Source organism: Mytilus galloprovincialis, chromosome 3 (genome assembly GCF_965363235.1).
Source record: "Mytilus galloprovincialis chromosome 3, xbMytGall1.hap1.1, whole genome shotgun sequence".
In the NCBI taxonomy this organism is placed as follows: domain Eukaryota; kingdom Metazoa; phylum Mollusca; class Bivalvia; order Mytilida; family Mytilidae; genus Mytilus; species Mytilus galloprovincialis.
This window is the reverse complement of record NC_134840.1, coordinates 110,467,432-110,528,379: the sequence shown is the minus strand read 5'-3', so window position 1 is coordinate 110,528,379 and position 60,948 is coordinate 110,467,432. Positions and strand designations below refer to the sequence as shown.

Here is a 60,948-nt window from a genome sequence, read left to right as displayed (position 1 = left end):
TTTGAAAGATATGAATCAGTTAATTATTATCATTGGTTATATCGAAAATATAGGGTTATCTGAAACACAAATACATAACATTGACAATTGGACCATGAAAATTCGGAAAACCTAAAAGTTACAAAATTAATTAATAATACAAAAACAAATAAATATATAAGAGTTTCATTACTTTTATTTGAAGAAAAATAAAAAAAAATATCTACAATAATTATTTTGTTATCACAGTGTTTGTAACAACTAAGAGAACTATTTTTTTTATAATAACTAAAATACATGTATATGACAATTTACTCAATTCTTTAACAAAATTGAAAAATGGAAGTAAAATGTGATTATCTTTTAATACACTATGACAAGTGTTAATATGCATGATAAATTTTCCACTTGGTTTTGGAAATCAATAATAAATCAACCAATCATTGACAATGTAACAAATAATTCAGCAGTATTATTCAAACTTAAAATACATTCTTCTTTACATGAATAAAATGTTGACTCGTGCAGTGATATGTCTTGTTTTTATGAACGGACAGTAAAACAAATGTTGTTAATAAAATGACATTACTTTACATGTAACACCTCGAGGCACAATTAAATAGCAATATTGAAACTTGTACTCAAGTTTTTGTTCAGAAATCAGAAAATCCTAGTTTTTGACCTCTTTTATGCCCCATATTAATAAACGTTTGAACCATTACCTCCAAAATCAATCCAAACTTTTCTTCTGAAGTATGGAAACTTGTGGTAAGATTTCATGTAGATTCATACTCTTATTCAGAAATTATTGTCCTTTTTGACTCTTAATAACTATACAACAACAAAAAAACTAAAATAAATCTCAGCATTCCAATTGTGGTATGGAACTTTGTGCTAACATTCAAAAGATAAGTTTCATAACATTTGGGTAAAAGACAGGAACGAAAAAATTCAGCAATTTACTTTTTGTAAAGGGGCATAACTCTTGAACTGTAAGAGTGACACCCCACACAATTCAAATTTGATGTGTATTTTGTGGTATTTTGTGGTAATACACATGGTGTATAAGTTTCATAACATCTGGTAAAGGCAAACTCAAGTTAGAGAACGGAAACCAACTTTAGGACATACAAACTGGGTAAAACTTAATGCCCCTCTGACACGGCGGGGATACGACAATTTCCAAAATATGATTCATTGTTAATACAAAAAAGTAAAAACAAAAATACAAGAAGGAACATTAAAAATCAAAATCAAAAGCTCAAACACATCAAACGAATTGATATCAACTGTCATATTCCTGAATTGGTACAGGCATTTCCTTATGTAGAAAATAGTTGAAACATATACAGTCAAATAATTGTTTTTTTTAGGCCCTTTATGCCCCCTTATCCATAAACAGCTATGACAAATATCCATCACAACCTTCCTATTATGATGTGGAACCTGTGCTAAAATCTTTGATATACACTTATACTCAAGTTATTGCCTGAAAACCCGACAAAATAAAATGCTTCGCCAAGCGCAGCCTAATACGACCGCAGAGGTTGAACCCTGAACAGTTGGGGCAAATTTGGACACAATATTCAAGCTTGATACTGTATGAATATGGATTGCGATACAATTTTTAATAATATGGGTCTCTGACAAAAAATAAATGTTGTCAAAGATCTTACAATCTATTGCACAATACTGTGCAATTGAAGATTTATTTTTGAAACTTTTCAAAAATTCGAAATATGAAAAAAATTTGAATAAAAAAATTGAATCCCTTAACAAAATCCCCCCCCCCCCCCAAAAAAAAAAATTTTTTTTTGAAACACTCCTTGCAGCAATAACCCCAAAACTCAATCCTAGCTTTTCCTTTGTAGTATGGAATCTTGTAGTATAATTATATAACATATATTTAAACACAAGTTATTGTCTGGAAACTAGAAAAATGCTTCTTTTTTGCCCTTTTTTTGCCCCTTATTCCTACATATTTGGGGCAAATAACCCCAAACTCAATCCCAGCCTTCCCTTTGTTATATGGAACAGTGTGGTACAATTTCAGAGAGATCAATTACACTTACACACAAGTTATTGTCTGGAAACTTTGGGCCCTTTTATTCATAAACGGTTGGCCCCATAATCCCTTAAAACGAATTTTAACCTTCTATTTGTGGTATTTAACATTGTGGTACAATTTCAGAGCAATTGAAAAACTTATACTTAGGTTATTATCCTGACACTTCAAAAATGCGTGTTCTGGGCCCCTAATTCCTAAACTGTTATCACCATCATCCCCAAAATCAATCCGCTGTATCCTTTTGTGGTATTGAACCTTCTGAAAAAATTTCAAAAAGATCTATTCACTTAAACTAAAGTTATTTTCCAGAAACCAATGTGTCTACGGATGACGACTATGACGACGCAGACGACAACATCATACCATTATACGATCCCAAAATTTTTTTTGCGGTCGTATATAAAATGAAATGTGTCAATCCTTATTTAACTGCGAAATATCATCATTGACTTATCATACGCGGTTCCCCATTAAACTTATCTTATCGCAAATTTTAACATTTGAAAAATGAAATTGTTTTAAAGTCAATTGACCATGACTGCAGAGGCGATGGTTACCCTATAAAATTAATTGAAACAAATTGTGCTTTTGCAACTTACTACTCATCATATATGATTGACTTTTCATAAATGGTTTCCTTTAAACTGAAGTAATTTGTTGACGCCGCCACCAGAAACAGCATACGTGAGTCTCTTTTTTTCACATCCTTTTGAAATTAAATTGTCCATGTCAAATTGGATCATAATCAGATAATAACGTTCCAAACATCTTTGTGTTTACCTGTTCATTGCTCTTATAATATCATCTAAAGGTGTAACTATTGAATATCCAGAACAGAATGAGTTTGCCATACCGACACAACCAGTTTCTTGTGATGTGCTCTTTGTAATATAGATACACGTTCCAGAATCTCCATCTTTGAGTGGAATATTCATTACCATCTGATTGTACATTAAAAAATCTTGACTTCCAGTAGACGAATTCAGAGAGATTGCGCCATGAACTGGATGTGCTCTTATAAGTGGCTGATTGTGTGCACTATCCATGTTTGCAGGGACTTTTCCTGGGTTTTTCAAAGAAGAATACTCTGTTGCAAACTGTGAAAATGCACCTGCAGCCACTATTGATATGTTGCTATTTGTAGAACATATAAAACTGTTACCACAGTAATTATGATTGATAAATGGTGATTCTAACCCTGCAAAAGAAATTAAAATTGAAGCTTTAAACTGTCTTTCATATAAGAAAAATAAACTAGAATGTGTTCATAGTACACGGATGCCCCACTCGCACTATTATTTTCTATGTTCAGTTGACCGTGAAATTGGGGTTAAAACTCTTATTTGGCATTAACAGTAACATGTGTCCTAAGTTTTAAGTTGATTGGACTTCAACTTCATAAAAACTACCCTGAGACAAAAATTTTTAACCAAAAACTTTTACCTGAAACGGCACAGACGGCGAACAAACGGACGAACGCACAGACTGAATAAAATGCTCCACAGAGAGCAGCTTGATACGACTGCAGAGGTCTGACTCTGAACAATTGGGGCCAGTATGGACACAACATTCAAGCTAGATACATCTCTGAATTTGGATTGTGATTAAATATTTGACACAGAAGAATGTGGTCTAATGAACTTAAAAATAAAAAAAATTACCTATTATGATCCAATATTCAAAATCTAAATACATGGATTGATTCAGCATATCAAAGAATCCCAAGAATTATATTTTTGATGAAATCAAATAAAGTTTAATTTTGGACCCTTTTGACCTAAATGTGGACTAATTTGATAACAGGGCTTAAAAAATCAAAAATGCAAATACAAGGTTAGATTTGGCATATCAGAGAACCCCATACATTCAATTTTTGTTGAAATCAAACAAAAGTAAAATTTTGGACCCCAATTTGGACCAACTTGAAAACTGGGCCTACAATTAAAAATCTAGATACATGGTTAGATTTAGCATATCAAAGAACCCCATATATTCAATTTTTGTTGAAATCAAACAAAGTTTAATTTTGGACCCCAATTTGGACAAACATGAAAGGAATAGGTCCAGTAAGACCACTTTATGGTCCCAAAATGTAGCAGTTTTACAAAATTGTTGAAATGTAAATTTTTCGTTATTTATTGGAAAGAAGAATGCTTCCACTACATAAATATGGGCTGTTTTTGACAATACAATGCACATAAATATCGGGAACTAGCACCATTAAGTCATGTTAAATTACTGAATTCTTGACAATTTTAGCATTTAAGTTAAATTTTAGACGGTTTCCGTCTTAAATGAAAGTGGTTGCATTTGTGTTCATTCTTAATATTGAAATGTAAGTTGTATTTGATGATAAAACATAACATATATAAAGGTTGAGGATGAACACGGATGCGGCCACTTTCATTTTTGACAAAAAACATCTGAAAGGTGACAATTTTTGGCGTATTTGATAGATTTTTCATATTTAAGCTAGAATCGAAGCGTTTTTAATGAGTAAATCAGTTAAAATCTTTCACATAAACTAATTGAATCAACTGAAATAGACACTGAAGTGTTTAAAAAGTTTTCAAAATCTTTTGTCAGATGAACCTGAAATGTGAGGCCAAAATCGGCCCTTACCGGACCTACTTCATTGGGCACATAATTAAAAATATAAATACTTGTTTAGATTCAGCATATCTGTGAATAAACCTGAGGAATTCAATTTTTGTTAATATCAAACTAAGTTTAATTTTAGACCCTTTGGACCTCATTGTAGACCAATTTGAAAACGGGACCCAAATTAAAAATCAAAATACACGGTTAGATTCGGCATACCAAAGAACCTCAATAATTCAAGTTTTGATGAAATCAAACAAAGGTTAATTTTGGACCTCATGTGGACCAATTTGAAAACGGGGACCAAATTTTAAAAACTTAATACAAGGTAAGATTCAGCATATTAAAGAACCCCAAGTTTTCAAGAATAAAACCCCATTGAAAATGGTCAAGAAATAGTCAAGTTATACAAAGTATTAGAAAAGTATTGTTTTTGGCCCCTAATTCCTAAACAGTTTGGGCCATAACCCCCAAAATAAATCCTGACCTTCCTTTTTTGGTATGTAACCTTGTGGTACAATTTTAGAAAAAATCCATACACTAACAAATATGTTATTGTCTGGAAACTACAAAAATGCTTATTGGGCCCCCTTTTGACCTCTTATTCCTGAACTGTTGGGACCATAACCTGCAAAATTAATCCCAACCTTCCGTTTGTGGTTTCAAACCTTTTATTTAAATTTCATAGATTTCTATTTACTTATACCAAGGAGGTTATATTAGAAGGAGAGTGAACACTCTGCTTGATACAAAATTAACATCCCCAGGATAGCAGTTCGATCAGAGAAAAATGATAAAAATATAAAGAAACCGACATGTTTATCACCCACTTGACATGGCCCTCTGATGTACCAGGCTGTTACCGCGAGCAGTTCGGGCTAATAGATAAATCGCATATGTCACGTGGTTGTTATCAGTGAGTGGGTCATTAAAGTTCAGGTGTAATTTTGGTAACAATGCAGTATATAGGTGTTTATGATATGGAAAAAGATTGGACGCTCAATTTCAAAATCAATCGTCTGTCTACCGTGAAAAACGATAAAGAAATGACAAAGTTATGAGGGTTTGTACGACTTTGCCCCCCGCAGAGCTATAGAAAAACAGTACATTAACGGGTGTTACACGGACTCTTTTTAGACGATACACGGACTCTTTTTAGTTGTTACACGGACACTTTTTATGAATAGAATCACTCGTGCATGATCAGTGAGTTCATGGGCACTTTAACTTTTAATTAGATTTGAACTTTTTGGTTCACCGACTTATTTCTTGTCTTTTTATTGAACAAAATATTTACGTTAGCATCAATATCTTTGTTTTAAACATTTCCAGTTAAATACTATTCATATCAGTACACTTAGTAATATACTAAAAAAAGAACATACTTCCCCCTTTATGAAGCAAAATATTCGGTCAATAAATGTTTTCTTCAATATATGGACATGAATAGTATTTTGGACAATGCTTAAAGTAAAGAAAGGATGATACTGACGTGTATATTTCAATAAAAATAAGACAGGAAATAAGTAAATAAAAATCAAATCTAATATCAAAAGATAAAATCCCTATCAACTCACCAATGCACGATTGATCCTATAAACAAAAAGTGTTCATGTAATACACGTCCAAATAAGCAGCAAATCTATAGTGCCTAACAAGATTTTGTGAGGTAGACGAAATTGACTTTAAAACGATCGTATTGACTTTTGATGTGCAGAAATAGGCAGATCGGACATATTTTGACTTTAGTTACTTACTTCTTAAGTTTGGGATTAATTGTAATCAACATATTCCAATGAGACTGAAAAATGCTTTTTTTTATTATGATAAATAATAATTTTATCTGCCGTAGTCGTGCGTAAAATATATTTCGGTATTTCTCTTACGAAAATGACTTGTTTAATGGAACAAAACGTATTATTTGTAAACTTTCTCTTTACTCTTCACAATAGGCTTTTAAAAAATAACCTTTCAACTGTATATTCCGAAAATTTTGTGAAAATCGAATAAGTGGCAATTCTTACCTTTCATACCTTAACTTTCATTGATAAAACATAATATTGACTCGTCCAGTGTCCAGTTTGAAGGTCATTTTAGTTACCGTACACATTCATGCACGTTCTAATTAATCAATAGTCATGTATGAAAAGCATAAACAAGTTTGAAGGTAAACTAATAACAACTTAATCCAATCAAATTGCCTACGATTCAATAACAATGACCAGTCCACATCATAAAATGTATAGGGGTAAACTGGGTAGGGAGAAAATATCAGATATATTAAGTTCATTATTTTGCAATAACGAGTAAAAATTTGTTAATCAATAGATTTGTTATAATTTCATAAACATGTCGTTATGTATTGGTATAGTTTTTGGATCTTTCATTAGCGTATTTAAGGCTGTAGAAAGTTTGGCCTTCAAAAGTCAACATAATCATTGACTTTATAAAGAAAATTCGCCTTTTTAAAACATTGAATGTTTCACAAATAATACGCGACAACAAAGCAAAATCATTTCTTAAAACACTGCAAAAAAAATAATTCTGATTGATGCAGTGGTATTGTCATAAATTGCACTGGAGTGAACAGTGGTACATCAAACGTCGAATTCCCTCACACAATGTTATCACACACTATAGAAGAAAATCATTCAACTTATGTCATCAATTTTGGGCGGTAAGCTGCGATTGGATCATATAGTAACACGTGTTTAATCCCGATCAACACTTGCAAAGTATATGGCTGAATATAGACAAAATCCATTTTTTCATAAACATTTAATTCACTTTTATCGACTTTATATCAGTGGTGGATCCAGGTCTAAATCCAGGACAAAACAGGGGGGGTCCAACTTTATGTCCCCATTTAAATGCATTGATCGTCAAAAAAAGGGTTGTTCCAATCCCCGGGACTCCCACCACTGCATATTAAATTTATGTATTTGGCAACAAACGCGCGATTTCCACGATTTTTTTTAAGGGGGAATGGGGGGGATGGAATGGCACATCCTGCATTTTTTCATCAAAAATAAAGATCACAGCCTGTTTATTTTAAAATGAATTAGCCCCTCCCCCCCTTTTTCCCCGCTTTCCGTTTTATTCATAAAAATCAAACGTTATCTTTCTTACCACTAAAATATTTCTTTAATATATTACTTTTTTACGAAGTTGCATTTTAAAAAGTCTTAAATGTGTAAAACATTTATCTTTTACTTGAAATGGTTCTTTTTTTTTTTTTTTTTTTTTTATCAAATTATTAAATTCCTGTTTTTTTTTAATTTTTTAATGAAAAAAAATCTCGGTTGAAGGGAAATGAAAAACAAATGTGTTTATGCTATAACTTACATTTACTGCTTTATGGCTGTCTACGTTTCTCAAATGTTTAGTCTTGCTAAAAGTATTATTACTTTCTTGAAACGTCGTACAAGTCAGATAAAAAACAAAAGTAACAAAAGAAACAGGCCGGTTACAACCAGCCGAATAGTTTTTCTGCACTTGTAGTCAGACTACTCGTGCAGAAAAACTATCCGGCAACGGTTGTTACCGGCCTGTTTCTTTGTTACCTTTGTATTTTATCTAATACTTAAAGGAAAGTTAGTGTGCGATTTTTATTCAACACTACATTGCTTTAAACAAAGATTTTCGCTTCACCTGTCAATTCCTGTTGATGAGAATTGGCAGGTAATAATCATAGAAAATATACGAATATGCAAAGTACTTTAGTTACGGTGACCGGAAAGAATATTTGCAATTGAAACATAGAGAAATTTATCGGGAAATAACGTAAAAGTGCTTTCTGTTGGTATTAACATTGACCGCAATGAGACGGATATGGGCGTTTTTCAATAAAAACGTATTTTCTTGTCCTAGCCACTTTAAAAAAAATGTGTTTGATCTTTGCAAGTAATTTTTTGTGCAGTCAGTACATTGAATTAGATTTAACATTTTTAAGCAAAGAAACAGTTTATTTTTTAGAGGGATTGATAAGATATTGACTCCTGAATGGTCCAAAACTACCAAAATGGCATGTCCCTAGATCGCCTGTCCAACATTCATACTCTAAAATATCGTAAAAAAATGAAGAAATTAATGTTTTTTTTACTTTACATAAGTTCTTTAATAATTCAAAAGTATGTTCAGAGCCAACATATTCTAATAAACAGCTTTCAATATAGGTTTTTTAATTTCAGAAGGTGTGTCCCTCACAAATTGTCCACTACGAAACGAAGTCATTAAAATTTGCCAATAAACAGTTTTATAAAATCAATGTAATTTTTGTTTGCAAGAGATATAAACATTAGGGTCTTACAAAAGAAGTGATACCTTTATAACGGCAATTAAATTGTTGGTAAGAAAAATTGAGAACATCAAATGGACCAGAGTGATACCGTATTTTTGATAATGTCCCCTACGAAACGGGTCAAATCTCCTTCAGTATCTGGTTTTAAAATTATGAAAAAAATATAAGTGTACAGCTTGATAAATGCTTTGATGAATACAATCAGTCTTGTTACTATTACAATATAGTGATTGTGGGGAAAAAATAAAGCATGCGAATACGTCCCTTACGAAACGGTCCCCTACGAAACAAGTATGGGAGAAAAACGTTTCGTAGTGGACACTACCACTACCATGGAGTCTTTTTTTAATCTTTTTTCAATTATATTCGTGCAAAACAATTAACAAGGGTTAGTTTCATGTAATTTTTATTATGTTTTTATTAACATATAATAGGGTTGATGTCAACTACGAAACTTTTTGTCCACTACGAAACGGTTTTGTCCACTACGAAACGCATCAAAATGTCCACTACGTAACATAAGTTGAACCTTCATATGTGAAGTACTGTCTAATCTTTATCGATAAAAATGATTTTCTAATTCAGAAAAAAAATGATATTTTTCTAGTATTTAAAGTAAACAAACTGGAATGTCTATAGGAGACATTAAAAATTGCAAAAAATATGTGTGTTTAGAAGAAGTTTCGTAGGGGACAAAAGTCCCCTACGAAACAGTACACAAATTATGAAAATAATATCATTTTAAAGAATATTTAAGATTGCACTTTTTGTTTACAAACAGGTCTATTATAGAGGTATTCAAAATAACTCTTGAAATTAAATTTTAGACAAGTTGATTTTCCATTTTTTTTAGGTCTGAAATGTACGCTTTTATTGAAAAACGCCCATATTCGTTTCATTTCTATTGGTTAGAAGTTAACTTTTAACATAAAATTTAAATTTTTAATTACTTAATAAAAAATATCACAAAAAATCGTATTAATATATCAATAATTATATTTCCGGTCAGTTTATGACACCTCGGGTGTTTCCGTTCTTACTCGGGTATGTTATTAGGACAAAATCTCCCTCTGTGACAGAGTCGATCTCAAGTAATTAACACCCACTTACAGAAAAGTTGGTAACATTTTATGTGTAATTATCGTCTTTCGTCCTCTCTCCTTCTAATATAACCTCCTTGCTTATACTTAAGTTATTGTCCGGCAACCAAATGTCTTCGGACGACGCCTCCGTCGACGCAGCCGCCGCTTGACCACCGACTACATGATACCAATATACGACCGCACATTTTTTTGAGTTGTATAAAAATCAGCAATTAGAACCTTAACTGGTTACAAACTCATCGGAAAACTGTAATTGATATAAAAATTTCTACATTTCAGGACCATAAATTTACATTTGTTGACCAAAATTATTTAAAATATTAACATACTGCCCTTAAATGAAGGTGTCAGGGTAGATATTTCTCGGTCCTATATGTTCTCCCATTTATTAAGGTCTTTCCTCTCCGCGAGGAAAGACCTTATTGTTTTTCTAATGTTTTTTTTTTCTTTTTTTTCTTTTTTTTCTTCCAACATTTTTTTGACATGCCTGCCCCTTCTTTCTGTTAAAGTTACCAAGACCAAATATGGACCATTGATAGACCTCATCATGCAGTTTTACCAAATGACCCTGTTAAGGATTTCATCATCCTCTTTAGAAGTTATCTCCCTTTTACTGATTTTTTTCAACACGGCACCCCCTCGTTGTTTTTAAAGATATCATGACATTATTTGGACAATAGGTAGATCTCATCAAGGTTTATTACCATATGAGGTTGAATAGGATTTCATTGTCCCCTATGAGAGTTATATTCCCTTGAAACAATTTCTTTCCTTTGCATTTTTCTCAAAAAGAATAAGAGATAGAATTGATCTGAAAACGGCAACATGTACAGGAACAGATGGCAATGTTAATGAACATATACAATCATTTTGTTATTAACCCTTATAAGGAGTTATTCCCCTTGAAAAATTGTGTACAATTTTAGAAAAATTGTATTTCCAGAACCGGAAGTCGTAGAGACTTGGGACCTTCACCAATAATCTTTAATTCATGTGACCTTTAATATGCACCCAAGGTCAAAGGTCACAGAGTGCAAAATAAAATTACGCTGCAATTTCAAGCTTTCATATTAGGAAAACGATAAGACTTTGCTGCATACATACAGCGTATAAAATGTTCCTCTCCACGAGCTCTACATTTTATATATTAAGCCCAAAAATGTCTGACCGTCTGTTCAAAAGTTACAACGGGATGATTCTTAAAAGTATAGTATTTTGTGTATATTTTTTTAAAGGTCACAGATATCAACCTACTATAAACTGCAAAGATGATCAGTAATTCAAGACCTTCAATTTGAGGTCAATGTCAGGTCATGATGAAATTTCACCTTGACCTTCACATTATACTATGACCTTGACCTTGTGATATTTGAAAGGTCAAGTGGTCCTGAGTTGAATAGTGATAGTCCCTTGTCTCTACGACTTCCGGTTCTCATGTTTGGTATTGCATCATATATTTGATGATTAATTGTGACCTTGGTGAACTTTGAAATTGTCCCAATTGTTTTTCTATAATGTTGTCCTTTAACTGTAGATCATTTACCATTTAACAGATTTGAGATATCTATTGTCAGTTTAGAGATAATGCAGTTTGAAATTTTGCGAGCTGCGGCATGTATTTCTGAATCAACAACAGCTTACCACTTAAAATGTTTAAGAATTTGAAGAGGTTAACATAGTTATATGTTTGACCAAATACCCAAAACATTCCATTGAAAAAAAACACCAAAAAATCATTTTGAAATTTTCATGTTTTGCATTGACTTTGTAAGTTTCATAACTTCTATTTATATCGTTGATATTGCATCATTTTTGGCACTTTGTCAAATGGGGTCATCTGATATATCAAATTGTAGGTCTCAATAAATTCTACTTAAAAAATGAAAGATTTAAACCTCTTTTTCATCCCAGGTGAACGGGTGGGGTCATTTAGTGCAAAAATTCAAATTTCTCAGATGGTAAGGTTGTCGCATATCAAATGAAAGAACATAAAGCGTACAATTCAAATTTCAAATTGACGTTCCCCAAAAATTGGCTGGATGTGGTCATTGAGTGCAAAAAATAAATTTTCTTTTTCGATAGGGTTGTTGTATATCAAATGAAAGGTCGTGATGTGTACATTTGAAATATCAAATTCCCGACCTCCAAAAATTAGTTGGATGGGGTTATTAAGTGCAAAAATCAAACTTTCTAGAACATGGTGTTGTCGCATATCAAATGAAAGCTCATCTACCCTGTGTTACATATATCATACTTTCGGTCTCAAAAATGTAGGCGGATGAGGTCATTAAGTGTAAAAAGCGAAAAGTTTCAGATGGTATGCTTGTCGTATATCAAACGAAAGGTCATACAAAGTACATTACGAAAACATCACTTTTACAGGAAAGACCTTTCAATTGTTTTACAAACAATTGAGATACTAGTGTTTTTTTTTCTTTTTCTTTTTTTTCTTCCAACATTTTTTTGACATGCCCGCCTCTTGTTTCTGTTGAAGTTATTAAGACCAAATATGAACCATCGCTAGACCTCACCAAGATGTATAATCAAATGACCCTGTTAAGGATTTCATCATCCCCTTTAGGAGTTATCTCCCTTTTATTGATTTTTTTCAACATGGCCCCCCTTGTTGGTTTTAAAGATATCATGACCTTAATTGGACACAATGTAGATCTTATCATGATGTATTACCATGTGAGGCTGAATAGGATTTCATCGTCCCCTATGAGAGTTATTTCCCCTTGAAACAATTTCTTTTCTTTGCATTTTTCTCAAAAAGTATAAAAGATAGAATCGATTTGAAAACGGCAACATGTACAGGAACAGATGGCAATGTTAATGAGCATGTACAATCATTTTGTTATTAACCCTTATAAGGAGTTATTCCCCTTGAAAAATTGTACATAATTTTAGACAAATTGTATTTTGAGAACCAGAAGTCTTAGAGACTTAGGACCTTCACCAATAATCTTTAATTCAGGTGACCTTTAATATGCAGTCAAGGTCAAAGGTCACTGAGTGCAAAAAAAAATTACGCTGCAATTTCAAGCTTACATATTAGGAAAACGATAAGACTTTGCTGCATACATACAGCGTATAAAATGTTCCTCTCGACAAGCTCTACATTTTATATGATAAGTCAAAAAATGTCCGACTGTCTGTTCAAAAGTTACGACGGGATGATTCTAAAAAGTATAGTATTGTGTGTATATCTTTTTAATGGTAACAGATATCAACCTACTATAAACTGCAAAGATGATCAGTAGCTCAAGACCTTCAATTTGAGATCAATGTCAGGTCATGATGAAATTTCACCTTGACCTTCACATTATACTATGACCTTGACCTTGTGATATTTGAAAGGTCAAGTGGTCTTGAGTTGAATGGTGGTAGTCACATGTCTCTACGACTTCCGGTTCTCAAGTTTGGTATTGCATCATATATTTGATGATTAATTGTGACCTTGGTGAACTTTGAAATTGTCCCAATTCTTTTCTATAATGTTGTCCTTCAACTGTAGATCATTTACCATTGAACATATTTGAGATATCTATTGTCGTTTTAGAGATAATGCAGTTTGAAGTTTTGTGAGCGGAGGCATGTATTTCTGAATCATCAAGAGCTTACCACTTAAAATGTTTTAGAAATTGAAGAGGTTGACATAGTTATATGTTTGACCAAATACCAAAAACATTCCATGGAAAAAAACACCAAAAAACCATTTTGAAATTTTCATGTTTTGCATTGACTTTGTAAGTTTCATAACTTCTATTTATATCGTTGATATTGCATCATTTTTGGCACTTTGTCAAATGGGGTCATCTGATATATCAAATTGTAGGTCTCAATAAATTCTACTTAAAAAATGAAAGATTTAAACCTCTTTTTCATCCCAGGTGAACGGGTGGGGTCATTTAGTGCAAAAATTCAAATTTCTCAGATGGTAAGGTTGTCGCATATCAAATGAAAGAACATGAAGCGTACAATTCAAATTTCAAATTGACGTTCCCCAAAAATTGGCTGGATGTGGTCATTGAGTGCAAAAAATAAATTTTCTTTTTCGATAGGGTTGTTGTATATCAAATGAAAGGTCGTGATGTGTACATTTGAAATATCAAATTCCCGACCTCCAAAAATTAGTTGGATGGGGTTATTAAGTGCAAAAATCAAACTTTCTAGAACATGGTGTTGTCGCATATCAAATGAAAGCTCATCTACCCTGTGTTACATATATCATACTTTCGGTCTCAAAAATGTAGGCGGATGAGGTCATTAAGTGTAAAAAGCGAAAAGTTTCAGATGGTATGCTTGTCGTATATCAAACGAAAGGTCATACAAAGTACATTACGAAAACATCACTTTTACAGGAAAGACCTTTCAATTGTTTTACAAACAATTGAGATACTAGTTTGTATTGTAGTCTTGTCATGTAATGTTGTCATTTTATTGTTATATTTAACATTGCCATAAAAGCGGGAGGTTTGGCATGCCACAAAACCAGGTTAAACCAACCATTTTTTTCTTAAAATGTCCTGTACCAAGTCAGGAAAATGGCCATTGTTATATTATAGTTCGTTTCTGTGTGTGTTACATTTTAATGTTGTGTTTCTTTTGTGTTGTTTTTCTCCTCTTTCCTTCGGTTTTAGTTTGTAACCCGGATTTGTTTTTTTCTCAATCGATTTCGAACATCGGTATACTACTGTTGCCTTTATTTAACACGCACGAGGGAAAAAAATTATCACCTTTTTTATTGGTTTCAAATAATTATTCAATCATGTTTTAGTTAGTGTATTGCTTAAATCAAGTTTTTTATTTGTTCCAAATACAGGGACATTCTAAAAACTATAAACAGATTTCCTACATCATAACATGCACTTTAACCATACACACTTATTCAAATCATTTAAAACACAGCACTTAACTGTTAAGAATAACTTCTACATAGAATTGAAAACGAACACTAAAATATTTTTTTTTAAATGCTCTGCAGGGCGCAGCTTGATACGACCGCAGAGGTCGAACCCTGAACAGTTGGGACAAGTATGGACACAAAATTCAAGCTTGATACAGCTCTGAATTTGGATTGCGATTAAACAGTTGAAACAGCATAGGTTTCTGACACAGAATGAATGTGGTCTCAGAGCTTAAAAATTTTAAACTGGACATTTACCTTTAATGGTCCAATATCCAAAAGTTAAATACATGGTTAGATTTAGCATATCAAAGAACCCCATATATATTCAATTTTTGATGAAATCAAAACAAAGTTCAATTTGGGACCCTGATTTGGACCAACTTGAAAACTGGCAATCAAAAATCTAAGTACATGCTTTTTGGAACTTACTGTTAGTTGATAACAAAAACAAATCATTTGTTGTAAGTTATAACAAAGTAATTTATAACCAAACATATAAAACAATATTGGATATGTATCCAAAATTAATTACTTTATTAGAAATGTTTTTTTTTAAACGATAAATCTTTTATTGCACATTTCCCTGCTGTTTAACAAATTAGTCGACTCCCAGCATTCAGCCGGGTATCCCTGTAAATTAGTTACTGTTTAACCAGGGAGATTATACAGTAAATTTATATTTATATATATATGAATTATGATTAGTTATTATAAATACAATACATTGATTTTAACAATTTGTCAACTCAGTTTTGTGGAGGTCATTATTATGTAACGTAAATACGGAAGTTGTACTATCTATTGTCCGATGTTGGTTATAATTTAATCATTGACCTTAACCTTGATCCAAATATTCCCGTGAAAATTGAGATGATCAAATGATTGAAGGATAACACGTGGAATAATCCAAAAAATCATTTACGTATGAATTCTAAATCAGTATTTAAATCCATTCTAAATTCAGACTCAGCTATAGCCTGCCTCATATGTAAGTGCACTTTTCAATTGCGATATACTTAATTCATATGTGTAGAAAGTCTAATTCACACATTATTTTTATTTCATTTAGTTTTTAGTGAACTGCAATATAATCCAACAAAAATGATAGAGGTAGATTTATTTATCCAAATTGAATGCTTTAATTTTTATACACATTTAATGAATGGCTATTATTTATTTTGAATTTATTGAACCCTAAAATTAATTTTTGACTCTTCACATTGAATTATCCGCGAAGCGGATTATGTAAAATGTGAAGAGTCAAAAATAAATTTTAGGATTCAATAAATTCAAAATAAATTATTGCCTTATTATCAATAAATTTCTATCAAAAATAAGGCTCAAAGAACTTTTTATATTATTTATATCAACTATAACAACGTACACACATGTTGGCGTATGAATACACAACGTCAGAATTGGCGTGTCGCCATAAAAATTGACAACATTGAAAATAAGAGTAATACTTTTAACCAATCAGAAGACAGTAAATACACCAAATTTATTTATTGTAACATGTGATCAAAGAAATGTTTGCACCTGAGGTACATCCGTACTTCACGGGTTAATAATTGACACGAGGCTAAATAAGGTCGCACATTTTTACCTGTTGTCAATTGAAAATTTGTTCTCTAATTTTAGAATAGATCGTATTAATAGGTCAACGAAATTAAAGTGCCTTTTAAATAATCATTACAAAGACAAATATTCATGTATGTAACACCTAATGTTAATGGAATGCAAAATGAAGAAAACCAGATGCTCCGCAGGGCGCAGCATTATACGACCGCAGAGGTTGAACCCTGAACGGTTGGGGCAAGTATAAGGACACAATATTCAAGCTGGATTCAGCTCTAAATTTGGATTGTGATTAAATAGTTGACACAGCATAGGTTTCTGACACATGATGAATGTGGTTTAATGAACTTAAAATATTTTTTTTGCCTTTGAGCAATTCACTATGCTGTTGAATATTAATCCTCTCAAAAAAATGTTTGAAGAAATTTTCTTTTTATTTATGAAATCTGAAATGAGAAAAATTGAACCCCCCCCCCCTCAATTTTTTTTCACATCCCCCTTTCCCTTATCCCAAAACTTATCTCAATTCAAATTTCTAATGGAGTTTGCAACAATAACTACTCATTTAAATACATCATAAAATATTAAAATGTAAAAAAAGTGCTTGTTATCACTGAATGGTAAAGATTGTTTTAATTTATCAGTTGGAAGTAAAAGTGAATATACATTGTATATTGTAAATAATGATTTAAGTTGATTCAACTACTATTCTGGACAAAGAAAGATAACTCCAATTGAAAATTGCTTGCCATTACGCAATATTGTGCAATAAGATATTTCTTGCTATTGCGCAATACTGTGCAATTGAAAATACTTGCTATTGCACAATACTGTGCAATTAAAGATTTCTTGCTAATGCTGAATACTGTGCAATTGAAACTATAATAATTTTGGATCTTGATTGGACCAACTTGAAAACTGGGCCCATAATAAATCAAAGCGCTGTAAGCACTGTAGGCAGTTAACCAAAAACCAAGGCAAACATAATTATGAAAACTGGCAATGTTGCTTCAACTTTTTTTTAAAGATTTAAAAGAACAAACATTAAACATTCATATATAATTGTACATTTATGTTCATTTAATGAATTAATCATTAAGGCAAATAAATCATATTTTATCAAGGTTTTCAATAGCAACGCACATGACCACGAATGGTCATGAGTCTTTCATGAGTCAGCAGTGGTACAAATTTGCAATGATTGCAGTTCTTCTAGTTGATTGTAATTGTTCGTATTAGTTGACTGTTAGTAGTTCAAGTTGATTTTAGTACGAGCTTGTAAAAATATGAATGGACTTGCTTCCCAGGAAAGAAAACTGAGTTTGTGTTGTACAGTACAAAAGTTATGAGACACAAATGAGACAAATGTTTACTACTACAGGGATCAATGGTGAGGTCTGACTGACCTGTCCATAGTAAATGTAAATGACTCCCACCTCCACCCCAAGTCCATGATGTCTAAGTTTGGAATAAAATGACAGGTGTTAGGGTCTAGCAAAGTGATATGCATATTTGTCACGTATGAGATTGACCTTGTATGCCATTCAATCTTTTTTGAAATGACAAACAGGAACAAATATGGTTTAGGCGTTGGTATCTCAATCTTTTACAAGATCTCAAAACACACACAAGAGGGTGTGGGGTGACCCTAGGGACTACCCCTATTTTTCATTTGATTTTTTATATTGTCCCATACATGAATATATATGGTTTATGGGTGGGGATCTCAACCGTTATCAAGTTTTCAAACAGGAGGGGTGGGGGACCCCAGTGACTTACCCTATATTTCATTTGATTTGTTATATTGTCCAATACATGAATATATATGGTTGAGGGGTGGGGATCTCATCTGTTTCTAAGTTATCAAACAGGAGTGGGTAGGGTAACCCTAAGGACTCTCCCTATATTTCATTTGATTAGTTCTCATACATGAATATATATGGTTTAATTTAAAGGTTGGGATCTCGACTGTTTCCAATTTCTCAATCAGGTGACTGCAGGGACTCCCCCTATATTTCATTTAATTTAGAGTTGGGGCTCCCAACTGTTTCAAAGTTCTTAAACATGAGGGGTAGGGTGACCACAGGGACGTCCCCTATATTTCATTTGATTTGTTATGTAGTCTTATACAGGAGTATATATGGTTAAAGGGGGATGATCTCGAATTTTTCCAAGTTCTCAAACAGGAGGGTGTACAGTGACCATAGGGACCCCCTTATAATTCATTTGATTTGTAATATTGTCCCATACATAAATATATATTTTTTAAGATTGTGGATCTCGACCGTTATAAATTCTCAAACAGAAGGGGGTAGAGTGGCCCCACGAACTCCACCTATATTTCATATGATTTGTTATATTGTCCCATACATGAATATATATGGTTTAGGGTGGGGATCTTGACCGTTACCAAGTTTTTGTCATTTTGTTCTCTTTTGGAAAGTTGTCTCATTGGCAGGGGCGGATCCAGCCATTTTAAAAAGAGGGGGGTCCTAACCCAGGACAAAGGGGGGTTCCAATTACATGTCCCCATTCAAATGCATTGATCGTCCAAAAAAAGGGGGGTTCCAACCCCCGGAACCCCCCTCTGGATCCGCGCCTGCATTGGCAATCATACCACATCTTTTTTTTATATAAGAAACTTCCAGCTATTTTAACTGACCTATCAAAATTGAGAAGAAAAAAATACCCCTTGAAATTGCAGTAATATGTTTAACTTGAAAAGCATTTAACATGCATTACCAACATTTATCACTGATAAAAAAAAATTATACTGTTACCAGGAACATATATATTGTTAGATAAACTGTTCCCAGCTGTCACATTGTATTGGATTTTGACATTAAAATCTGCTTTTTCTTTCTTTTACATATATCTTTTGGTTTTCAATTCTAGTGTTTATATTTATTTACCATGCATAGTAATAGATGTATTTTGTCACCTGTCTGGATTTTTTTAGTTTTATAGCCAAAACCCGGGATTACCCTTATCCGCTTCCGGAATCGGATCAGATATTGTAATCTCGCGGCAGCCATTTTGTTTTCAATGTTGTTTTTGACAGATAGTGAGATACGATTTTACTCGGATTTACATGTACACATTATTTATCGGCGATTTTCTGAATAAAGCTAGCGGTTGAACAAATTGAACATCGCTGTCATGAATAGTAATGATGAAAATAAGTATGAGATCGTTTATTAGGAAACTTTGGTGAAAATGTTTCCAAAGTTATTTTTTTATTTTCTTTCAAGGTCCGTCGGGCGTAGCTAGTAACCAAGTAGAAAGTCCGACTGCAAAAGTGGAAGGTCGCAGACCTCGGACCACCGCTAATTTGAAACCCTGCGTCTAAATAGAAAAGATACTAAAATTTCGTCTTCTAATTCAAAATTGCCGCCAACAGCGTGATCAGTTGAACTTTAAATTAATAGACTACTGACGTATATATGTAAGTGATAAATTTGTCCTGGTAAAATATGTCTGGGCGGAGTTAACTCGTACCACGGAAAACTCGTACCAAAAAAGTTAACTCGTACCAACGTAAACTCGTACTACTGGGAAGTCGTACCATTAAAAATATATTAAAAAACATGAATGTTTTATGTTGTTTTTTTTCGTGAACTTAATAAAAATAAAGTTGAATCACTTGAACTTTATACTGGATTTTAAGGAAAGCTTAGACAAAAATTCGAATGTTTTTATAAGCTTTATTTTTTAAACTGATCTTTCAAACTAGTTTTAATCCAGAAGAAAGTAAAAAAAAAACATTGCTCTAACTGTACCTTAAGTTGAATATCTATATCCAAATTAAATTAATTAAAGCTGTAATCCATGATCACAAATCGAATGCTATGTTTACAATTGTTGAAAGCCATGTGCTTTTTGGCGGGAAAATTTGGAAAACCCCTTAACAGGAAACAGTTACATTTCATTGTTATTGATAGACAGTAAGAATTTCATTTTGGAAATCATTTTGATTAACCGTTTTAACTGCTAAGATTTATTAATGGAAAATAAATATTTTCTTGGGGTGAAACTTTAATAATATTACAAATATAAGTAATTTAAAAACCCAACTCAAGTATTTTCTATCCAGGACCAATAGACGAGGAACATTAGCTACAAATTGTTCATTGTACTTTCAAATTATATATATTTTACAGACTCGAGAGGTATTGAGTGAAAGTATAGTATATCTTCATTATTTAACACCATTTAAATGCATTTAAATAAGTTGGTTCGAGCTAGCAGTGGTACGAGTTTGCATTGGTACGAGTTTTTTTTTAGTGGTACGAGTTGACGTTGGTACGAGTTTACAATGGTACGGGATAACTATAATTCGACAAATATTACTAGTATAAAAAGTCCATGGTTACAGAATTTACTAGTAAATGTAGTCCGATGTTAGTTATATATGTCCCCAGACTAATTTTCCTAGGTAATCATGTCCTATAATCCAAAATAAATTCAAATAATTTAAACCATGGAAATATATGTTTCATGTTATGTTTTAGTAATGTTTAAGAGTTCCATAGTTATATTTTTAATAAAATTTATGTCCCAAGCTGACTAATTTTCATAGGAAATCATGTCCATGTCATTAATAGTCCTAGGCCTTGGTTAAAATGTCCATTTCCTTAATTTTAAAAGGTGAATATAAATGTATGTTTTAAAATTGTTAAAGACAAAACGAAAGAGTTGTGTATCAATATTTTTAATAAAATTTGTCTCCAGACTAATTTTCCTAGGAAATCATGTCCAATGTCATTAATACTAGTTCTTGGTTAAAATGTGCATAGATTTATATTTACTTATACTAAAGTTATTGTGCGAAAACCAAGAATAATGCTTATTTGGGCCCTTTTTTTGCCCCTAATTCCTAACCTGTTGGAACCAAAACTCCCAAAATCAATCCCATCCTTCCTTTTGTAGTCATAAACCTTGTGTCAAAATTTCATAGTTTTCTATTGACTTTAATTAAAGTTATAGTGCGAAAACCAAGAAAATGCTTATTTGGGCCCTTTTTGGCCCCTAATTCCTAAACTGTTGGGATCAAAACTTCCAAAATCAATCCCAACCTTCCTTTTATGGTAATAAACCTTGTGTTTAAATTTTATAAATTTCTATTGACTTAAACTAAAAGTCTTCGCACTCTAACTCAGACGACGACGCCAACGTGATACCAATATACAACCAAAAAATTTTCAATTTTTGCGGTCGTATAAAAATTACGAGTTATAGATTGGGTTATGCTTAATAAGTGTTCCATTGCTTTTTACAAGAAACACATCTCAATAAAGTAGGTATCAACAAATATGCAGCCATTGAGGTTATTAATAAATCTAAGAAGAGGAGAAATGGATATAACTAGGTAGACGACTCACCCATCCCAGGGGCAATTTTATTGAAATATAAACTTTCTTTTTGTACGGAAAAAAATACAGTACTTTTTTTTATTTCAAAGTAAACTCTTTTGAGAGGGAAGAAACTTACATGCATGGGACATTGAATTTATTTGTACGATTTGATAGGGCATGCATTATTTTGAATCCAAACCTGCTGATAGAGATACCAAAAATTTTGCTTGAATAGAAAATAAAAAATAGAATCTGTATTATAATTTCAGGAAATATTTTCTCTGAATTTACTAGTTTTCTCTGAATATAATAGGGTGCAAAGATAATTCATTAATTTATGATTCAGAAGAAAATATTTCTGTTTAAACATTTAACTACAATAATAAGACCGGATAGTATTTACATACCTCCTTCATAGACACAGTACACAACACCTTTGATGAATTTGACAAACTTTTACTTTGTACATGTTTCTGATTGCAATTTTTTTGATGGGGAGGTTACTATAGATTAATGTACTGATGCTATTAACACGATGAAGCTAAATAAATCACCTGGTCTAGATGGTTTTAAAATTAGAATTTTATAAGACGTTCTGGGAAAAATTAAAAACAATGATAGTAAAAGTTCTAAATAAGGGACATGAGGAAAAACTTCTTTCATATACACAACAAACAGGTGTTCTATCTGTATTATTTAAAAAAAATTATCCATTATCTTTGGAAAATTATTGTCCAATATCATTATTAAATGTAGATTTGAAAATACTATCTCATGTTTTAGCGCAGACTAAAAAAGCTTCTTCCTAAATTAATTAATGAAGATCAAACCGGATATGTAAAAAATCGTTTTATTGGATTTAATTTACGACAAATCCAAGATATAATGGACTATGCAGAATCAAATTGAATAGATGTGGCTATTATATTTGTTAATTTTACAAAAGCTTTTGATTCTTTGGAATGGGAATTTATGTTGAGCGTTCCAAAACATTTTGAATTCAATGAATTATTCATATCATGGATGGAAACATTATATGTAAGGAAAAACAGACGTGTGTAATAAATACTGGATGGGTATCCGAAATTTTTGAAAACTCTACAGGAATCCGTTAAGGGTTTCCTTTATCGGCTTTACTGTTTGCTTTATCGGTCGATATTATGGCCGATCGATTGAGGCAAACCCCAGGTATAGGTTTTTGTATTAATATAGATAATAAAACACATATCATCAAAATATCACAATTAGCTGATGATACAACAGTGTTTTGTAGTTCAAAATCAGATATATATAAAGCTATGAATATAATTGAAACATTTTGTTCTTTCTCAGGGTTGAAGTTAAACCGTTAAAAAGAAGGAATTTGGATTGGGTGCTTAAAAATAGCGTAGATAAGATTGAGGGCATACGCTGGGCATACGCTGGACAGACAAACCCATCAAAACTTTAGGCATTTATTTTGTCACGATAGACATCAATGTGAAAAGTTAAATTCGGAACCTAAAATAGATAATAAAATAAAATCATTAATTAAAACAATGGTTGTGAAAATACTGATAATAAAATCTTTAATATTACCAAAATTTACATGTTTGGCTACTTCGTGCAAAGTTCCAGATATTTACCTAAAAGAAGTTGAAAGCTGCTGTTTCAAATATATTTGGGAAGGAAAAAATGATAAGTAAAAAGAAACATACTTATTGGCGAATACAAAAAAGGGGGTTAAGAATGATTAATTTTGCCAGTTATTTTAAAACACTGAAAGCCTCATGGGGCTCTAAATTAACAACAACCAATCTGAAGAGGAAAAAAAATGTTTATATTGTATTATATTCTGTGTATTTTCCTAGATACCCAGAAAGTATTTCCCAGGTATATTTTATTGAAGCCTGGACATTGAAGTAAAATTGTAACAAACAATCTGAAGAATAAAGAATATTTATTTGTTGTTAAAAAAATTGCCAAATAAAGTACGAAGTTGAAGAGCATTGAGGACCAAAAATTCCTAAAAGTTTTGCCAAATACAGCTAAGGTAATCTATTCCTGACTTAGAAAAGCCTTAGTATTTCAAAAATTAAAAGTTTTGTAAACAGTTAATTTATAATTATGATGTGGTACAGTGATGGGGATTTCAAAACTCACCCTGTGTAACCGAACACTTATTCTTATAGGAGTTATCTCCCCGCATCCCCTTTTTCTTGTTATCGCTATATCTCTAAAACCGTAACAAACTGTTTGTTCGTCTACTCTTAAGAATGATTTGGTTCATTTTGACTGGAGTGATCGGAAGACATCTTATGGGAGTTATTTTCCTTTGAAAATTCAAGATAGGCGATATGTTAGATAATTTCATACATTAAAAATGTATAAGTCGTAGATGCCTATAGTCTTTTTAGATGAAGTCCTTGGTCCGTTTGAAGGAAATTGAGGTCAAGGTCAAAGGTCAAGGTTATATTATAAATTTTGAATTTTGCTTGTTATCGTTATTCAAAAGAAACTGTTACAGTTTATGATATGATGTGTTTGCCAAATAACTGTTTTCAATAAAGGCGCAACTTCAACCTATTTCAGTCGAAGTGTTTTGGTTAACCCTTATAGAAGTTATCTCCCCTCATGTATTTGAAATCAGTATTTCTCCACAACCATACAAGTGATTGACCTCGGGTCTTCCGATTTGAGTTCAATGACTTATGACCTTGAAATTGAGATCAAGGTCATAGGTCAAGGTAATGTTATAAATTTTGAATTTTGCTTGTTATCGTCATTCAAAAGAAACTGTTACAGTTAATGATATGATGTGTTTTCCAAATAACTGTTTACGATAAGGCGCAACTTCAACCCTTTTAAGTCGACGTGATTTAAGTCGAAGTGTTTTGATCAACTCTTATAGGAGTTTTCTCCCCTTTTGTATTTGAAATCGGGATTTCTCCACAACCATACAAGTGATTGACTTGGGGTCTTTTGGTTTAAAATCACTGACCTATGACCTTGAAATTGAGGTCAAGGTCAAAGGTCAATTTGATGTTCTAGATTTTGACCTTTGTCTAAAAATTCTTTCTTGTTCATTATAAAACAATTAAGTCTCCTGCATATAACTACGGTATTAATTTTATTTTTTATATCAGTTTGAAGTACCAAATTACATCAACAAGGAGTGACATTTTCTAACATCCTTTTTTTAAATTTCTTCTTATTATCGAGGTCGAAACCACTTCAATTGTTCTGAAGAATTGGTTTTGAATTTTTTTTTTCTTCTGCCTTCTGAGATGCTTTTTTTGTTTTACAACACATCGAATGGATTTTTGGCCAATGGTGTTGTACAGTAATGGGGGTTTCAAAACTCACCCTGTGTGACTGAACAATTATTCTTAGTGGAGTTATCTCCCCGCGTCCCCTTCTTCTTGTTATCGCTATATTTCTAAAACCGTAAAAGATTTTAACAAACTGTTTCCACCAACTTGTTCTTCTACTCTTAAGAGTGATTTATTTAATTTTGACTGAAGTGATCGGATGACATCTTATGAGAGTTATTTCCCCATGAAAATTTAAGATAGACGATATGTTTGATAATTTCACACATTTTAAGTCGTATAGAGGCTTAACGTCTCTTGATATTGAGTCCTTGGTCCATTTGGCTGAAATTGAGGTCAAGGTCAAAGGTCAAGGTCATGTTCTAAATTTTGAATTTTGCTCGTTATCGTTATTCAAAAGAAACTGTAACAGTTAATGATATGATGTGTTTATAACTGTTTACAATAAGGTGCAACTTCAACCCATTTAAGTCGAAGTGTTTTGGTCAACCCTTATAGGAGTTTTCTCCCCTTTTGTATTTGAAATAAGGATTTCTTCACAACCATAGTAACAAGTGATTGACCTGGGGTCTTTTGATTTGAGATCACTGACCTATGACCTTGAAATTGAGGTCAAGGTCAAAGGTCAATTTGACGTTCTAAGATTTTTGACCTTTGCTAAAAATTCTTTCTTGTTCATTATAAAACAATTAAGACTTCTGCATATACCTATTAATCTTATTTTTTTATATCAGTTTGGAGAATTAAATTACATCAGCAAGGAGTGACATTTTCTTACATCGTTTTTTTAAATTTCGGTGGAAATACCTTCAATTGTTCTCTGAAGAATTGGTTTTTAATTATAAGTTTTTCCATTTTTCTGTGGAAAGACCTATTGTTTTTCTTCTGATAATTAGGTCTTTCCACTTTTAGATATTTGGTATATGATATCGAACAGTTTATGAGCCTTTGAAATTTACCCTGCGTAACCGAATACTTTTCTTTGTAGGAGTTATCTCCCCAGATAGATATAGGAAGATGTGGTGTGAGTGCCAATGAGACAACTCTCCATCCAAATAACAATTTAAAAAGTAAACCATTATAGGTTAAAGTACGGCCTTCAACACGGAGCCTTGGCTCACACCGAACAAGCTATAAAGGGCCCCAAAATTACTAGTGTAAAACCATTCAAACGGGAAAACCAACGGTCTAATCTATATAAACAAAACGAGAAACGAGAAACGAGAAACATGTATATATTACATAAACAAACGACAACTACTGTATATCAGATTCCTGACTTAGGACAGGTGCAAACATTTGCAGCGGGATTAAACGTTTTAATGGATCGCGCGGATCAAACCTTCTCCCTTTTCTGAAACAATAGCATAACATCACAACATAGAAAAACACACGATAAAATATCAACTGGCAGACTTAACTCAATCAAAAAACGTATGATTACACAATGAACGAAGAAATTTGATCTGCGATATCTGAATACAAATGCACAGTTAATTAAATATTAGAGACAAACATTCATGACCAAAAAGCTAACAAACAAATTCAAACAAAGCCATGGCAGGACATCACTGAGAAATATTTAAGGGCATACGATACAGTAGAGATCCCTCGTTGATTTTTTCTTAAAATTTTGATAGAAGGTCAATTTCAATGTGTACTTTTCAAAAATGCAAAGAAAACAGTACCTTCATGACTTACTTTTTGAGATAATTTGGTTCGAAATTTGCATATTTGGAAGAAAATCCCTGAAATTTCATAAATTATGACTTTTAAAGAAAGTAACAATACTTTTGAATGAAAAGTCATAACTTAACCGGGTTTTTTGTAAAATATTCCCTTGATCCATGGCATCAACATGCTGAAACAAGTTTAAGGTTAAATCAAATCATCATGTTCCGGATTTAGATTGCTATATCCGAAATAAAGAAATTGAACATATTTTTGCGTCTTTTCGGCAGTGCAGAAAAAAATTTGATCGTTGATTTTTTCCTGAAATTTTGGCGGAGTGTTCTTGAAACAGTACTTGATTGATTGCAAAAGAAAAAAATTGGGGTCCATGTGCTTGTTTTTTCAATAAAAGCCATAAACCTTAATTTTTTACGACGTCTGTCAGTATGGCGCTAAATTACGTTAAATTTAGTTTTAATCGCAACAACGTCGTGTAAGCATTCCCGCCGTACACGAGTTTGCAGGTGTTTTTCAAAGCGTTGATACTTATCATAAAAATTGATAAGATGGTAAATCATAAAATGAAAAAAAAACATTTGTGCTAAACATTTACGAAACGAAATTTGGACAGGAACCTTTTCATAAAAAAAAAGACTATAAAAAAGAATTCTAGCAGATAATTGATTGCTTTGTCAGATGTACGGCAAAAAAGAAAATCTGATTGAAATAAAGGTGCATCTCCGTCCGAGATTAGTTCTAAATTGCTTCATGAACTGTAAGAGGATAGACAACTTTATTGACATCACAAAATGTGAACCAACTATAAATTAAGTGAGGCGATACCTTAAATTGACAACAGTATAACCTTCAACAATGACAAAACCGATACCGTATCGTCAACTTTAGGTCTCGACGTACTTTGATTTTTATTTTATTTTTACATTCAAAAGATAATCATCTTTCAAATTTAAATTATAAGCAGTACTTCTTGTTTTATAATAAGAGCTGTTTTGTGCAATTTAACTCATGCCATTATTGCCTCAATCGACCGAAAATGAAGTTGTAATATAATATTTCATAGGAAGTGCAGCAGCCGGTATAAGAGAATAATATTGAAAGATGTCTTTATCAATAGATAAGTTACATAACCTTTTTTTACGGCGTATACGTATGAATATTGGCGTACTTGTTTGTCTAGAAGTAGAGCTATATTGAAAACAATTTGTTCGTCTGTCCGATCGTCTAATTATACGACGAGTTTTAACGTGTGTACACTTTCTGATCTGTCTGTCTGCAATTAGTGTAAATTTGCCGATACTTCAATTTTTATCTCTCAATACATTGAAGTATTATAGGGACGTGCTTATACATGCAAATAAGAAGACGTGTTATTATTACAAATGAGGCAAATCTCAATCAGAGACCAAATTGCTTAACGACTATAGGACATCGGACGGCCTTCAACAATGAGTAAAACCCATACCGCATAGTAAGCTATAAAAGGCCCCTATACATGACAAATGCAAATCAACTCAAACGGGAAACTTACGGCCTGATTTAAGTACAAAACAATGAACAAAATACAAATATGATGACCAATACCAAAAGACACCATTTAATTACAAACCCTTTTAACAGCATGTGAACGTGCGTTTTCTTGTTTTGGTCTATTACATCCAGTTTCATATACAAAAATAATACATCCAATTAAACAAACTAACGTGTGACAATTCTGCATCTATTGGTAATATTTTGCTTAAATTCAAACCAAAAACGGCACCAATATTTTTTATTGAAATCTTTTTAACGGACTTTTATTGACAGTTTTTCTACATACACATACAATATAATATGTTTTTAAAATATCAATTAAAATCGGCAATTTTTTTTATGTACCAATTTCAAGTCCAGAGCAGGATGAGACAATCTCTTTTTTATTATTTTATTTACGAATAGGGATGTTATACGACCTTGTCCACCAATGAGGGTCTCGCACATGCAGTCGGTTTTGTTATTTCATTGATAGTCTGTTAAATTTGGCCTTACAATGTACAATGACAATGTTCCGTAAAACTTGGAGGCTGCCAAATTCTAAACAAGAAAAGAAAAAAAGACACAAACTTAACTATTTTGATTCTGATATTTTTCAGTTCAAGATAGTATTATTTACTTCGAATTCATTATCAATAAATGAAAATAACTGTTCTCGTCATGAAAAATATTGCACAGCTGTACAACACTCCGTAGTAATGACTTTTGTGTATGGATTTCAACACCAGACCCGATTCGGCCACCCTATAACAATAGATTTTGTTAAATTTTTACTCATTAATCACGGGTTCATACGTTTTCTCATTTCTATAAGTTTCATTAAAATGACATTTGGATGTCATAAATGTGTAATTAAATATTTGCCGCTGGACGTTAAGTAGCTACCAATACTCATAATTAGCTATTGCAGGTTGTTATGTTCCGAATTGTGTTATTGGGCCGTGCAGTTTTGGCAGATATTCAGTGCCAGACTAAAAAGCTCCACAATTCTTCTTCCGTCTTTCCATGTCAGTACTCTCTTCCGTGTCTAACACCATTTCATCAATTTCGTCATGCAAAATTGTATTTGATTTATTTTTGTACATCTCAAGTATTTCCTTTAATCTAACTGCTCTTCGGTGGGTTTCTTGGTTTTTTAGAAACGGCATGGCCACTTTTTTAACCTACTTTTTTAGCAGGTACTTTTTTTGAAATTCGCGCAACCGAAATTAATGACGTCAGAGAATATTCCGCGAAATATGACTTATTCTAAAGCGACGTCGCGAAATGTGAACGTTCTTATTAGAAACATCGCGAAATTACAACGTTCTGGTTACCAACGTCGCGAAAACAACACGGACAGTTTTGAAAACGTTATTATCTGCCCCTGCTACTGTATCGTATTCCCTTAACCAATCAATATTCACTTTAGAAAAAAAACGGTTTTAAAAAAATAATTATAATCTTGAATGTAGTAAGAATAAGTGAAAAAGGTCGAATTAACAAGAAAATACGATTTGAGAGTACTCGCAGTTACTGGCAGCTAGTTAAAAACCAAAACCAATTAATAAATTAATAATAAACAAGAGTGCACACGCTGAAATGTCTCGCCTTCTATACTAATCATTGATATTATGTTGATAGTCCTACGTATAAAGCTAAGCTTTATTACAACTGTCACATAAACTTAACATTAACCAAGATAACTAAACAAAGACAAATGAACCTTGAAAAAGAGGTCCAGGTCAGATGAACCATGCCAGGCAGACAGGTACAGCTAACAATGCTTCTATACAACATATATAGTTGACACATTACTTATAGTTTAAGAAAAATAGACCAAAACACAAAAACTTAACACTGTGCAATGAACCGTGAAAATGAGTTCACGGTTAAATAAAACCTGTTCGACTGACATAAAGATCATAAAATATTTCCATACACCAAATATAGTTGACCTATGGCATATAGAATTAGCTAAAAAGACCAAAACTCAAAAACTTAACTTTGACCACTGAACCATGAAAATGAGGTCAAGGTCACATGACATCTGCCCGCTAGACATGTACACTTAACAATCATTCCATACAACAAATATAGTAGACCTATTGCATATGGTATGAGAAAAACAGACCAAAACACAAAAATTTAACTATAACCACTGAACCATGAAAATGAGGTCAAGGTCAGATGACACCTGTCAGTTGGACATGTACACCTTACAGTCCTTCCATACACCGAATATACTAGCCCTATTGCTTATAGTATCTGAGATATGGACTTGACCACCAAAACTTAACCTTGTTCACTGATCCATGAAATGAGGTCGAGGTCAAGTGAAAACTGTCTGACAGACACGAGGACCTTGCAAGGTATGCACATATCAAATATAGTTATCCTATTACTTATAATAAGAGAGAATTCAACATTACAAAAAATTTGAACTTTTTTTTCAAGTGGTCACTGAACCATGAAAATGAGGTCAAGGACATTGGACATGTGACTGACGGAAACTTCGTAACATGAAGCATCTATATACAAAGTATGAAGCATCCAGGTCTTCCACCTTCTAAAATATAAAGCTTTTAAGAAGTGAGCTAACGCCGCCGCCGTAGCCGCCGCCGCCGCCGGATCACTATCCCTATGTCGAGCTTTCTGCAACAAAAGTTGCAGGCTCGACAAAAATCATGCATCAGAGACTAAAATCAACTAAAACACATCCCAGGGAAACACTGTTTTCCTTGTGTCCACTACTCCTTCGCAAGCAGAAAAGATTACGACAATTTTCTTTCATAAAATTCCTCATTATATCCTTCACATGATTTGTCCCATTTTGACCGAAGCAATATGAACGCTCCATATGAGAGTTATTTTCCCTTATGCATTTGATATAAGTGATATGCATTTCTATCTTGTAAATTATAAGTGATAGAGACCAAGAATCTTTTGATTTCAGGTCCTTGGTAAAAAAAAGAATGAAAATTAGGTCAAGGTCAAAGGTCAAGGTCATATTCTAATTTTTGAATTTGGCTTATTTTCACTTATTTCCAAAAAATGTATAAGATATCGACAAATTATTTTTACTAAATTGTTAGTTGCGACATGTCCTAACACATTTTTCTAACCGGAAGTATCAAATTATCTTCCTTATTTAAAAAATATTTTATAAAAACCATATATTTTTGGAATCAGCGTTCAATAAGGCCACACCAATTTGATTCCTTGTACGACGGACCCGCCCACACCTATTTTTTTCAAAACAGATTTTTTAAATTTTTTTTATATTCCCGCTTCCCGCATCCTGATATGTAATGATGTCCATATCCCGCACCGTTTTTTTTTGGGTAAATATTATAAAAAGATATCAACATTTGTTTTTAAAATCAGTCTAACCTGTATATAACGATTTTAAACATAAAAGCACCCCCCCCCCCACCCCCACACACTGTGTAAATATCTGTGAGAATATTTGTTTCAGCGTGAAACCTTTATATCGAAAGTGGGAGTGCTCCGATATTTTATAACAGCGGAAATACTTGTAAAGAACAAAAAATTGGTTTCTTTCCCCCTTACTTATATTCCCTATCAAAAAATGTTCGTTGTTAGAATAAAGTACAAAGAACTTCTGAAGGATTTGCCTTCAACTGCAATTATATTGTATGCTGGCGAAACAAAACTAGCTATAGCCGCTGCATGTTTATGCACCTATCCTGATTGATTCAGGGGCCTGTCCTTCAGCAGTTATCGTTTGTTGATGTTGTTCATTGGTATTTTCCCGTTTGGATATATAATTAGATTGTTGGTTTTCCTGTTCGAATTGTGTACGCTAATAATTTTGGGGTCCTTTATAGCTTGCTGTTTGGTCTGTATCAAAGCCCTGTGTAAAAGGCCAAACTTTGACCTGTGTTTGTTATTATCGGGTTGAGAACAACCCTCCCTCAGAGAAGGGGTCATTTTACTGATGTAGAAAAGAAAATAGAAATACCAAGGATTTGTATAGTTCTTCTATACAAAACCTTTGAAAACTTAGAATTTTGTACTCAAAAAGAGGAGAGTTACATCATATTTTAAACAACTTTTTCTAAAAGAGGGGTCCACTTATTTTGAATAATATTAAACTGTTGTAAATGTGTTAATTTAACATGGTTAAAGTCCAGGATTATTACAAAATTCTTGGACATGTTTTGACCATTTAATCCCAGATAGATATATAGTTCTTTGAGAAAATATGAGCCCTTTTGTACAAACAAATATATTATAACTTATATTGATCCCTCATAAAACATGTAAAAGGGATATTTATAACATTAAGGGGTTGCCCCCAAACTGATTATGACTTGGATGGAGAATTTTCTCATTGTCAGTCACACATACATAGACCAGATTTAGTTATTTCTTGGTGAACAGGGAAAAAATACTTCAGAAATTAAAGAAATGTCAAAGTACAAGTGATAAATCAAGTTTTAATATTGTCAAAACCTACTATTTTATGTTTACAAAAAAAAATGATCATCGCTCGTCTTTACCTTTAAAGCTTCGCCTCAAAAATTTGCAAATTAAATATTTTTTTATTAAAATTTTCAAATCGCTCGCTCGCCCAAAATTTTGGAGTCCAAAAATCCGTAGAACAAGAAATTAAATTGGTGTGTCATACGCTATCATTTGACGCTGGAAATTACATTTTAAACCGAATTTTACTACTTTCATATCAAAATACATGGTTTTTGGTGGAAAGACCTTCAATTGTTCTCTGAACAATTAGTTTTTAATTACTATTATTTTTTTCTTCTTCCGCCACTTTTTTTCTGACGGTGGTTTTTTGGTTTGCAAGATGTTGCCCAGATTTTTGGTGTATGATATCAAACAGTTAATACGATTTTGAAACACGCTGTTAAGCCGAACACTTTTTATTGTAAGAGCTTTCTCCCCAAACACTGTTTTTCTTGTGTACAAATCTCCTTCCCAACCATTAAAGATTACGACAAAATTATTTCACCAATTTGCTCGTTATATACTGAGGATCTTAAAAATAATTTTGACTGAAGTGGTTTCGGAGACTACATATGGGAGTTATTTCCCCTTTTGTATTTTTTTATAAGAAATATGAAGTTGTAATTGGTAAACCATAGGTGATAGAGACCCTGGGTGTTTTGATTTGAGGTCCTTGGTAAAAAAAAAAAGAAAAAAGGGTCAAGGTCAAAGGTCAAGGTCATTTCTTAATTTGGATTCTGGCTTATTTTTACCTCTTTTCAAACACAATTTAAGATATAGACAATAAATTTTACTTAATTGTTAGTTGCGGCATGTCGTATAACATACATATTGGTTGAAAGGGTACGCTTACATAAAATTAGTTTTCTCCCCCTTTTATTTAAAAATACGCATATGGTGATATAACTCGTTAACCAAATATAATTTAGACCTAGGGTCTTTTGATTTGAGGTCCTTGGTTTATGACATTGAAACTGAGCTCAAGGTCATAGGTTAATTTGACGTTATAGATTTGACCTTTGCTTTTACCTCATATGTATACATAATAAAGCCATAGGACTTTTTGCATTAAGTTTCAAGCCATATGACCTTGAAAAAGAACCGGAAGTTACCCTGTGTAAACCAGAAGTAGCTTTTTTTGTACTTCTTGAATGTGAAAGTATATAGAACTATATATTTTTGGAATCAGTGTCAATAAAACAGTTAAATAATACCGGAAGTAACATTTTTCAAACCGGAAGTAACAAATTATTTCCCTTATTTAATTTTTTTTGTACAGAACCCATATACTTTTGAAATCAGCATACTATACGCTATATAATTTGACGCTGTTAATGACTTTTACTGTTTTCATATCAAAATACTTGCTTTTATTAAGGAAAGACCTTCAATTGTTCTCTGAACAATTGGTATTTAATTTTCAATTGAAAATTTCTTGCTACTTGTGCTGTCGCACAATACTTAGTTAATCTGTTACATAAAATAAGCATTCTGTGAGAATTGCATGGCAATTCATAGAACTTTCCCTCTCGATTAATAAAATGCTTCGCCGAGCTGAGCCTGATACAACTGCAGAGGTCCAACCCTGAAAAGGTACTGTCTGAATTTGGATTGTGATCAAATTTTTGACATATGATATGTTTCTGACACAAGATAAATGTGATTAAAGATCTTAATAAATACTGTGCTATAGCGCAATATTGTGTTATAGTGCAATACTGTGCTAAAGTGCAATACTATGCAATTGAAGATTTCCTGCTATTGCACAATACTGTGCTATTCCACAATACTTCATATAATAATTTACATGTCATGTTTGGTGTGCATCTCCTGCCATATCAGTTTTTTTTGGCTTTTATATATCAATCAGAGAGAAGCAATGTAAAAATGAAAAATTTTATGAAAAAAAAAACCCAAAAATTGTCCCTTGACCTAATTTATTTTTTGACCCCCAAACTCAATCCCAGCTTTCCTTTTATGCTATGGTACCTTGCAGTACAATTTCAGAGAGATCCATACACTTAAACACAATTTTTTGTCTGGAAACTAGAAAAATGCTTGTTTTTTGGCACCTTTTTGCAATTTGGGGCTATAACCCCAAAACTCAATCCCAGTCTTCCGTTTGTGGTATGGCATAACAAATTCAGAGGAATCCATACACTTAAATGATCCATACACATATTTCTGATCCCAGGAGTAGATTACCTTAGCCGTATTTGGCAAAACTTTTTGTAATTTGGGGTCCTCAATGCTCTTCAACTCTGATCGTCACTGATGAATCTTTATAAAGACTTCCTTAAACATAATATTCAAGCAGTGCAAGGGAGGTAATCAAGTAATCAAACATATATATAACAGTATTCTTTAAATTTTAATTGGAATTGGATTACCTCCCTTACACTGCTTTTAAATTGTCTAAATTGACCTTTAACCAAAAAAAACCCCTTGTTTTCCCCTTTTTTGCCCTTAGTTGCTTAATGATTTGATCCATTACCCCATATAACCATCCCTTTGTAGTATGGAAACTTGTGGTATAATTCCAGAGAGATTTATACACTTAAACACAAGTTAATGTCTGTAAACTAGAAAGATGCTTCTTTTTGGCCCCTTATTCCTAAATGTTCAGGGATATTAACCCCAAACTGACACCAAGCCTTCTCTCCATTATATGAAAGCCTTGTGGTACAATGTCAGAGAGATCCATGCAGTAAAACATAAGTGATTGTCCCGAAACTTCAAAAATGCTTGTTTTTGGCCCCTTTTTGTCCCTTTATTGCTAGACTGTTTGCCCCATAATCCTTAAAATAAATCCCAACCTTCTACTTATTGGTATGAACAGTGTGGTACAATTTCAGAGTAACTGATATACTTCTACACAACTTATTGTCCTGAAACTAGATAAATGTATGTTTTGGGCCCCTTTGGGCCCCTAATTCCTAAACCGGTAGGACCATAACCCCCAAAATCAATCCCAACCTTCCTTTTGTTGTTATAAACACTGTGTAAACATTTTATCGATTTCTATTTACTTATTCTAAAGTTATTATCCGGCAACCATCCGTCTTAGGACGAGGCTGACGACGACAACGACGCCGCCGCCGACGTCTATGTGATATCAATATACAACCGCAAAAATTTTTGCAATCGTATAAAAACTGCAAAATTTCCTTAAAATTACCAATTCAGGGGCAGCAACCCCAACAACAGATTGTCCAATTTGTCTGAAAATTTCAGGACAGATACATCTTGACCTGATAAACAATCTTACACCGTGTCAGATTTGCTTTAAATGCTTTGGTGTCAGAGATATAAGCCCAAAACCACATTTTACCCCTTTGTTCTATTTTTAGCCATGGTGGCCATCTTAGTTGGTTGATCAGGTCATCGGACACAGTTTTAAACTAGATACCCCAATAATGATTGTGGCCAAATTTGGTAAAATTTGGACCAGTAGTTTCAGAGGAGTGGATTTTTGTAAAAGTTAACGACGGACAACAGACGACCGACGATGGACGCCAAGGGATGAGAAAAGCTCATTTGACCTTTTAGGTAAGTGGTGCTAAAAATGAAGAAAAACATATGTGAAATAAGGAGATGGAAATTAGGTAGATCTCAGTAATCTAAACATTTCTGCTGCTCTCTTTATTTATATCTTTAGTTATTTTAATATTACAGACCGGGTCTGTAATATTAAAATAACTAAAGATTGAGGGGGGGTAGGAGGGGTCCTGATCCCGAAATCCCGGACTTAAAAACACGAAATCCAGAAATCCCGGGCTTAAAAATACAAAATCCCGAGGTCCCGAAATTCGAAAAAAGAATTCCCGGATCCCGAAAGGGTCAATCCCGAAATCCCGAGCTTAAAAACACCCACTCCCGGAGTCCCGATAAAGGTCCTATCCCTCCTCTCTGATACCCTAATGATGATTATGGCCAAGTTTGGTTTAATTTTGCCAAGCAGTTTCAGAGGAGCAAATTTTTGTTAAAGATTACTAAGATTTACGAAAAATGGTTAAAAATTGACTATAAAGGGCAATAACTCCTTAAGGGGTTAACTGACCTTTTTGGTCATCTTGACTTATTTGTAATCTTACTTTGCTGAACATTATTGCTGTTTAAAAGTTTATCTCTATCTTTAACTAGAGGCTCTCAAGGGCTGTGTCGCTCACCTGTTACTGTATTTACTGATGTCGGCCATCTTGGGTGGTGGGCGGGGTCATTAGACACTTTTTTTCAAATAAATACCCTAGTAATGATTGTGGCCAAGTTTGGTTAAATTGGCCCATAGTTTTAGAAAAGAAGATTTTTGTACAAGTTACAAAAATGACGAAAAGTTGTTCAATATTGACTATAAAGGGCAATAACTCCTTAAGGAGTCCTCTAACAATTTTGATCATGATGACTTATTTGTAGATCTTACTTTGCTGAACATTATTGCTGTTTACAGTTTATCTCTATCTATAATGGTATTCAAGATAATAACCAACCAGATGCTAAGCAGGGCGCAGCTTTATACGACCGCAGAGGTTGAACCCTGAACGGTTGGGGCAAGTATGGACACAACATTCAAGCTGGATTCAGCTCTAAATTTGGATTGTGATTAAATAGTTGACACAGCATAGGTTTCTGACACAGAATGAATGTGGTCTAATGAACTTAAAAAAAAATTTTTGCCTTTGAGCAATTCACTATGCTGTTGAATATTAATCCTCTCAAAAAAAATGTTTGAAGAAATTTTCTATTTATTTATGAAATCTGAAATGAAACCAGTTGCTTCGCAGGGCGCAGCATTATACGACCGCAGAGGTTGAACCCTGAATGGTTGGGGCAAGTATGGACACAACATTCAAGCTGGATTCAGCTCTAAATTTGGATTGTGATTAAATAGTTGACACAGCATAGGTTTCTGACACAGAATGAATGTGGTCTAATGAACTTAAACAAAAAATTTTGCCTTTGAGCAATTCACTATGCTGTTGAATATTAATCCTCTCAAAAAAATGTTTGAAGAAATTTTCTTTTTATTTATGAAATCTGAAATGAAAAAAATTGACCCCCCAATTTTTTTTTCACATCCCCCTTTCCCTTATTTCAAAACTGATCTCAATTCAAATTTCTAATGAAGTTTGCAACAATAACTACTCATTTAAATACATCATAAAATATTAAAATGTAAAAAAAGTGCTTGTTATTACTGAATGGTAAAGATTGTTTTAATCTATCAGTTGGTACTAAAATTGAATATACATTGTATATTGTATAAAACAATGATTTAAGTTGATTCAACTACTATTCTGGACAAAGAAAGATAACTCCAATTGAAATCCAATTGGAATTTCTTGCTATTGCACAATATTGTGCAATTAGATATTTCTTGCTATTGTGCAATACTGTGCAATTGAAAATATTTGCTATTGCACAATACTGTGCAATTGAAGATTTCTTGCTATTGCACAATACTGTGCAATTGAAGATTTCTTGCTATTGCTGAATACTGTGCAATTGAAAATTTCTTGCTATTGCACAATACTTAATATAATAATTTTGGATCCTGATTTGGACCAACTTGAAAACTGGGCCCATAATCAAAAATCTAAGTACATGTTTAGATTCAGCATATCAAAGAGGCCCAAGAAAAATCAAACTTAGTTTAATTTTGGACCCTTTGGACTTTAATGTAGACCAATTTTAAAACGGGACCAACAATTAAGAATCTACATACACAGTTAGATTTGGCATTTCAAAGAACCCCAATTATTCAATTTTTGATGAAATCAAACAAAGTTTAATTTTGGACCCCGATTTGGACCAACTTGAAAACTGGGCCAATAATCAAAAATCTAAGTACATTTTTAGATTCAGCATATCAAAGAACCCCAAGGATTCAATTTTTGTTAAAATCAAACTAAGTTTAATTTTGGACCCTTTGGACCTTAATGTAGACCAATTTGAAAACGTGACCAAAAATTAAGAATCTACATACACAGTTAGATTCGGCATATCAAAGAACCCCAATTATTCAATTTTTGATGAAATTAAACAAAGTTTAATTTTGGACCCTTTGGGCCCTTTATTCCTAAACTGTTGGGACCAAAACTCCCAAAATCAATACCAACCTTCCTTTTATGGTCATAAACCTTGTGTTTAAATTTCATACATTTCTATATACTTATACTAAAGTTATGGTGCGAAAACCAAGAAAAAAGCTTATTTGGGTCCCTTTTTGGCCCCTTATTCCTAAACTGTTGGGACCTCAACTCCCAAAATCAATACCAACCTTCCTTTTGTGGTCATAAACATTGTGTTTAAATTTCATTGATTTCTATTTACTTAAACTAAAGTTATAGTGCGAAAACCAAGAATAATGCTTATTTGGGCCCTTTTTTGGCCCCTAATTCCTAAACTGTTGGAACCAAAACTCCCAAAATCAATCCCAACCTTTCTTTTGTGGTCATAAACTTTGTGTCAAAATTTCATAGATTTCTTTTAACTTAAACTAAAGTTATAGTGCGAAAACCAAGAAAATGCTTATTTGGGCCCTTTTTGGCCCCTAATTCCTAAAATGTTGGGACCAAAACTCCCAAAATCAATCCCAACCTTTCTTTTGTGGTCATAAACCTTGTTTAAAATTTCATAGATTTCTATTCAGTTTTACTAAAGTTAGAGTGCGAAAACTAAAAGTATTCGGACAACGACGACGACGACGCCAACGTGATAGCAATATACGACGAAGATTTTTTCAAATTTTGCGGTCGTAGAAAAAATTGACCCCCAATTTTTTTTTCACATCCCCCTTTCCCTTATTTCAAAACTGATTTCAATTCAAATTTCTAATGAAGTTTGCAACAATAACTACTCATTTAAATACATCATAAAATATTAAAAAGTAAAAAAAGTGCTTGTTATTACTGAATGGTTAAGATTGTTTTAATCTATCAGTTGGTAGTAAAAGTGAATATACATTGTATATTGTATAAAAACAATGATTTAAGTTGATTCAACTACTATTCTGGACAAAGAAAGATAACTCCAATTGAAATCCAATTGGAATTTCTTGCTATTGCACAATATTGTGCAATTAGATATTTCTTGCTATTGTGCAATACTGTGCAATTGAAAATATTTGCTATTGCACAATACTGTGCAATTGAAGATTTCTTGCTATTGCACAATACTGTGCAATTGAAGATTTCTTGCTATTGCTGAATACTGTGCAATTGAAAATTTCTTGCTATTGCACAATACTTAATATATGAATTTTGGATCCTGATTTGGACCAACTTGAAAACTGGGCCCATAATCAAAAATCTAAGTATATGTTTTGATTCAGCATATCAAAGAGGCCCAAGAAAAATCAAACTTAGTTTAATTTTGGACCCTTTGGACTTTAATGTAGACCAATTTTAAAACGGGACCAACAATTAAGAATCTACATACACAGTTAGATTTGGCATATCAAAGAACCCCAATTATTCAATTTTTGATGAAATCAAACAAAGTTTAATTTTGGACCCCGATTTGGACCAACTTGAAAACTGGGCCAATAATCAAAAATCTAAGTACATTTTTAGATTCAGCATATCAAAGAACCCCAAGGATTCAATTTTTGTTAAAATCAAACTAAGTTTAATTTTGGACCCTTTGGACCTTAATGTAGACCAATTTGAAAACGGGACCAAAAATTAAGAATCTACATACACAGTTAGATTCGGCATATCAAAGAACCCCAATTATTCAATTTTTGATGAAATTAAACAAAGTTTAATTTTGGACCCTTTGGGCCCTTTATTCCTAAACTGTTGGGACCAAAACTCCCAAAATCAATACCAACCTTCCTTTTATGGTCATAAACCTTGTGTTTAAATTTCATACATTTCTATATACTTATACTAAAGTTATGGTGCAAAAACCAAGAAAAATGCTTATTTGGGTCCCTTTTTGGCCCCTTATTCCTAAACTGTTGGGACCTCAACTCCCAAAATCAATACCAACCTTCCTTTTGTGGTCATAAACATTGTGTTTAAATTTCATTGATTTCTATTTACTTAAACTAAAGTTATAGTGCGAAAACCAAGAATAATGCTTATTTGGGCCCTTTTTTGGCCCCTAATTCCTAAACTGTTGGAACCAAAACTCCCAAAATCAATCCCAACCTTTCTTTTGTGGTCATAAACTTTGTGTCAAAATTTCATAGATTTTTTTAACTTAAACTAAAGTTATAGTGCGAAAACCAAGAAAATGCTTATTTGGGCCCTTTTTGACCCCTAATTCCTAAAATGTTGGGACCAAAACTCCCAAAATCAATCCCAACCTTTCTTTTGTGGTCATAAACCTTGTTTAAAATTTCATAGATTTCTATTCAGTTTTACTAAAGTTAGAGTGCGAAAACTAAAAGTATTCGGACAACGACGACGACGACGCCAACGTGATAGCAATATACGACGAAAATTTTTTCAAATTTTGCGGTCGTAGAAAAAATTGACCCCCCAATTTTTTTTTCACATCCCCCTTTCCCTTATTTCAAAACTGATCTCAATTCAAATTTCTAATGAAGTTTGCAACAATAACTACTCATTTAAATACATCATAAAATATTAAAAAGTAAAAAAAAGTGCTTGTTATTACTGAATGGTTAAGATTGTTTTAATCTATCAGTTGGTAGTAAAAGTGAATATACATTGTATATTGTATAAAAACAATGATTTAAGTTGATTCAACTACTATTCTGGACAAAGAAAGATAACTCCAATTGAAATCCAATTGGAATTTCTTGCTATTGCACAATATTGTGCAATTAGATATTTCTTGCTATTGTGCAATACTGTGCAATTGAAAATATTTGCTATTGCACAATACTGTGCAATTGAAGATTTCTTGCTATTGCACAATACTGTGCAATTGAAGATTTCTTGCTATTGCTGAATACTGTGCAATTGAAAATTTCTTGTTATTGCACAATACTTAATATATGAATTTTGGATCCTGATTTGGACCAACTTGAAAACTGGGCCCATAATCAAAAATCTAAGTGCATGTTTAGATTCAGCATATCAAAGAGGCCCAATAATTCAATTTTTGTTAAAATCAAACTTAGTTTAATTTTGGACCCTTTGGACTTTAATGTAGACCAATTTTAAAACGGGACCAAAAATTAAGAATCTACATACACAGTTAGATTTGGCATATCAAAGAACCCCAATTATTCAATTTTTGATGAAATCAAACAAAGTTTAATTTTGGACCCCGATTTGGACTAACTTGAAAACTGGGCCAATAATAAAAAATCTAAGTACATTTTAAGATTCAGCATATCAAAGAACCCCAAGGATGCAATTTTTGTTAAAATCAAACTAAGTTTAATTTTGGACCCTTTGGACCTTAATGTAGACCAATTTGAAAACGGGACCAAAAATTAGGAATCTACATACACAGTTAGACAGTTAGATTTTTATGGTCATAAACCTTGTGTTTAAATTTCATACATTTCTATTTACTTATACTAAAGTTATGGTGCGAAAACCAAGAAAAATGCTTATTTGGGTCCCTTTTTGGCCCCTAATTCCTAAACTGTTGGGACCTAAACTCCCAAAATCAATACCAACCTTACTTTTGTGGTCATAAACATTCTGTTTAAATTTCATTGATTTCTATTTACTTAAACTAAAGTTATTGTGCGAAAACCAAGAATAATGCTTATTTGGGACCTTTTTTGGCCCCTAATTCCTAAACTGTTGGAACCAAAACTCCCAAAATCAATCCCAACCTTTCTTTTGTGGTCATAAACCTTGTGTCAAAATTTCATAGATTTCTATTAACTTAAACTAAAGTTATAGTGCGAAAACCAAGAAAATGCTTATTTGGGCCCTTTTTGGCCCCTAATTCCTAAAATGTTGGGACCAAAACTCCCAAAATCAATCCCAACCTTTCTTTTGTGGTCATAAACCTTGTGTTAAAATTTCATAGATTTCTATTTACTTTTACTAAAGTTAGAGTGCGAAAACTAAAAGTATTCGGACAACGACGACGACGACGCCAACGTGATAGCAATATACGACGAAAAATTTTTCAAATTTTGCGGTCGTATAAAAAATTGACCCCCCAATTTTTTTTTCACATCCCCCTTTCCCTTATTTCAAAACTGATCTCAATTCAAATTTCTAATGAAGTTTGCAACAATAACTACTCATTTAAATACATCATAAAATATTAAAAAGTAAAAAAAAGTGCTTGTTATTACTGAATGGTTAAGATTGTTTTAATCTATCAGTTGGTAGTAAAAGTGAATATACATTGTATATTGTATAAAAACAATGATTTAAGTTGATTCAACTACTATTCTGGACAAAGAAAGATAACTCCAATTGAAATCCAATTGGAATTTCTTGCTATTGCACAATATTGTGCAATTAGATATTTCTTGCTATTGTGCAATACTGTGCAATTGAAAATATTTGCTATTGCACAATACTGTGCAATTGAAGATTTCTTGCTATTGCACAATACTGTGCAATTGAAGATTTCTTGCTATTGCTGAATACTGTGCAATTGAAAATTTCTTGTTATTGCACAATACTTAATATATGAATTTTGGATCCTGATTTGGACCAACTTGAAAACTGGGCCCATAATCAAAAATCTAAGTGCATGTTTAGATTCAGCATATCAAAGAGGCCCAATAATTCAATTTTTGTTAAAATCAAACTTAGTTTAATTTTGGACCCTTTGGACTTTAATGTAGACCAATTTTAAAACGGGACCAAAAATTAAGAATCTACATACACAGTTAGATTTGGCATATCAAAGAACCCCAATTATTCAATTTTTGATGAAATCAAACAAAGTTTAATTTTGGACCCCGATTTGGACCAACTTGAAAACTGGGCCCATAATCAAAAATCTAAGTACATGTTTAGATTCAGCATATCAAAGAAGCCCAAGAATTCAATTTTTGTTAAAATCAAACTTACTTTAATTTTGGACCCTTTGGACTTTAATGTAGACCAACTTGAAAACGGGACCAAAAATTAAGAATCTACATACACAGTTAGATTTGGCATATCAAAGAACCCCAATTATTCAATTTTTGATGAAATCAAACAAAGTTTAATTTTGGACCCCGATTTGGACTAACTTGAAAACTGGGCCAATAATAAAAAATCTAAGTACATTTTAAGATTCAGCATATCAAAGAACCCAAAGGATTCAATTTTTGTTAAAATCAAACTAAGTTTAATTTTGGACCCTTTGGACCTTAATGTAGACCAATTTGAAAACGGGACCAAAAATTAGGAATCTACATACACAGTTAGACAGTTAGATTTTGATGGTCATAAACCTTGTGTTTAAATTTCATACATTTCTATTTACTTATACTAAAGTTATGGTGCGAAAACCAAGAAAAATGCTTATTTGGGTCCCTTTTTGGCCCCTAATTCCTAAACTGTTGGGACCTAAACTCCCAAAATCAATACCAACCTTACTTTTGTGGTCATAAACATTCTGTTTAAATTTCATTGATTTCTATTTACTTAAACTAAAGTTATTGTGCGAAAACCAAGAATAATGCTTATTTGGGACCTTTTTTGGCCCCTAATTCCTAAACTGTTGGAACCAAAACTCCCAAAATCAATCCCAACCTTTCTTTTGTGGTCATAAACCTTGTGTCAAAATTTCATAGATTTCTATTAACTTAAACTAAAGTTATAGTGCGAAAACCAAGAAAATGCTTATTTGGGCCCTTTTTGGCCCTTAATTCCTAAAATGTTGGGACCAAAACTCCCAAAATCAATCCCAACCTTTCTTTTGTGGTCATAAACCTTGTGTTAAAATTTCATAGATTTCTATTTACTTTTACTAAAGTTAGAGTGCGAAAACTAAAAGTATTCGGACGACGACGACGCAGACGACGACGCCAACGTGATAGCAATATACGACAAAAAATTTTTCAAATTTTGCGGTCGTATAAAAACTGCAAAATTTCCTTAAAATTACCAATTTTAGGGCAGCAACCCAACAACGGGTTGTCGGATTCATCTGAAAATTTGTGATGGGATAGATCTTTTTCTGATGGACATTTAAATCTTGAAGATTTGCCCTAAATGTCTTAGTTTCAAAGATATGAAGCAAAAACTGCATTTTACCACTATGTTCTTATTTTAGCCATGTCGGCCATTTTGTTTGGTAGGCGGGGTCATCGGACACATTTTTTAAACTATATACCACAATGATAATTGTGGCCAAGTTTGGTTAAATTTGGCCAAGTAGTTTCAGAGAAGAAGATTTTTGTACAAATTACAAAAAATTACGAAAAGTTGTTAAAAATTGACTATAAAGGGCAATAACTCCGGGGTTGATTGACGATTTTGGTCATGTTGACTTATTTGTAGGTCTTACTTTGCTGAACATTATTGCTTTACAGTTGATCTCTATTTATAATAGTATTCAATATAATAACCAAAAACCTACAAAATTTCCTTAAAATAACCAATTCAGGGGCAGCAACCCAACAACAGGTTGTCCGATTCGTCTGGAAATTTTAGAGCAGATAGATCTTGACCTGATCAACAATTTAACCCCATGGCAGATTTGCTCTAAATGCTTTGGTTTCAAAGATATAAGTCAAAATATACATTTTATCCCTGTGTTCTATTTTTAGCCATGGTGGCCATCTTGGTTGGATGGCCAGGTCATCGAACACATTTTAAACAAGATACCCCAAGGATGCTTGTGGCCAAGTTTGGTTAAATTTTGCCCAGTAGTTTCAGAGGAGAAGATTTTTGTAAAAGTTTACGGACGACAGACAACGGACGCCAAGTAATGAGAAAAGCTCACGACCTTTCAGGTCAGGTGAGCTAAAAAGACTAAATAATCATTTAGGGGAGAGAACTCCTATAAGTAGCCATTCAAAAATGACTTCATTTGAATTTAAAAATCTTGTATTTAGTAAAATATATTTGAAATTGCAATATTTTGTTGTTTCCATAGGATTTAACCCAAAATCTGTATTCTTTTAACAATATTTAAACCTACCGTTTTTCGTCCAGAATAAATATATTTACCTAAACAGTGACAAGTTATCGGGGCATTGTTGTTAACACGTATCATATCTTTCTGATCAATATTGAAATTATGAGATTCAATAAGGACTAATGCAGCATCCACACTGGTTGAGCTAGGATCCCCATAACTGAAAATTCTCCGAATAAGTTTTCCACACATTTGTTGCCCTTGTTGTGGATCTAACATAACATCTACCTGCCTGTTACGTGAACTATCATCAAGTGGAGCGGTTAATTCGTTAATGCCTAGTAGCACATGTGCACATGTCAAAAAGCATTTATGACCTAAATAATCGTAAAAGCCACCTAGGGTTCCTTGTTGAGTGGTTGTTCCTATTTTGTCACCAACTCGTAGTTTTGTGGAGGCAAACTGTCCCCTACCTTGTAAAATATCAGTTGGTATGCCTACTATATTCCTTGGAAAATGGTTCTCTCCAAGAGGTATTATTCCTTTTCTATGACAAAATAATTGAACACATTTACATGCTAAAATTGTATGTTTTTGACCGTAGCCAGATGACTTTATGGTGGATGGACAAATTAAAGAAAGCTTTCTGTGTTTTTTGAATAATGACGATGCAACATATCCATCCAGTGCTGGTAAGAAAATACTGTAGGAACTTGGTTCAGAGAGATGAGATATTTTCTGCAGAATCTCTTCCATTTCATACTGTGGCTTCATTGACGATTTATCTTTTTTACTATTCTCAAAGTAGGATAACTTAAAATTCCAAAAAGTATAAGGAGTGACATCTCTTTTTTCTCCAATGCATTCAATAACTATCAGCTTCTTGCTAACAAGTAAACATTTTTGGCCCTGTGCTAAATTGTGACATTGGCATTGATAAGCTGGATATATATCTATAATGTTCTTCTTCAAGCTTTGTTCATATTTCTTGTAAAACTCTCTTGTTATCTTCCATGAAAGAGCTTTAACAGTATCATTGTAACCTATTTCATAGGATTTTGAAAGCACTTGAGTCAAACAGTTTTGGTCGAATGAAAAATTCGACATCAGCCATCGACACAGCATGGACATTTTATTCATTACCGCTGAATGCAGAACTTCTTTTTCATCAAAAAATATCTTGTTTTGACATTTAATCAGTGAAAGGATGATTTGAAACTCAGGCTTGATTTTTGATAATTTTAAGTTTTCATCCTTTTGGTAAAATAAATCTGAAAAATTCATTATACTAATTATTCCCACATTCAAATTCAACACAATAATTATATCCAAATGAATAAATTGCTTCGCTGATCACAGCTGGATACGACCGCAGATGTCCAACCCTAAAAAGTTGTGGCCAAAATGGACAAAATATTGACGCTGGATACAGGTCTGAATTTGGATTGTAAATACATTTTTGATACATAATAGGTTTCTGACACAGAATAACTGTAGTCAAAGAACTTCAAATTGGTTAAATGATTTGAATTTATATTCAATTGTTTGCTTTTGTGCAATACACTATAATCTTGTGAATTGATCTTCCCATAAAAAAACAAATACCCCGTTTTTTGCCTTTCTGCAATACACTATGTGGTTGAATATTAACCCCTGCTTATTACAAAAAAATCTTTCCCTGAAGATATAGTCATAATCTCAAATTCCTAATGGAGTTTGCAACATAATTATCCATTTAAATACACCATAAAAGTTTTTAAATAAAAATGACATAATTAGTCATGGCTAAAGTAACTGTTAATTAATAGTAACTGCAAAATTTATATTAAATTCTTAAAATAAAATGACAGCGAATCACGACCAGGCGTTCTCAGTTTGACTGTCCCTCTTGTATCTTTCGTCCCTCTTTTTCAAGACAATCATCATTTCTTATACATAATTTACAAGCAGTGTAACTTTGTTCTTTAAATTGATTTGGATTACCTCCCTTACACTGCTTTTAAATTGTCTCAATTGTTTTTTTTTTAACCAGAAACACCCTTGTTTTCCCCTTTTTTGCCCTAATTCCTAAATGGTTTGAACCATATCCTCCAAAGTAAATCCTAACCATCCTTGTGTGGTATGGAAACTTGTGTTATAATTTAAGATAGATTCATAGACTTTAACACAAGTTATTGATTGGAAACTACAAAAATGATTATTTGGGACCCTTTAAAATCAATCGCAACCTTCCGTTAGTGGTTATAAACCTTGATTTCTATTTACTTATCCTAAAGTTATTATCCGGAAACCATCTGTCTTTGGACAATTCTGACAACGACGAAGACAACGACGACGACAACGTGATAGCAATATACGATCAAATTTTATTTTTTTTATTTTTGCGGTCGTATAAAATGGGGTGGAAGATATCAAGGAGAAATTCTAAATACCTATGTGGATTCTGATTTAATATTTGACACGGCATAGGTTTCTGACACATATTGAATGTGGTATAAAAACTTTAAAATGTGTAATTGGAATTTATTTATTATGGTCCAATATCCAAAATCTAAGTTAGATTCAGCATGTCAAAGAACTCAAAGAATTTTCAATTTTGTTGTTGAAATCAATCAAAATTAATATTGGACCCTGATTTGGACCAAATTAAAATTGGGCCAAAAATCAAAAATCTACCTACATGTTTAGATTAAGCATATATAACTTAACTTCTATGTCATCTGGTGGTGATTTGTCTCATTGGCAATCATACCACATTTTCTTATGTATCTATTTGTAAAACTTGTACTTTACTTAACACTTTTAAAGATCCATGACAGATATATACATAAAACATAGTTGACTCAAAACACTAACAACTTAACATTGACCAATGGACCATGAAAATGGGGTCAAGGTCAGATTATACCTGCAAGACAGACATACATACCTTACAATTATTCCATACTTCAAATGTAGTTAGCCATTAACTATTATGTTTGAAAAAACGACCAAAACACAAAAACTTAACATAAACTGAAGACAATGAGGTTAAGGTCAGATGGCATCTGCTTGTTGGACATGTTGAAGTTACACAGCATTCAATACACCAAATAAGCAAACCTATTGCTTTCAGTATCTGAGATGCAAACAGTCAAACAGTCTGACAGACATGAAGACTTGCAAGGTATGCACACGCCAAACACAGTTCTTCTATTAAACATAATAAGAGAGAATTTAACATTACTAAAAAACTTTTTTTCCAAGTACATGTAGTAACTGAATGCATGAAAATTATTAAAGGTCAAAGACATAGACATATGATTATTAATAAATGCCGCCGCAACATGATCACTATCCCTATGTCTCGCTTTAATTCTTAATTTTATAACACACAACTCCCCCCTTCAACGAGAATCGGACTAAAGAACGAAAATGGCACAAATAAATTTCAAACTGAACTTGTTCTAAGTGTATAATTACTCATTAAACCAAGTAAATTTATCATAGCAGAAGAAAAATCAAAATGTTGTACTAACTTCGTATGAATGTATGTAACAAAAATGGCAGTTTCACATAAGCATAATAAGCAATTGCTTAAAAAAAAGCTTCATGCAATGATAAGGAACATGATGCTATTTTCAATTATTGCAAGACTTTCTTGCTTTTCTAAAGAGCAGAGCACTGTAAAATGAAGATGTAAAAACTTTTGGAGTTATTTGTACTAAATTTTAAAACAATTTATCTTCTATTCCATTCCAGTACTTATTTAGGTACTTTTTATATGCTGAAGATGCATTACATGGGGCCTTTTCCGTTTCCTGATTTGTGAAAAAGTTAATCCCACTTCATATCCAAAATTTTAACCACATCTATGCAAATGTCTCAGCTTCAAAATTAGCACTTACATGTATCCAAGTTTACAATATGAACAAAAGAAATAGAAAAAAAAAACTACCATTGTTGCTAACCTGAAAGAAATTGGGCATATTGACCCAATGGCAATGCAACTGCATAGCAGATTTCTGTTATTGGTTCATCTGTAACTGACTTTATAACAAACCTTATCTTCTTAACTAGGCAAAGGTTTCAAAGTCAAACCATATGACTGATTTGGAGGGGGCACAAAATTTCCCATGAAAATGAGATGCGCCAATGCTAATAAAACTGCATAAAAATATCATTGAATTACCATTAAAGATTCCCCTTTAACGGACCCTATCATAGACTAATGCATTGTTAAAGACACATAACTCGCAAAAAAAAGCTAAATCTAACTTTTTCGCCTAATTTTAACTTTTTTCAACTCCTCGAGGCGAGACAACAAGCAGTAAATTAATCAGAAAATCTGAAAGTCAGGACAACTGAATATTACAAATTTGCAGACTAAATACAAATAATTCTAAGGTGAGATAATTCGAAATTTATACTTGCCATGCAAGGTTGTTTTTTCTTTTATAAAACTGTTTGCATAATTGACACATTTCATATCAAGTCTAGTGTCTGTAAAACAGACAAGATGAATACCATCACAGAGAACATCCAGTGGTGCAGAGCTTCTTCCTATAAATAAATAAATAAATTATAATTATGGGTGGGATGGGCTCCCCCAATCGTGTTTTACCCTGCCATATTCTGTATGTGCTTGTCCCAAGTCAATAGTCTGTGATTCAGTGATTTTCGTTTGTTGCTATATATCATCTTTGTTTTGTGTTTGTTTTATACAGAAATCAGCCCTTGAGTTCCTTGATTATATTATTTAATATTTGTTATTTTTTAGCCTTTTAGAGCTTGCTATGCAGAATGGGTTTTGCTTTCTGTTGCAAGCTTCATGGTGACCTATAGTGGTTTAATGTTTCTTCGGTCATTTGGTGGAGAATTGTCTCATAAGCACTTATTCTACATCTTGTAATTTTTACATTAAATTGAACAAGCATTCTGAGAGTATTGCATGGCAATACATAGTCCCCTACCGGATAAAAATTACTTTATACTGGAACAAAAAGCTAACTTGTTCTATAACTTGTCATGGTGTAAACAAAAAGTAAATATCAAGTCATTCATAATATTAAAGCAAGACTAAAAACAGTGTGAATTTTTCAGGTCCAAGTACCATAACTTGCAGAAAATTATTAGACCAAAACAAAAATTTGAACTTGATCTGGAACTTTTCATAATAAAACTATATACCAATTATCAATTAATATCTTCAAGCATGATGAAAAAAAGTGTGGAAAACACTCTTAACATTGGATATGATTCATAGTTCTCTAAAATTAGATATGATGTAATACAATGTATATCTATTTTCAAATTATAATCAAATATAATTAATAAGTTCCAAATATTTTTTCTTTCATTTGTCAAAAACTAATATAGATTTTTAACTTATCTGTCATTTTTTCTGTAAAGTGTCTACACAATGTAATGTAATGAAATATAAACCTTAACAAAAATAGATTATTATTTCATAAAAGGATTTCACTTAATAATATATTTTTTTATATATATAGCATTCAGAAAATTAGTTAATACAAAATAACAAACAAACAAACTGGCAAAAATTTTTCAAACAATTCACTAAAGAATTTCTTTAAAAAAAATTTTTGTATAGAAATATGGTTTAACATAGTACTCTAACATTAGATATCGATTTTTTTATGGACCATAACTCTGGACTAAATCATCAGAATGGAACAAAATTTGAACTTGATCTATAACTTGTCATGATTAAATTATATAACAAATATTAAATAAATATCTTTAAGAACGAAGAAAATAAGTGTGGAAAGCTGATTTGCCGGAGTGACGGATGGACAGACAGACAGATAGACAGACAGACGGACGGAGTGCAAACCTAAAATCCCCTTCGACTTCGTCGGTAGGGGACTAATAATTGTCATAAAAAATCAGGACATATTTTGATGTGTGTATCCTTGTTTATATAATTGGCATATAAAATGATTGTATAAAGATGTCATATCTGTTCTATAGGGTTCATTTTAACTTATTTGCATTGATCATTGATGTTATGTAGAGGTGATACAATCATTCTATACCCCAAATATAATCTACTAACAGTAAAATTCTGAAGAGCAACCTTAATAATGAGGAAAATTAGTTGCTGTTACTGTGCTTTTCCAGTAACATTTGTGGTATCACAACAGCAATGGCTAAAACAGTTTACCAAATTGCAGTTAGATTTCTTCTCCAACTAACTGATCAACTGGTAAAATATTTTAGCAGATGCTCAAGTGAAAGATTGTTAGTATGAAGTGAGTGCTGTGAAATAAAAATTATTACTTACCATCCATATCCAGTTAGTTGATATATTGATTTGTCAACAATTTTAAACAAAACAATAATTGCTATAATATGAGTCATTGATTTAGAAGGTCTAACTTTGACATGAAAAATTCTATCATAAATAGATTTTATAAAATAATAGTTCAAAATTTTGTTTTGTAGGTCAATATTTTATAGCTTTGTTTTCTAAGATGAAGTTATTGTGTAATTGTGATTTGGATAATATTTTCTATAAGAATTACTGATCTGCTGGCATTAAGGGGAAATAATTCTTATTGAGTCATTGTATATTAAAAATTTAATGAATAATACCAGGCTTATGATTTTGCTTACAAAAGAATCCCTCAATACGACTTGAATAAAAAAAAAACGAAATGTCAAAATTAGTACGAAGTATAAAAGCATTTCGGACACAAAATTACGAAAGGTTTTGTCAAATAATGCTTATACTTGTTATCTAATCCTGGGTGGAAGAAAATCATTAGTACTTTGAATACCTTCTTAATTTACAAAGGAATTTGTATGATTTATAAAACTTTGAATGTGTTCCATCAAATAATTAAACCAATTTTTTTTCAAAATTTTAATCATCTTAAAAATAGATTTTAGTATTCTTTTAAGAACAAGGGATAATAGTTTAATAATCATGGAAATAATGTTCTCTAATTTTTGTGCTATTTTCACATTTCCTGACCAGTGTGAGAAAAATATTTCTCCTCACTAGTGAAAAATCTGTTCTCGGCAAATGATTAGTCGAAATTTGATTATGACGTCAAAATGTTTTGTTTTCTTCTCAATATTGATATTTTTTAGACAGAACAAAATTGTGCTGATTTTAAGGTAATTTAGATTATTTCCCTTTAATAGTAGCAGATAAAAAAAATTGCTTTAGAAAAAATATATTCAAATTACAATTACGCACAATTTGCTGTTGGAAAACAGACCTATAAGTTAGAGACTTACAAAACAACGTTTTGAACTAATTATTTATTAGATCTATTTATGATAGAAGTTTTCATGTTAAAGTTAGACCTGCTAAATCAGTGACTCATATTATGGTAAGTCATCATTTTGTATGAAATTCATGCCAGAGTCATCAACTAACTGGAGCTGGATGGTAAGTATTAACTTTTAATTCACAGCACTACTAACAACCTTTCACTTGAGCAATCTGCTAAAATATTTTACCAGTTGATCAGTTAGTTGGAGAAGAAATCTAACTGCAATTTGGTAAAGTGTTTTAGCCATTGCTATTGTGATACCACAAAGGTTACTGGATAAGCACTGTAAATGAAACAAACATGGTTTACTTTTACAGACTGTGACTTGAATGAAGTGTTGTCTCATTGGCACTCATACCACATCTTCTTATATCTATGGCCACCTTATAATCATTCCATGAAAATGATGTCAATGTCATCGGAAATTTTAACTTCGAAAGACAGGCAATAAACCAAATATCTTGACTAAAGTGACATTTTACATCTATACACGGTATATATTGTATATATAGTATCTACAAATCTTTTAGGTTTAATTTTCATGATTTTTACAGGTATTTACAATAGTTTCAGGAAGAAATCATTGAATACAATTTTTATATTGGTATTGCTTTCGAAATCTCAGCAATTTACCAATGATTGAAAGTTTTACATTAGATTTCTGACTTCTGACAAGAAACCAGAGATAAATTTATGCTTGATTCATAATTCATATTGTGGGTTTAAAAAACATTTTCATTCGTCCCCCGTTTCCCCCCAAAAAAAATCAATCATCTTGATTAAGTCAGTTTCAGATGAATTTAACATGCAACATGTCTAACCCTTACCGTCCTTTTCTGTATAATCATTTACACCAGCCATCATTGCTGGTGACTGACCCCACCTATCACATGGACTAAAGTTTGTTTCTATGTCCACTACCATCTTTACTATTTCTGCAGGACCATGTTTTCTAGCCTTCTTAACAGGTGACGAACCCTCATTGTCATCATTTTCATAGTCTGCTCCTTTGTCTAACAACAACTTTACTATTTTTGCATGACCATGTTTTTTAGCCATCCTTAGATGTGACTGGTCGTCACTATCACATTTATTATAGTTTTCTCCTATGTCTAACAACTTCTCTGCAATTTCTGTTTGACCATGTTCACAAGCCGTCATTAAAGGTGACAGATTATCTCCATCACATTTATTATAGCCTGCTCCTCTGTCTAACAACATCTTCACTATTCCTGTATAACCATGTTCACAGGCCTTTATTACAGGTGACTGACCATCTTTATTACATTTATTATAGTCTGCTCCTATATCTAACAACATCCTCACTATTTCTGTGTAACCATGTTCACATGCCTTCATTACAGGTGACTGACCATTATTGTCACATTTATTATAGTCTGCTCCTATATCTAACAACATCCTCACTATTTCTGTGTAACCATGTTCACATGCCTTCATTACAGGTGACTGACCATTACTGTCACATTTATTATAGTCGGCTCCTATATCTAACAACATCCTCACTATTTCTGTGTAACCATGTTCACATGCCTTCATTACAGGTGACTGACCACTACTGTCACATTTATTATAGTCTGCTCCTTTATCTAACAACATCCTCACTATTTCTGTGTAACCATGTTCACATGCCTTCATTACAGGTGACTGACCACTACTGTCACATTTATTATAGTCGGCTCCTATATCTAACAACATCCTCACTATTTCTGTGTAACCATGTTCACATGCCTTCATTACAGGTGACTGACCACTACTGTCACATTTATTATAGTCGGCTCCTATATCTAACAACATCCTCACTATTTCTGTGAAACCATGTTCACATGCCTTCATTACAGGTGACTGACCATTATTGTCACATTTATTATAGTCTGCTCCTTTATCTAACAACATCCTCACTATTTCTGTGTAACCATGTTCACATGCCGTCATTAGAGGTGACTGACCATTATTGTCACATTTATTATAGTCGGCTCCTATATCTAACAACATCCTCACTATTTCTGTGTAACCATGTTCACATGCCGTCATTAGAGGTGACTGACCATTATTGTCACATTTATTATAGTCGGCTCCTATATCTAACAACATCCTCACTATTTCTGTGAAACCATGTTCACATGCCTTCATTAGCGGTGACTGACCATTACTGTCACATTTATTATAGTCTGCTCCTTTATCTAACAACATCCTCACTATTTCTGTTTGACCATGTTCACATGCCTTCATTAAAGGTGACTGACCACTACTGTCACATTTATTATAGTCGGCTCCTATATCTAACAACATCCTCACTATTTCTGTGAAACCATGTTCACATGCCTTCATTAGAGGTGACTGACCATTACTGTCACATTTATTATAGTCTGCTCCTATATTTAACAACATCCTCACTATTTCTGTGAAACCATGTTCACATGCCTTCATTACAGGTGACTTTTCACTATTGTCACATAGATTATAGTCTGCTCCTATATCTAACAACATCCTCACTATTTCTGTGTAACCATGTTCACATGCCTTCATTACAGGTGACTGACCATTACTGTCACATTTATTATAGTCGGCTCCTATATCTAACAACATCCTCACTATTTCTGTGTAACCATGTTCACATGCCTTCATTACAGGTGACTGACCACTACTGTCACATTTATTATAGTCTGCTCCTTTATCTAACAACATCCTCACTATTTCTGTGTAATCATGTTCACATGCCTTCATTACAGGTGACTGACCACTACTGTCACATTTATTATAGTCGGCTCCTATATCTAACAACATCCTCACTATTTCTGTGTAACCATGTTCACATGCCTTCATTACAGGTGACTGACCACTACTGTCACATTTATTATAGTCGGCTCCTATATCTAACAACATCCTCACTATTTCTGTGTAACCATGTTCACATGCCTTCATTACAGGTGACTGACCATTATTGTCACATTTATTATAGTCTGCTCCTTTATCTAACAACATCCTCACTATTTCTGTGTAACCATGTTCACATGCCGTCATTAGAGGTGACTGACCATTATTGTCACATTTATTATAGTCGGCTCCTATATCTAACAACATCCTCACTATTTCTGTGTAACCATGTTCACATGCCGTCATTAGAGGTGACTGACCATTATTGTCACATTTATTATAGTCGGCTCCTATATCTAACAACATCCTCACTATTTCTGTGAAACCATGTTCACATGCCTTCATTAGCGGTGACTGACCATTACTGTCACATTTATTATAGTCTGCTCCTTTATCTAACAACATCCTCACTATTTCTGTTTGACCATGTTCACATGCCTTCATTAAAGGTGACTGACCACTACTGTCACATTTATTATAGTCGGCTCCTATATCTAACAACATCCTCACTATTTCTGTGAAACCATGTTCACATGCCTTCATTAGAGGTGACTGACCATTACTGTCACATTTATTATAGTCTGCTCCTATATTTAACAACATCCTCACTATTTCTGTGAAACCATGTTCACATGACTTCATTACAGGTGACTTTTCACTATTGTCACATAGATTATAGTCTGCTTCTCTGTCTAACAACATCCTCACTATTTCTGTGAAACCATGTTCACATGCCTTCATTACAGGTGACTTTTCACTATTGTCACATAGATTAAAGTCTGCTTCTCTGTCTAACAACATCCTCACTATTTCTGTGTGACCATGTTCACATGCCTTCATTACAGGTGACTGACTATTATTGTCACATATATTATAGTCTGCTCCTATATCTAACAACATCCTCACTATTTCTGTGTAACCATGTTCACATGCCTTCATTACAGGTGACTGACCATTATTGTCACATTTATTATAGTCTGCTCCTTTATCTAACAACATCCTCACTATTTCTGTGTAACCATGTTCACATGCCTTCATTACAGGTGACTTTTCACTATTGTCACATAGATTATAGTCTGCTTCTCTGTCTAACAACATCCTCACTATTTCTGTGAAACCATGTTCACATGCCTTCATTACAGGTGACTTTTCACTATTGTCACATAGATTATAGTCTGCTTCTCTGTCTAACAACATCCTCACTATTTCTGTGTAACCATGTTCACATGCCGTCATTACAGGTGACTGACCATTATTGTCACATTTATTATAGTCTGCTCCTTTATCTAACAACATCCTCACTATTTCTGTGTAACCATGTTCACATGCCGTCATTACAGGTGACTGACCATCTTTATTACATTTATTATAGTCGGCTCCTATATCTAACAACATCCTCACTATTTCTGTGTAACCATGTTCACATGCCGTCATTAGAGGTGACTGACCATTATTGTCACATTTATTATAGTCTGCTCCTATATCTAACAACATCCTCACTATTTCTGTGTAACCATGTTCACATGCCTTCATTACAGGTGACTGACCATTATTGTCACATTTATTATAGTCTGCTCCTTTATCTAACAACATCCTCACTATTTCTGTGTGACCATGTTCACATGCCTTCATTACAGGTGACTGACTATTATTGTCACATATATTATAGTCTGCTCCTATATCTAACAACATCCTCACTATTTCTGTGTAACCATGTTCACATGCCTTCATTACAGGTGACTGACCATTATTGTCACATTTATTATAGTCTGCTCCTTTATCTAACAACATCCTCACTATTTCTGTGTAACCATGTTCACATGCCTTCATTACAGGTGACTTTTCACTATTGTCACATAGATTATAGTCTGCTTCTCTGTCTAACAACATCCTCACTATTTCTGTGTAACCATGTTCACATGCCTTCATTACAGGTGACTTTTCACTATTGTCACATAGATTATAGTCTGCTTCTCTGTCTAACAACATCCTCACTATTTCTGTGTAACCATGTTCACATGCCGTCATTACAGGTGACTGACCATTATTGTCACATTTATTATAGTCTGCTCCTTTATCTAACAACATCCTCACTATTTCTGTGTAACCATGTTCACATGCCGTCATTACAGGTGACTGACCACTACTGTCACATTTATTATAGTCTGCTCCTTTATCTAACAACATCCTCACTATTTCTGTGTAACCATGTTCACATGCCTTCATTACAGGTGACTTTTCACTATTGTCACATAGCTTATAGTCTGCTTCTCTGTCTAACAACATCCTCACTATTTCTGTGAAACCATGTTCACATGCCTTCATTACAGGTGACTTTTCACTATTGTCACATAGATTATAGTCTGCTTCTCTGTCTAACAACATCCTCACTATTTCTGTGTAACCATGTTCACATGCCGTCATTACAGGTGACTGACCATTATTGTCACATTTATTATAGTCTGCTCCTTTATCTAACAACATCCTCACTATTTCTGTGTAACCATGTTCACATGCCGTCATTACAGGTGACTGACCATCTTTATTACATTTATTATAGTCGGCTCCTATATCTAACAACATCCTCACTATTTCTGTGTAACCATGTTCACATGCCGTCATTAGAGGTGACTGACAATTATTGTCACATTTATTATAGTCTGCTCCTTTATCTAACAACATCCTCACTATTTCTGTGTGACCATGTTCACATGCCTTCATTACAGGTGACTGACTATTACTGTCACATAGATTATAGTCTGCTCCTCTATATAACAAGGTCTTTACAATTTCTATGTGACCATGTTTACAAGCAATTATTATGGGCAACTTACCATAATATGTACGTCTGTTAACATTAACACCATGATTACAACACCACTGGACCAATGATATATCTCCTATATCACAACAATGTAATATAGCAGTATCATAATAAACACTCAAATCTTCATTGTCATCACATATATTTGCCAGTTTTCTCTAGTAAGACATATCTAATGTTTTCAAATAGAAGAGAAATTTCTTTCTGAAGTGAGGTATCTTCATATTGATGTTACTAAATACATCTTGAATTTTTCCCTTTGACCAGTCATCAATCATTCTCTGGATGTATATCTGATGATATTTTGGTGGTATGATGGTAATAAACTGATCCATGTCATCCTTTCTTTCTAATAAAAACCGCTGATTGCTGTTACATATGTGTATACTATATTTCTGATTTTTTTGACGCGCATGTTTAAATTTTGCTTGGTTCCAGACTGTTAAAGAAACAGGAAAACATGGTCTACCCTGCCAGCTTATAACATTTATGCCTTTCATAAGTCTGAGTCTTGTGCGTCTAATCTAATTTTTATTAATTTTCTTTGCAAAGAACATATGTTGCTGGATTCATTGTATGATTCATTCTTAGTTTATCAGGTCAAGTTATTGTGCAGCATACTATATGTATTTTTTTACTAAATTCTAAAGACCCTAAAGTTGTCCATAACTGCTTACATAAACATGTAAATTTGAACAATAACAAACTTAAACGAGTAAACTAAACAAAAGTTTTTAGCAAATTGACCACGATTAAGGAGACTTGGCCAAATAGTATCAATGGAAATGAGAACCGCCAATGATAAAACAACAGTCACCAAATTTCATTGACCTAGCAATCACTAGTGGTTTCACTGAAACTGACCTAAGTTAAATAAATACATTGTGTACATCACCATAGCCACTTATGCAGCATTTTTGTCAATTCGTTGATGCAAGACAAACACAACTAACATAAATATTAAAAGACACAAAGTACAGATCTAAGAGTATTCACAGATACTGAAAGCTAGTTCAAAGCCAACTACAACAGTGTTAATAAATAAATCAAGTATAAGTGTTGACAGGATGTAGTACCATAAAGTTTTTTCCTAACTGTATATATAGCTATACATATCTAGTTACAAATTAACCTAGAGATGTGATGTTCATCACAGAAAAAAATGTGTAAGGGTTCCACGGAACCCAGTGTCTTGCCTTCATTTGCTGTTGATCGCGGGCTCAACAAAAATGAGGAAAAAAATAACAATATTCCTTTTGATACTATCTTTTGATTGTAAGAAGCTTCTGTCCAAGTTTTGTAAAAATCCAGGATAGTTTATGAATCAAATAAATGTTTTAAATTTTTAACTGCAGCCTGTATGTAATGTTAACTGGAAGAAAAACTCAGTTCATTTAAATTATTATTAAAATATGGATAAATAGGTATAAAAAATCCTTCTAGATACTAGCTTTTGATCATAAACAAGCTTCTGATCAAGTTTGGTACAAATCCAGGATAGTTTAAGAAAGTTATTAAAATATATAAAAAAACTTTAACCACAGAGTGAATGTAATGTTTCCTTGGCAGAAAAACTAAGTCCATTTATAAGTATAAAACGGAAAAACAGGATATTTTTTCCAAAATTTCTATCTAGATACTATCTATGCATGTCTAATGATCATTAACAAGCTTCTGTCCCCGTTTGATAGAAGTCCAGGATAGATTAAGAATGTTATTAAAATTTTTAAAACTTTAACCACCGAGTGAATGTAATGTTTCCTGGCAGAAAAACTAAGTCCATTTATAAGTTAGATATGGAAAAAATGGATTTTATTTTTTACAAATTTACTTCTTGATACTATCTTATGATCATAAATAAGCTTCTGGCCAAGTTTGGTAGAAATCCAGGAGAGTTTAAGTTTAACCACAGAGTAAATGTTATGTTTCCTGACAGAAAAACTAAGTCCATTAATAAGTAAAAAACAGAAAAAAAGGATTTTTTTTCTTCAAAATTTATATCTGGATACTATCTTATGATCATAAACAAGCTTCTGTCCACGTTTTGGTAGAAACCCAGGATAGTTAAAGAAAGTTATT

At 32.7% G+C, this 60,948-nt stretch overlaps 2 protein-coding genes across 2 annotated transcripts; both read right to left on the bottom strand.

The window, feature by feature from the left end:
• Positions 1 to 1,864: 1,864 nt before the first annotated feature.
• Positions 1,865 to 47,101, bottom strand: LOC143066709 (uncharacterized). The gene is made up of 2 exons (XM_076239528.1): positions 45,957 to 47,101; positions 1,865 to 3,245 (listed from the first exon to the last, which is right to left on the bottom strand). Exons 1-2 carry the CDS (start codon positions 47,002 to 47,004, stop codon positions 2,824 to 2,826), a joined length of 1,470 nt encoding a protein of 489 aa, XP_076095643.1. The 5' UTR covers positions 47,005 to 47,101; the 3' UTR covers positions 1,865 to 2,823.
• A 3,144-nt stretch (positions 47,102 to 50,245) lies between these two features.
• On the bottom strand, positions 50,246 to 59,220 carry LOC143066875 (uncharacterized). Its single transcript, XM_076239685.1, has 2 exons — positions 53,978 to 59,220; positions 50,246 to 50,406 (listed from the first exon to the last, which is right to left on the bottom strand). The coding sequence occupies exons 1-2, from the start codon at positions 58,764 to 58,766 to the stop codon at positions 50,246 to 50,248; spliced, it is 4,950 nt and encodes a 1,649-aa protein (XP_076095800.1). The 5' UTR covers positions 58,767 to 59,220.
• Positions 59,221 to 60,948: the final 1,728 nt, after the last annotated feature.

Excerpts from the sequence above, each read along its gene's own strand:
- LOC143066875 (XM_076239685.1), bottom strand. The coding sequence starts at position 58,766 with ATGAAGGCATGTGAACATGGTCACACAGAAATAGTGAGGATGTTGTTA. Across the intron at positions 50,407-53,977 it reads TGATTATACAGAAAAGGACG|GAAGAAGCTCTGCACCACTG; the intron begins GTAAGGGTTAGA and ends ATTTATTTATAG.
- LOC143066709 (XM_076239528.1), bottom strand. The coding sequence starts at position 47,004 with ATGAATAAAATGTCCATGCTGTGTCGATGGCTGATGTCGAATTTTTCA. Across the intron at positions 3,246-45,956 it reads GATAACTTGTCACTGTTTAG|GGTTAGAATCACCATTTATC; the intron begins GTAAATATATTT and ends TTTCTTTTGCAG.